Below are 72,089 nucleotides of genomic sequence, written 5' to 3'. Positions count from 1 at the left end.
GATGAAGAACCTGCTGTAATTTTTGTTAACCATCTTTGCAATCTGCAATACTACCCACTTTAGTGTCATCTGCAAACTTGCCTTGTACATTCTAACCACATGTAATCCACAAACAGCTATGGGCCCAGCAATGATCCCCGATGCACCCCACTATTCACAGGCCTCCAGTCTGAGAAACAACGTTCCACCCTCACCTGTTTCTTTTCATGAGGCCAATTCATTATCCAGTCAGCTTGATCCCGGATCCCATGTAATCTGGACTTCCAGAGCAGCCTATCATGTGGAACCTTATCAAAGGCCTTGCTTTAGTCCATAGGGACAATGCCTACAGCTTTGCCCTCATCAATCTTTTAGGTAAATTCATCAAAAAAACTCAATTCATGATTTCCCATGACTAATCCTAATCAGCCCCGACTATCTAAATGCATATGTATCTATCCCCCAGAATTCTCTCCAGGAACCTGCCTACTACAATTGTCAGGTTCACCAGTCTGTAGTTCCCAGGTTTTTCCTTACAGGCTTTTTAAAATAGAGGCACACCATTAGCAGGGCTCGAAATTAACGGTTGCCTGGGTGCCAATGGCGACCTAAAATCCCGTCGAGTATTTCCCGTTGGGTATTTTTATATGAAGTACTAAGGAGAATTGGTTTCAATGAAGATGCAATTCGGTGTATTAAAACAATATAATCAGGAGCCTACAGCTAGGATTAAGGTAAATGGAAACGTATCAAAAAGGATCCAGTTAGAGAGGGGCACAAGGCAAGGATACTGTCTTTCTCCTATTCTCTTCGTTTTGTATATTGAACCCTTAGCACAAGTAATAAGGCAGAGAGAAGACCTGCAGGGGGGTCAACATAGGGGGGGAATTGGTCTTTTCGTTGATGATATCATTATTTTTCTTGAACGACCAGATATATGTCTCCCAAATCTAATGAACCTATTTGAAACATATGGATACTACTCAGGGTATAAACTGAATATAACAAAAACACAAATTCTTTCATTCAATTATTCTCCATCCCAACAAATCAGAGATGCATATAATCTGAAATGGAATTCTAAAACGATGCAGTATCTTGGTGTAACTATAACCAAAACACTTCCCAACATGTTTGAAACTAATTATAACAAAATTGAAGAAAACATCAAAAAGGATGTTGAAAGGTGGTCGACCCTTCCTCTAGACTTCAGTGCCAGAATACAAATGGTAAAAATGAATATCCTACCTAAACTACTATATTTATTCCAATCTCTCCCAATTAATGTTCCTCGAGATAAATTCATAGCCTGGGATAAAATGATCTCTAGATTCATTTGGAATAGCAAAAAAACAAGAATAAAACTAACAACACTTCAACTGCCGAAAATGGCGTTACCAAATCTGAGGAAATACTTTTATGTGGCTCAACTCAGACCTCTGGCTTGTTGGTGTAGACCTGATTATGAATCTCAATGGAAAGAAATGGAAGGGGAGATACAGGGTTACCAGACCCATATAACCATATAACAATTACAGCACGGAAACAGGCCATCTCGGCCCTACAAGTCCGTGCCGACACAACTTTTTTTCCCTTAGTCCCACCTGCCAGCACTCATACCATAACCCTCTATTCCCTTCTCATCCATATGCCTATCCAATTTATTTTTAAATGATACCAATGAACCTGCCTCCACCACTTCCAATGGAAGCTCATTCCACACCGCTACCACTCTCTGAGTAAAGAAGTTTCCCCTCATGTTACCCTTAAACTTCTGTCCCTTAATTCTGGTCATGTCCTCTTGTTTGAATCTTCCCTATTCTCAAAGGGAAAAGCTTGTCCACATCAACTCTGTCTATCCCTCTCATCATTTTAAAGACCTCTATCAAGTCCCCCCTTAACCTTCTGCGCTCCAGAGAATAAAGACCTGACTTATTCAACCTATCTCTGTAATTTAGTTGTTGAAACCCAGGCAACATTCTAGTAAATCTCCTCTGTACTCTCTCTATTTTGTTGACATCCTTCCTATAATTGGGCGACCAAAATTGTACACCATACTTTTGGTGGGAGACAAATATCTGAGAGGGGCTTTGAGACATGCTATGGATCCAATAATAGCATTTACGTTAGAAATATGGGAAAGTGGATAAATACAAATTAAAGAGGGTTCACGCATTGAAGTGGTTCGCATATGACTCAAAGTTTAAGCCAGGGGTGTATGATTCAAAATTCAAACAATGGGCACAAAAAGGCATAACGGCAATGTATACGGTTTCAGAAAATGGCGAGTTTATGAGCTTCCAAGATTTAAAGTCAAATTATGGTCTCGAAAACAACGATTTATTTAGATACTTGCAATTAAGAGAATACTTTACAAAAGAGATACGGCCAGAACTAGAAGACACTTCAAATAATGTGATCAAGGTGATTGTGCATGCATATAATCAGAAGTGTCATCTCTGCTTTCTACCAAACTCTGGTGGTAAGTGGGGGAGAATCAACGCTCTAAATAAAAACAAAATGGGAAGCAGAATTAAAGATTCAAATAACAGAAGAAGAATGGTATCAAATGTGTGAAACAATGTTCATCCATAAGCTCACTAGTATGGAGAAAATTTTGCTGGAAGAATCTATCTCACTTTTTTATAACACCCAAAATAAAAAGCAGACAACTTGCTGTCTAACAACACTGTTGGAGGTTGTGTGGGAGTACGGAGGCAGACCACTCGCATATTTTCTGGAACTGTGTAAAGATAAGGCCATACTGGGAAAATGTTAATGCAGTTGTAAAAAATATCTTGGGTTATAAAATCCCAAATACCTGCCCTGTGATATATCTGGGGCGTATTAAAGATATTGTAAAAATAGAAGATACATATTTGATAAAAGTTTTGCTTGCAGCAAGTAAGAAGGCCATTACCAGGCTGTGGCTTAATGAAAAAAGTCCAAAAAAGAAACAGTGGTTAGAAATTGTGCGAGATCTTTAATATGTTTTTGGTCTCTTTCTTCGGGGGATGCGACTTCTTTTGTCGTATCCCCGTCTCCGCCGAGGCCTAATGGCGGAGCTGGCGGCCTCGGAGCTGGGGCAACGGCAGCTTTGACAGCAGCAGTGGCGGCCTGGCCTCGGAGCTGGGACAGCTGCTGCGGCTGCGGCCGCCCGGCATCAGAGCTGGGATGGCGGCGGCAGCGGCTGGGACGGCGGCAGCGGCAGGGACTGCGGCAGCGGCGGCCTGGCCTCGGAGCTGGGGCAGCGGCGACCTGGCCTCAGAGCGGGGACAGCGACAGCGGCGACCTGGCTTCAGAGCGGGGACAGCGACAGTGGCGGCCACACGGCATCGGAGCTGGAGCAGCGGCAGCGGCGACCTGGTTTCGGAGCTGGGACAGCGGCGACCAGAACTTGGAGCTGGGGCACGTTCCGGCGGCAGCGGCCACTCGACCCGACCGCGGGCCCAGTGGACGACAGCGGCGGCTGGGACAGCGGCAGCGGCCTCGGCACAGAGGGAGAATAAGAAGGGATGAGACAAAGACTTAAGACTTTTGCCTTCCACCACAGTGAGGAGGTGCCTGGTGAACTCACTGTGGTGGATGTTAATTTGTGTTTATTGTGTGTTTTGTCATTTTTACTATATGTAGGACTGCAAGGCAACAACATTTCATTCAGAAAGGTCTGAATGACAATAAAGGCTACTTGATACTTGATGGAGAAATTGACATATTCCTTGAGAGTCAAGGAGAATTCATTTGAGAAGATTTACTAGAATGTTGCCTGGGTTTCAGCAACTAAGTTACAGAGAAAGGTTGAACAAGTTAGGGCTTTATTCTTTGGAGCGCAGAAGGTTAAGGGGGGACTTGATAGAGGTTTTTAAAATGATGAGAGGGATAGACAGAGTTGACGTGGAAAAGCTTTTCCCACTGAGAGTAGGGAAGATTCAAACAAGGGGACATGACTTGAGAATTAAGGGACTGAAGTTTAGGGGTAACATGAGGGGGAACTTCTTTACTCAGAGAGTGGTGGCTGTGTGGAATGAGCTTCCAGTGAAGGTGGTGGAGGCAGGTTCGTTTTTATCATTTAAAAATAAATTGGATAGTTATATGGACGCGAAGGGAATGGAAGGTTATGGTCTGAGCGCAGGTATATGGGACTAGGGGAGAATATGTGTTCGGCACGGACTAGAAGGGTCGAGATGGCCTGTTTCCGTGCTGTAAATTGTTATATGGTTATATGGTTATAAGATCTGGGAAAAATGGACTGTTTATTTGAGCCATGACACCAATTAGATAAATGCAGAGCTAGGTATGGGAAGATTGTGTTATATAGAACTAGATGGTATGTTTGTATGAATAGTGAATTATCTCCAGATAACTAATCAATGTAATGTTTTTTCTTTTTTAATTTGGTAAGTGGACCACAAGGTCTTATTCCAATTTTTTATTTATTTACTTCTTTTGGTCCCACCTATCTACTTATTTTTTTAATTTTGATTGCTGTTTTTCTTATTTTGTTTTATTTATGGTGATGGTGTTGCACTGTTTTGTATATATCTCTGAAAAATCAATAAAAATTTGAATGAAACAAAATAAAAATAAAATCCCGCTGGGCAACCTAAGAGCCATGCCATTTTGCCCGGCTTGGCAAGCACCCGGGCCACCTATCGTTCAACTTTGAGCGGGCCTCCCTCTCTATCACTCTCTCTGTCACTCTCCGTCTCCGCCCTCCATCTGTATCCGTGTCCATGTCCGGGCTGCCGGGTCTCCGGCTTGCAGGGGGAGGATGTGCAGGCCGTGACAGTGCGCAATGATAAGGCCGCCTTACACATGCGCACTGTCACGACCTGCACATCCTCCCCCTGCACATGCGCACAAACACGGCCAGCGCATCATCGGCCGTGGTTGTGCGCACTGCCACAGCAACTGGTCGGCGTCGGGCACTTTCTCCCTCCCTTTGGATTGTGGGAGATCTGGCCGCCATTGCTGTCCGGTCGCCGCCTCGTCGCGACTGCTGAACACCAATGCAGAATCACTCCTTGGAGCTGGAGTAACTCACTGGAGTAACTCTTGCTTCTTGGTTTCCTGGTCCTCCCTCCAAAAATATGGAATTTAAACTTTAATGGACCCACCACCACCAAACCCCAAACTGAAAAATAACAGCCTATTGCAATTTATCTGTTTATTTATTGTGTATATATATGGTCTATGGTAAAGAGACACATTAAACTTTCATCTCCTGTTCTGTATTATGTTTACATATTCTGTTGTGCTGCAGCAAGCAAGAATTTCATGGCCCTATCTGGGACACATGACAATAAAACTCTCTTGACTCTTGACTTGGACTTAAGGAAAAAAGGGTTCAAAGAGCTACCTTAAATTTAGTTGCGTCTGGTTGGGTAACAATGGTAAGGTGAAGACTATTCCATGCTTTAATTGTGCGGGGGAACTCCCTGGAGCAGCCACAGGGCTCGAATTAGGTTGCCCGAGTGCCGGTTACCACCCAAAGTGGCGCCGGGCAACCTAAACGGCGACTCATTTTGCCCGGCTTGGCAAGCAAATACTGGTTTATACCGATAGACATAAAAAACTGGAGTAACTCCGCGGGTCAGGCAGCATCTCTGGAGAATAGGAACGGGACGTTTCATGTCGGCGGCGGCAATAGCTGTAGTTTATGGCAAAGATACTAGGTGCATGGTGACGAAGGGTCGGAGCGAATGACGGGCCCCAAATAGCGGCAGCAGCAGCAGTGAGAGCAGCTCCACCACCTCCTCGTCCCGCTCCCCAAATTAATTGGGGCACCAGTGAAGGATACCTCCCTTTCCCTCCCTCCCTCCTCCCGTCCTCGGCGTGCGAGAGGGGTTGTGTTGAAAGCGCCGTTGGCGGATTTGCAAGCAGCGGCCGCTATCGCCCTGATAACGGCGGCTGTTTGCAAATACGTTAATGGCACTTTCAAAACAACCCTCTCGCACGCCGAGGGACGGAGGGAGGGGGAGAGAGAGGGAGGGGGAGAGGGAGGTCTCCTTCCGCAGTCTGAAGCAGCTGCACCAAAGATCCTATAGAGGATCTTTGAGCTGCACCGCTCGGCCCCGCACCTTCCTGTCGCCTGGCGGAGGAGGGTAGGCGGTGGCGAGGAGGCAACGGCACTTTGGCGTTGGACAGGAGCGCTGATCTTCCTTCCTCCCCATCTCCTCTGCCCCTCCCCCCCCCCCTCTCTTGTACGCCCGCCTCCACCCCTTATACTGGGACCCCTCCTCTCCATCCCGCACTGATCCCCAGTCCCTCCTCTATTCAGTCTTCACTGACATCCCCTGTGCTCCCCTCCCCATCTACCCCCCCCCCCCCCCCCCCCAATCTACCCACCTCGCGTAGATTCTCCTGCCACCCCCCCCCCCCCCCACCGCCATCCATCCTACAATGGTCCCCCAATTCACCCATATTCAGGATCAATTCCAGGTCTCTAGCAATTTTAGGCAGCAACTTTATGGCAATGTACTGCTGATTAGTCTTGAACTGAATAAAACATACAGTGGGTGTAAAGGGGGACATAGCGTCACCGAGATCTAAGACTGAAAATGGATAATTTCTTTTTTTTTTAGTAACCAAAGTTATCAACGTATAATTTTTTGTGTGTTTTGTAGGTTAACTTGTCTCTGTAAAATTGCCCCTAATGTGTAAGGAGTGGGTGAGAAAAGTTGGATAACAGAACTTGTGTGAATGGGCAGACAAAAATGCTGGAGAAACTCAGTGGCTGAGGCAGCATCTATGGAGCGAAGGAAAGAGACCTTCAGACCAGTGATGGAATAGACTTCAGACCAGTGATGGAAATGCTGGGGTACGCAGGGGGACGGTGTTCCCCTACTTTTCAGTTTCCAGTTTATGTCCAATTTATGTACAAGAAGGGAGTCAGAGTTGTTAAATACAATTTTTTTTTCAAAAACTACCATGGATAATCGTTACAACGAGTCATCGCTGCACCGGCCATGAGACGAAAACGATTTGTTAACTACCACTGTTAGCACTTATTAACAGCCAGTAGATAACAGGTAGTTATCCAATGTGTCATCAATAAATCGATCCACATTCCTCAGTAAATGTAATTATGTTTTGACCATGTATTAATGACGCCGTGTTCCTTCGAATAAAATTCACGGGAGAATTTCTTAAAACTCACTGTCATTGCTCCGGACCGCGAGCACGGGCTTCTTCTGGTGTGCAGGTAAAGTCACTTTATTTTATTATTCTCTCGCTCTCTCTCTCTCCCCTCCCTCCATCCCTCATTCTCTCTCCCGCTGTGTCTCTGTCTTTGCTCTCTCCTTCTCTCCCTCCCCCTCTCTCTCGCGCGCGCTCTTTCTCCCGCTCCCCATCTCACCTCTCTCGCTCTCTCACTCCCTTCCCTCACCCTCTCGCCTCGGCATTCCCAGAATCATTCGCCGTTTTGCGGGGACGGCTTCATCTGTGGTTCCTTCCTGTTGGGGGGGGAGCCCTGGCCCGTGGTGGCTCCTGGTCCATTCCCTCCGCGGGTGCCATCTGGCCCACTGAACTACAAATGCTGGAACAATCGAAGGTAGACAGAAATGCCGGAGAAACTCAGCGGGAGGCAGCATCTCACCCGCTGAGTGTCACCAGCATTTTTGTCCACCCACTTTATTTAGTAATTTATACTCGTCATTTAGGGATGTTGGCGAATTTAAAATAAATAAGTTTATGCGTGTTGTTTTCTCTCTCACCTTCAAGGTTAGTTCTTCTGTTTGCCTTTATTTGCTTCCGTTTTATTTAATGTTATTTATCTCGTTGTGGTTGTAGCTTTTGAATGATTTAAACGTATTGGATTTTTAAAATTCATATAAATTCATAGCGTCGCCCGAGCACCAAATCCCTTCAGCTGTACCTGCAACTGAAGCTCCGGGTGGATTAGTAGACCTTGAAGAGGCATTGACACTTTGTTTTTATGTAGAAGGATAAGAGAAGGGCTCCGAACCTCGAGCTCACTGACTGAATGATACAGACGTCCTGACTGAAAAGCACACCCTGCCAATCAATTATTTTAGGATAAGCCTTTCTAGAGATGCTACTTTTTGCTTTGCCCATTTTCAAAATATAGAAATTTGAATTTGGTTTTTGATTGGTACAAGGAGACTATAGAGCTTGTTGTGGCGGCTCCTAAGGGTCGTCCCATTATACTGCCGAACCCCTCGGCACAGGAGTGGTGCAGTCCGGAGGCGGTCCTTAGCCGGAGGGTATAAAAGGCAGGTTTTGGGTGCCATCTTTCCCTGGTTTCGTCTTCCCCTGAACCGGGAGGAAATAAAGTAAAGTGCTTCTCAAACTTCGGACTACTTGCCTCATTTTGAGACCCACGCACTACATTGGTGACCCCCGACGCTCCATTGGCATCATGATGGAGACCGAACAGGACGCCTTGGAGTCGGCAGTTGGTGCTGTACTGGAGCAGCTGACGGGCGGAGTTTGGCGGCCTCTGGCCTTCTTCAGTCGGCACCTCAACCGCGCGCAGACCAAGTACAGCGCGTTCGATCGTGAGCTCCTGGCTCTGTACCTGGCTGTACGCCATTTTCGTTACTTCCTGGAGGGCCGCCCGTTCACCGCCTACACCGACCATAAGCCGCTCACTTTCGCCCTGCAGAAGGTTTCCGACCCCTGGTCCGCACGTCAGCAGCGGCAGTTGGCTTACATCTCCGAGTACACCACAGCCATCCGCTACGTCAAGGGGAAAGAGAACCGGGTGGCCGACGCATTGTCCCGCCCTGCTGTAAATGCCGTGTTCGAGGTGGCGCCCGGATTGGACTATTCTGCTCTGGCGGCGGCACAGCTCACGGACGACGAGGGTGCCCACCTACCGAACTGCCATCTCCGGCCTCCGTCTTGAGGATGTCCCTCTCGGTCCTGGGGGTGTGACAATCCTGTGCGATGTGTCGTCCGGTCAGCCGCGCCCCATCGTCCCTGCCACCTGGCGCCGGAGAGTGTTCGAGGTCATCCACGGACTGGCTCACCCATCAATCCGGGCGACAACGGCACTGGTGGCAGCTCGCTTCATGTGGCACGGTCTGCGCAAGCAAGTTGCCCATTGGGCTCGCACCTGCATCCCGTGCCAGACAGCAAAGATCCAGCGCCATGTCCGCGCACCTCTCCAGGAGTTCGGTCTACCTCACCGGCGGTTCGACCATCTCCACGTGGACATTATGGGGCCCCTTCCACCGTCCCGGGGCATCACCCACCTTTTGACCATGGTGGACCGCTTCACGCGGTGGCCGGAGGCCATTCCGTTGGCTGACACCTCATCGGCTACGTGTGCTCGTGCGTTGTCCGCGCACTGGATTGCTCGCTTCAGGGTGCCGGCGCACATCTCCTCCGACCGGGGGCCACAGTTCACCTCCGAGCTGTGGTCAGCCATGGCTCGCTTGCTGGGGGTGCAGCTGCACCACACCACGGCTTACCACCCGCAGGCTAACGGTCTGGTGGAGAGGTTCCACCGGCAGCTGAAGGCGGCATTGAAGGCACGACTCACCGGCCCGGACTGGATGGACGAGTTGCCGTGGGTCATGCTGGGCATCCGGACCGCTCCCAAAGAGGACTTGGCCTCATCATCGGCGGAGCTGGTGTACGGGTCGACACTCACAGTGCCCAGGGAGTTCGTGCCGTCGGCGCCGGAGCAGCAGGAAACGCCCTCCTCCACCCTTCAACGCCTTCGCGAGCGAGTTGGCAGGCTCGCACCCGTCCCGACGTCCCGCCATGGGACATTTCGCCCACATGTGCCAATGGCCCTCACGGACTGCCCATACGTCTTCCTGCGCCGTGATGCCCACCGGACGCCACTCCAGAGGCCGTACGAGGTGCTGGAACACGGGCAGTCGACTTTTGGCCTGGACATGGGGGGCCGGCCGGAGGCTGTGTCGATTGACCGTTTAAAGCCGGCGCACCTGGACATTGACCAGCCGGTGCTGGTTGCTCAACCTCGGCCCCGAAGGCGCCCCCCCTCACGACTCCCTCGACCTGTCCCTCCACCTGTCCTCCCGCCGGTCCCTCGACCTGTCCCTCCACCTACGCCCCCGCAAGCCCCGGGATCTGCTGACTTCCGCACGCGGGCCGGCCGGGTCGTGCGCCCGCCGGTGCGTTTTGTGCCTCTGGTTCTGGGGGGGGGTCCTGTGGCGGCTCCTAAGGGTCGTCCCATTATACTGCCGAACCCCTCGGCACAGGAGTGGTGCAGTCCGGAGGCGGTCCTTAGCCGGAGGGTATAAAAGGCAGGGTTTGGGTGCCATCTTTCCCTGGTTTCGTCTTCCCCTGAACCGGGAGGAAATAAAGTAAAGTGCTTCTCAAACTTCGGACTACTTGCCTCATTTTGAGACTCACGCACTACATTGTAATATATTTTCTTTACACACTGTAACTTTCTACATTTTTACTTTTGGGTATGTATGTGGCAATTATGGCTCATGGAATTTTCTCCCACACTACTAGTTATATTCGCAACAACATATTTAAATACCTGAAATTTTCGATCTTTCCCAACCCCTTAAAAAAATGCCTGAAGAAGAGACCCGACCCTAAATGTCACCTAGCCATTCCCTCCATAGATAGACTAAAAATGCTGGAGTAACTCAGCGGGTCAGGCAGCATCTCTGGAGAGAAGGAATAGGTGACATTTTGGGTCGAGACCCTTCTTCGGACCCTCCATTGATCCAGCCTGACCTGCTGAGTTCTCCAGCACTTTATGTTTTGCTCTTAAAATAAATCCGTGGTCCGCTGAAGAAACAAAATGAGAGACCACTCTGGAATTGCAAGTTTTGCTGTACACTACATACTGTAGACCACGTCATAATACACCCTGAGTGATTTAATGGGGTTAGATTATTTTTTTTAATCTGTTGTCTAGAATTAATCGATACCCACCCAATGTACCTTATATCAGATTGAAATCGGAATTCCGATTTTTTTGTTTTCCTATTTTTCAATTTTGCCAGATTATTTGGCGGTCAATCAACCGCTGTCTCTAAGGGGGTTGCTTCCAATCACCGACCAGGTTCCCATAAAATTTATGTCCAATCAACAAATCGGTCTTCTCCCGTCCAATCAGCCGCTGTCTCCAAGGGCATTGTGCCCAATCACATAATGAGCTGGTCACTCGGTAGCCAATCAGACGCAGTCTCCGAGGGGTGTTGCAACCAATCAGCAACCAGCTTCCCTTACCTATCTTTATTTGACTGAGTTACTGATGCAATCAGATTCAGATTCAGATTCAGATTCAATTTTAATTGTCATTGTCAGTGTACAGTACAGAGACAACAAAATGCATTTAGCATCTCCTTTGAAGAGCGACATAGCAAACGATTTTGAATAAAAAAAATAAATAATAAGTGTCCGGGGGGGGGGGGGGGGGGTGATTCTCCCCAATTCAGATTATTCTCCCCAATTACTATTCGACCCAAAATGTAATCATCATACCCAGTGCATATAGGCTCAAAATGGCCCTGAAATTTACCATATTATCAAACATTTCTCACGGAGGGCTTATATCCCCCCCCCCACCCTTCCCAACCTCAGCCTCACGGACCTTAGCATACCCCTAGTTCCTAAAACCCATTTCCATCACTGCTTCAGACTTGCCAGAGTGATTTGGGGGGGGGGGGGCGGGAAAAAGAGAGGAAGAGGCGGAGACATTAGGCTGTGGGAGAACTGGGAATGGGAGGGGAAGGAGGGAGAAAGCAAGGACTACCTGAAATTGGAGAAGCCAATGTTCATTCCGCTGGGGTGTAAACTACCCAAGCGAAATATGAGGTGGTGCTCCTCCAATTTGCGGTGGGCCTCACTCTGGCCATGGAGGAGGCCCAGGACAGAAAGGTTGGATTCGGAATGGGAGGGGGAGTTGAAGTGCTGAGCCACCGGGAGATCAGGTTGGTTATTACGAACTGAGTGTAGGTGTTGTGCGAAGCGATCGCCAAGCCTGCACTTGGTCTCACTGAGGTTGATCATACGCTGAATAATCCAACCAGATTTTTGTTTGGAAGTGGAAAGAAATAATAGAAATTGCATTCATTGCAACGTGTAAAAAGAAATGAGATACTGTATTGTAATTTTGCTGTATGGCATTGTGGTATATATCATGTCCTGATTGGCGAATATGTTTAGTTTGTGACTTTATTTGAAGCAGAAATAATATGTGAATGCTTCATTGACCATAATTCCGACTGGGAACTACGCATTTCGTCCGATCACATTATCGCACGTGTCATGCAAGACGTCTTAAATGACCACCTAAACTGTCATTTGGCAACCTAAAAAGCTGCCGAGGTTGCCCGGCTGGCAACAGGGAAAAAAAGTTAAGTGAGAGTCCTGACTTAGCCACCTTCAGTTTTCCGGCACCTCATCCATGTCTAATGAAATTCATAAATCTCAGTTAGAACTCCTGCAATTTCTTCTCTAGCTTTTCAGTGTCCACAGATATATCTGGTCAGGCCTAGCAGATTTAGCGACCTTCATAGCACCTGCTCGACCGTAATACGGACTGTCCTCAAGATATCTCCATTAATGTCCCAAGTTCCCCCGTCTTCATGTCTTTCTCCACAGTAAAAGCAGAGAAATACTTAATTTAGTAAGTGTGCCCATCTCCTGTTGCTCCAAACAGTGATGACAGCTTTGAGGGCCCCTATTCTCTCTCTAATTGTCCTCTTTCCCTTCGTGATAATATTATAAAATCCTAAGAAATGTTATCTGCCAAAGCTATTTACTTCCCCCTTTTTAACCTCCTAATTTCCTTCTGAATTATGCTGGGTAGACAAAAATGCTGGAGAAACTCAGCGGGTGAGGCAGCATCTATGGAGTGAAGGAATAGGTGATGTTTCGGGTCGAGACCCTTTTTCAGACTGATTATGCTGCTCAGTTCCGGAAACTCCTCCAGAGATACACTTGATCCCAGCTGCCTATACCTGTCCCATGCCTCCTTTTTCCTGACCATATTTCTCTCATTATCCAAGCTTCCTTACTCCCAACTGCATTGCCGTACTTCCTAACCGGAACAACATGCCCTGAACTCTCGTCATAACACTTTTAATAGCATCCCACTGTCCGGATGTTCCTTTGCCCACAAACAACCTACTCCAATCAACTTTAGCAATTTCCTGGCTAATAGCATCAAAGTTGACCCCGTCCCAATTCAGAATTTTAACTTGTGGGCCCACCCTGTCTGTCCATAATTATTTTAATGCTAATAATAGAACAGTGGCCGCTGGTCCCAAAAGGCTCACTTACAAACACTTCAGTTCCTTGACATTCCCAATTTCCTAGAGTTGTTTCAGCTTTACCTTCTCCCTTGTAGAGCCCTCTACATACTGCCTGAGGAAACTTTACTGAACATATTTGACATATTCTACACCGTCTAAGCCCATGGCACTATGACAGTCCATGTCTATAATGGGAAAGTTAAAATCCCCAAACCAATTAGCTTAGTTTATTTAAGAGATATAGTATGGGCACAGCCCTTTTGGCCCACTGAATTCATACCCACCAATGATTGCCCGCACACCAGTTCTATCCTACCCACTAGTGACAATTTACAGAAGCCAATTAACCAACAAACCTGCACATCTTTGGAATTTGTGAGGAAATCGGAACACCGGAAGAAAACCCATGCGGTTACAGGGAGAACGTACAAACTCCATGCAGACACCACCCGTAGTCAAGATCGAACCCGGGTCTTTAGCGCTGTAAGGCAGCAACGCTACCTCTGTGTCACTGTACTGCCTGCAATCTCCCGGCATATTCATTCTTCTAATTCACGTTGACTATTTATGAGCCTATAGTACACTCCCAACAGGGTAATCATTCCCTTTTTATTTCTCAGCTCCACTAATATAGCCTCATTGGATGTACCATCAGTAATATCATCTCCATCTCTTGCAGTGACATTCTCCTTAATCAATAAAGCCTGCAGCACCCTAACTTCATCTGCCTTTATCAGGTCTCTTGCATTAAATTAAATGCAATTCAATCCAAGTCTTTCCTCACTCCCTTACACTTCCTGGCTGTGCTTCAGAGCCAAGCTTGGTGCCACAGACCTGAATACCCAGACAGGCCACCACCTCCACCCAACAGTATTCAAAAGGGTATACCTGTTTTGGAGGGGAATGGCCAGAGGAGTGTGTCCTTTCTATTGTCTACTCTCTTTCCTCGTGGTCACCCATCTTTAGTTTAGTTTCGAGATACAGCGCGGAAACATGGCCCTTCAGCGATCCATGCACATTAACACTATCCTACACGCATCAGGGACTATTTTTAAATTTACCAAGCCAATTTACCTACAAACCGAAGATCTCAGAGAAAACCCACGCAGTCACGGGGAGAACGTACAAACTCCATTCAAACAGCACCCGTAGTCGGGATCGAACCCAGGTCCCCGGCGCTGCAGGCACTGTAAGGCAGCAACTCTACCTCTGCGCCACTGAGCCGCCCGTGCATCTACTCTCCTCTTCTACCTTAGGCATGACCACCACCAGTGGCGGACTGGGTCTAAAAATATTGGTTCATCACGGGCCCACTTGATATAGGGGCCCCACTTCATCAGGGGCCCACTTGCCATCGGGCAAGCTGACACCCTGGGCAGTCCGCCACTGACTACCACACTATATCTATCTACAGTATGAAGTTCTCCCATACAATCCTGATGTTGTCCAGTCAAAGCTCCAGTTCCCTAACACAGTCTGTAAGATGCTGCACCTAGACATAATTCATAAAGGTGTAGTCAGCGGGGACACCAGCAGTTTCCTTAACTACCCTCATCCTGCAGGAGGAACAATTCCCATTCTACCCGCCATTTCTACTGCACTAAAACCAAGAAAGAAAAGCATAACTTTCACACACAAGAAACATCAGACTGTACCTTTACCCTCTGCCTCCTCAGCTCTTTGACGAAGCCTCGAGCCAAAGTATTTCAATTATGCTCTACACAGCACTTAGCCTCCACACAGCCTCTGTCCCAATACGGCCGCTCCACTACACCTAGCTTGTAAATTCTCCCACTGCTACTCTAATACACTAACTCCAACGATGCAAGAGCTTGCTTTTGAATTCTCCCGCTGCTGTTCAACACTGAAGTGCACTGACTCCACCAATCCAAGGGCTAGCCTTTGAATTCTCCCACTGCTGATTCGACCATGAAATACACTAACTTCACCAATCCAAGGGCTAACTTTTATATTTTCCTGCTGCTGCTATAACACTGAAATACAATGACTCCACCAATTCAGGGACTAACTTTTTTTCCCTCTAACTATTCTCTTTCGCACATCCACTAAAACCAAAAAAGCCCCAATGAAATTCTACACAGACGGCAACAGAGGTCAGGAACAAACCCAGCTCATTGGCAGCAGCAGTACCTGCTATAACTGTTAAGAATTTAAAAAATAACACATTTACTCTTCTAAGTCTGAGAAGAAATCTTACTATAAACTGAATGTGTAAGACGGAACTGCAGATGCTAGTTTACACCAAAGATGGACACAAAATGCTGGAGTAACTCAGCGGGCCAGGCACCATCTCTGCAGAAAAGGAATAGGTGACATGTCGGGTCGAGACCTTTCATCAGACCGAGAGCAAGGCAGGGGAAAGTACAGGTATGAGAAGGTACAGAACAAATCAGTGTCTGCATTGATGGTGTACTCACCAGGGACGATGGAGCTCAAAAGTGGACACCACCGGAAATAGGTGTGCCTGCATCATACCAGGCCTTGGGGCACACACGTTCACAACTTGCAACGGCATGCCATCTTGACGCACGATGCTGATGAAGCAAACAGCCGGTCACAAGATCCTGTACTTCCGGGATCACTGGTTGCAAGGTTGGGGCCAGCAAGATAGACATCACACTTGAATGGGAGCTGTGGTTTAGTTTAGAGATACAGCGTGGAAACAGGCTCTTCGGCCCACTGAGTCAGCAATCACCCATACGCAAGTTCCAACCTGCACACTGGGGACAATCTACAGAATCCAATTAACCTACAAACCTGCATATCTTTGGAATGTGGGAGGAATCCGGAGCACCTGGAGAAAACCCACACGATCACAGGGAGAACGTACAAACTCCGTACAGACAGCGCCCATAGTCAGGATTGAACCCTGGTCTCTGGCACCGAAAGGCAGCAACTTTAACATTGACTGTGTCATACTATGAAATGTACCAGTGACCACCACTTTCGGTACAGGCCGGACTGGAGGAGAAAAGGTATCATCCTAGGTCATTGAGATGCAAGTTGCAGCCCATAGGTTAGCACAGTTCTTTCGAAAGTGCCTTTTCAGGCATGACACAGCACATGGTTTAAAGTTCAGAAGACCAGAACTGGACAGTGAAATGGACCTTGGCGTCCCCATCCTGCGCCAGAATCACCTGGTGCCGAAACGAAAAGATACGACAGAGGTTGCTCTCCCACAGACAGCGCGGGTTAGGGGTAATATCTGACCAAGCCTCTCCCAGAGGGCAAAGGTGGGGGAGGAGGATGCCACCAAGTACGAAGAGCAGTACGTTGCAAAGTATGACCATTGCACAATGGTACTCTGTTGAAAAATCTTATCCACCATGGTCCCCTTACTCAGGTCCAGCAACACCACCTGCTCAGAATTCAGGAAGAACACGGTCTCCCTGACATCTTGGCAGCTGCAGCAATAGCTGACGAGCAAACCCACCCATCGCCTTCACACAATTATCTATAGTCATGCCGGGTGGTACTTAGCTTTTCACACCACTCTTGCAGGTTAAAAATTCTGAAAGGTGACAAGGGCTTGTGAAAGGTGATAATCTCTTGGTATTATCCTTAATATTATTTGCCAGAGCTATCTCCATCTCCACTTCTTGCACTACTGATTTCCTTTTTTAGCTTGCTCCTCGGTACCCAAAACACCTCCAGGGATACATTTGAACCCAGCTGCCTCTACCTGCCCCATGCCTCCTTTTACTCTTGACCAGAGCTTCAATTTCTTTTGTTACCCAAGCTTCCTTACGCCCACCTGCCATGCCGTTCACTCTAACAGGAACATGCATGTTCTGAACTCTTGTCAGCACTTTTGAAAAACATCCCACTCTATTTCTTTTCTTTCAAACAACTTACTCCAATCAACTTGAGCGAGTTCATCAATAATACTATCAAAGTTGGCCTTGCTTCAATTTAGAATTTTAACTCATGGGCCCATTCGGTATCTTTTTGTTTTTTTGTTTATTTAGTTATGTAAAAGTGTGTTTTTTTGTGTTTTTTTGGTGTCTTTGTGTGGGGGAAGAGGGCACGGTGCGGGGGATACCGTCCTTCAGCCGCTTCCTGGTGAGGACGCGACTATTATTCGAGTCGCGTCCTCGCCCCCCCCCTCCCCCCACAGCGGCCTACCTACCTGGATTGGCGCGGCCTTTCCTGCCGGGATCGACCGGAGCTCCAGCAGCGGCGGGACAGCGCTGGAACATCGCGGGGCTGGCGATGCCTTACCGGGGGTCGCCGTCTGGAGCCCGGAGTGCTGGACCTGCTGCACCGACATCCTGGAGCTGCGGTTTGCGGAGCTCCCAACGCGGGCGGCGCTGATGGACAGAGCGGGGTCCTGCGACTCTGCCCGGCTCAGCCTGTGGACTCGGGAGCTGCAGACTCCGGCAGCGGGAGACGGCTGATCAGGAGGTCCGGGCCGCTGATGAGGAGGATGTTCACCGTCGGGGTTCGGTGTCGGCGTTCCACCAGCCCGGCGTGAGGACCTGAACATCGGGCCACCCGGGGCGGCGACTGCGGGTGCTCGGAAGGCCCCGACCACGGATGAACATCTGGGAAGAATGGAGGGGAGGCTGGCTGGACAATGGTGCCTTCCTCACCTTGGTGCCACTGTGTTATGTTGTGTCGTGGACTTTCTGTGTTTGTGCTTTTTTTTTAAATTTCTATTTTATTTAATATGTTTTAATATTTATTATTTATTTATTTTTATGATACTGACTGTAAAGGGAAATTCATTTCGTTGTCTCAAATTGAGACAATGACAATAAATTTGAATACAATACAATACAATCATATATATCTTACATGGGACAATAGTCGCTGGTCCCAAAAGGCTCAACCACGAACACTTCATCCATGTGCCCCTCCTAATTTACCAAGACTAGATCAGGTATTGACTGCTCCCATGAAGCGCCCCCCTACATATTGCCGGAGGAATCTTTCCTGAACACATTTGACAAATTGCATCCCGTCTAATCCTTTGCACTCTGACATTCCCAGTCATTATTGGGAAAGTTAAAATCTCCTACTATGGCAAGCTTATTATTCATGTAGTTGCCTGGAATTTCCTGGCGTATTTGCTCTTCTAATTCCCATTGACTATTTGGGGGCTTGTACTACACTCCCAACAAAATGATCATCCCTTTCTTGTTTCTCAGCTCTACTCATACAGCCTTAATGTCACCTCGCACCACTGCCATGACTTCCTCCTTAATCAATAATACAACACCGATCCGCTTTTACCCCCGCCCCCCCCCCCTTTCTCTCCTGAAGTACCTGTACCATGGAATGTTAAGCTGCCAGTCCTGCCTGTCTCTTAACCAGGTTTCTTTAATGTTGTACTCTTTATCCTTTATCTGCGCACTATGGACGTCTTGCTTGTAATTATGTTTATTCTTTTCTCTGACCGGACACTGTACCTCGGTACAAGTGACAATAATAAACTAAACTAATCATTCACAAAAGCTGTCTTCTTGCAATGTCTCTCCTAACCGCAGCTCTGACCTTCAGTTCTTCCAAGTACTGTGAGAGAGCTCCTCTCTGTATCTAACCATACTTGGAGTACTTTGTGCAATTCTAGGCAAACAGATGTAGGAAGGGTGTCATTAAGTTTGAAAGAGTGCAGAGGAGGGAGGTTCACTAAGATATTACCTGGACTTGCGCATTTGAGTTAGAAACATAGAAACATAGAAATTAGGTGCAGGAGTAGGCCATTCGGCCCTTCGAGCCTGCACCGCCATTCAATATGATCATGGCTGATCATCCAACTCAGTATCCTGTACCTGCCTTCTCTCCATACCCCCTGATCCCCTTAGCCACAAGGGCCACATCTAACTCCCTCTTAAATATAGCCAATGAACTGGCCTAAACTACCCTCTGTGGCAGAGAGTTCCAGATATTGACCACTCTCTGTGTGAAAAAAGTTCTTCTCATCTCGGTTTTAAAGGATTTCCCCCTTATCCTTAAGCTGTGATCCCTTGTCCTGGACTTCCCTAACATCGGGAACAATCTTCCTGCATCTAGCCTGTCCAACCCCTTAAGAATTTTGTAAGTTTCTATAAGATCCCCTCTCAATCTCCTAAATTCTAGAGAGTATAAACCAAGTCTATCCAGTCTTTCTTCATAAGACAGTCCTGACATCCCAGGAATCAGTCTGGTGAACTGTCTCTGCACTCCCTCTATGGCAATAATGTGCTTCCTCAGATTTGGAGACCAAAACTGTACGCAATACTCCAGGTGTGGTCTCACCAAGACCCTGTACAACTGCAGTAGAACCTCTCTGCTCCTATACTCAAATCATTTTGCAATGAAAGCTAACATACCATTCGCTTTCTTTACTGCCTGCTGCACCTGCATGCCTACCTTCAATGACTGGTGTACCATGACACCCAGATCTCGCTGCATCTCCCCCTTTCCCAATCGGCCACCATTTAGATAATAGTCTGCTTTTCCTGTTTTTGCCACCAAAATGGATAACCTCACATTTATCCACATTATCCTGCATCTGCCAAACATTTGCCCACACACCCAGCCTATCCAAGTCATCTTGCAGTCTCCTAGCATCCTCCTCACAGCTAACACTGCCCCCCAGCTTAGTGTCATCCACAAACTTGGAGATATTGCCTTCAATTCCCTCATCCAGATCATTAATATATATTGTAAATAGCTGGGGTCCCAGCACTGAGCCTTGCGGTACCCCACTAGTCACTGCCTGCCATTGTGAAAAGGACCCGTTTACTCCTACTCTTTGCTTCCTGTTTGCCAGCCAGTTCTCTATCCACATCAATACTGAACCCCCAATGTCGTGTGCTTTAAATGAGGTTTCATAGGTTGGACATTTTTCTTTGGAGTAAGGAAGCTGAGAGATTATCTTATTGAGGTGTACAAGATCATGAGGGGTATGGATAAAGCGATTGTTCATCGTCTTTTTCCCAGGTTTGAGGATTCTAAAACCAGAGAGCATATGCTTTACATGAGAGTGTAGATATTTAAGAGGGACCTCAAAGGCAACTTTTTCTCACAGGGTAGTCTATGTTTGGAAAGAGGTGCCCGAGGAAGCTATAGAAACTGATACAATTAAGACATTTAAAAGGCATTTGGACAGATATATGGATAAGAAGGGTTTAGAGGCCTATGGGCCGAATGTAGGCAAATGGGACGAGTCCAATATGCCGACTTGGTGGGTCGGACGGCTTGTTTCCGTGCTATATAGCTCTATAACTCTTAAGATAATTTGAATAAATCTGTAACAGTGCATTATGCTTGTGAAATATTGTAGTCTTATCCTCTCCAAAGTAAGCCATGGGTAATGAAAATGGAACTTAATCTTTCCTACCACATGTCAATTTGGAATAATGAGACAGATCATACATGCATAACATGAAAATCACATTACACAGAAACAATGCATGTGGCCCACTATGCACTCGCAGACATCCAGTATTAAAAGCCTGTTTCCAGCACGACTCAGTCTTCCATGTCTTGAACAGTCAAATGCTCATTTAGGCACATCTTTGTGTGAACCTATATGCCTCCTATATGCCTCTACCATCCTCTAAATGTACATAAAACAGTACAGCACAGGAATAGGCCCTTCAGCCCACAATGGCAGTACCAAAAATGATGCTAAAATAAACTAATCTTATCTGCCTGCACATTACCCATATCCGCCCATTCGCTACATATCCATGTGCCTTTCTAAAAGCCACTTAAATGCTATTTTATTTTCCCCACCACCATTCCAGCCACATACCACTCTCTGTGTAAAATACACACCACACACATTTAAACATTGTTCCTTTCATTTTTAAACTATGCTCCCTATTCACTTAACCTTTCCACCCTGGGAAAAAGGTTCTGCCTGTCGACCATATCTGTGTTTCCAAACGCGACCAAACCAAATTCTTATGGAGCTGCATCTTTACAATTCCGTTTTTACAATCACTTGACTTCTTGATGCTTACATTAATGCAAAACACAATTAGAAAAAAACAAGCCTACGGTATTTATTACAAGAGATGTTCCATTGTTGCGATAGGATTAGTTGTGCAGTTGGTTCAAGAACATAAAAGTAGTAGGAAAGTAGCTGCTCCTGAACCTGGTGGAGTGCAATTTCAGGCTTCTGTACCTACTGCTTGAAAGTGGCAGAGAGTAAAGAGTGCAGCCCAGATGATGGGGAACATTACTAATAGATGCTGCCATCTTGAGGCAGTGCCTCATATAAATTATTTCAGTGTTGGGGAGAGCTGTGCCCATGCCTGCCGAGTCCACCACTCCCTGTTGCCATTTGCATTCCTGTGCTTTGGAACTGGCCACAGTCCAACCAGTCAGGATAATTTACATGGAAGTTTGTTGGAGCATTCAGTGACATGCCGAATCTCTATAAATTTCTAAGAAAATATCAGCACTGACATTCCGTCTTTACAATCACATGTATGGGCTGGCAGGGAACATTCATTTGAGGTGTTAACACCCAGGAATTTGAAGCTGCTAACTCGCTCCACCACCAACCCGCCAATGAAAACTTTCTAAAACTTATCCTTTCTGAGATCAACAATTAGTTCCTTGATATTTTTGATCCTTGATACATTGATTGCTGCAGCAACAACATAGCTGTTTCATCTCTGAACACAAAAAGCATGATAAAATCCCAGATGAAGGGTGAAATTCTATCTTTAAGAAACATACTCTCCATAACTATCCAATCTGTTCCAATGCAGCAACAATGGTGATGTGAAAGTGTCCAGGTACATCTTGTCAACTTATTTATCACATCATCCAATGTAATGGAACGGACAATTTTATGGCATACATTCACCAATAACAGTCCTAAGGATCAATATTCTGTGGTGACTGCCCCATTGCCTGAATCCACAAACAGTGTCTATAAAGCGCAACATTGGAGTACAGCTTTCTCAACTTGTCACACAATTGGTATCCCATTCACCATCCGGAACAATAATTCTCTACATTATGGCATACCTTTCCTGCTATGCTATGTGTGCTTTTTACGCAATGCATGCAGCGATTAATATGGTAACTTTGGCATTAATCATATCCAGCGTTGCTTATAAGGGCAAGTGCAGCAGGAACATGAATACCTGCGATGAACAAATAATCAGAAAAACAAAGATAATTTGGCATGTGGAAAACAAAAAGCATATTTCAAGTCAATGACGTTTCCTTATACCTCGCAGAAGCCTGACCTGCACATTTCTAGAATTTTCTGTATTCTTTCAGATTTTTACTGTTTGCTATTTTTTTCCCTCCACCTGTAGATTTACCTGCAGATCACACACAATATTAATTTGGAAATACTTGTCCAGATATCACATAGTAAACCCTAGCATTTCTTAGGAGTACTGTAGTGAATGTCCATACCTTTATTTAACCAAAGAGTAAGAGTGCCGGTAGACAACTGCAGTAAACCCACGCAGTCACATGGACAATGTGCAAAATCCACACAGGCAGCATCTGAGGTCAGGATCGAACCCGGGTCCCTGTCGATGCGAGGCAGCAACTCTACTGCTGCGCTAATGTGCCGCTCAGAATTGGCAGATGCATGGACAAAAGCCAGACATGGGAAGAAGATAAAAGGTTGTGAGATCAGCAGAGAATATGTATGAAATATGAAGCCAGAGGAAGGAACGTAGATGGAAGTGAACACTTTTGCCTTCCCCCATCCCCTTTGGTCTAACCAACAACATCCGTCCCACTCTCCTTTTTTACCCTCAATTCCCTATGCCCCACCAGAATGCCATCCATTTCTTCTACCATCCCATCCTCCCTCCCCCTTTCCCCGTCTCCTTCCATTTATCTCCCTTCCTCTGGCATTATATTTCATGTCTCTTCTATTCGTATCTCACAGCCTTATCTCTTCTTCCCATCTCTCACTTTTGTCCACCCATTTGCCAATCACTGCCGTTGTCATTTGTATCCAACTATCACTTGCGTGGCCTTGCGTTTCCCATCCCATCTCTCTTCCAGCTTTCCCATACCTTTACATTCAGTCCGAGGAAGGTTCTCAACCCAAAACATCACCTCTGCATGTTCTCCAAAAATGCTGCCTGACACAATGGGTCACTCATCAATTAGTGTCTTTTTTTTGCAGGCCTTACAAGAGCTACCCACAATACAAAGTGCAATTTTAATAAGGCTGCAAATAGTGACACAGAGCTTTAATGGGCAAGAACTGAGATGACTGTCAATCAAGCTTGGCAAATTTCAGAAAACATTAAATATTTTTTAAAGAAATGACCCTTCATACTTCAATTTTTCAAAGAAGACAAAAAATCAAAGAAGCCAAAAGTGGGCACCACCTGAAATAGGTGTGCCTGCATCACACTAGGCCTTGGGGCACACACATTAGGACACATACAATCCAATACGGAATACATTATACTGCAGTTGTTTCATCCACAATACAAATAGGTTTCATTTCATTTCTGTGATCATTAGTGTCCTGAAGAATCACATTCACTTGATTCTGTGACCATTAGTGTCCTGAAGAATCTCTTGATTCACATTCTTCAGGGTAACACAAGTCAGTGTGTCATGTTTGAAATAAAACAATTGATGGTAAATGAAACATTGCTTGACTTTTCACTGACAATAAAACATATCACATAATAATGAAACTCGTACCAAAAGTAGAAAAATATTTACATATATTTTGTAAAATCTTAACTTTGTTGCTCACCCCCTTTGCTGCCATTTGTCATTTAGATAAATATTTGCTTGAGTGTAATTAGTACAGTATCATTTATTTAATTCCCTAAAGCCAAATATTTCAATTTCCAGTAACCACCGTAAAATCAGAAGAAAAACTTTGAAACACTCGGGCAGCATCCGTGGAGAAAGTCGACGGTTTATGCCAATGATCTAATACCCAACTCTGCGCATTTCCATCATTACCTTTTCATTTTATTCCAATCCACCTCATTCTTTTTCCTCTCTCTCTCTCACACACACACACAATATTTATTTCCAGTGGCTATTCTTTTAGTCAAAAGTTGGGAACTTTGTGTGAATTGGGTGCAGATTGACCAATTCCTCTGGTATGGTACATACCACGATGGAGATGATATGCAGACACTTTGAAGCGGTTATCTAGATGGAAACTGTTTTCAGGAGTTAGATTTAGTTTTTAGGGCTAAAGGAAAAAGCAGGAACGGGGCATTGAATGGGGATAATCAGCCATGATCATATTGAATGGCGGTGGTGACTCGAAGGGCCTACTCCTGCACCTATTTTTTCTATGTTTCTATAATTCTATGAAGCAGGCATTATTATTTATTATTTATTGGTGTTGATTTATTAATAGTGAAACCAATGGCTACCTGATGCTGTGAACGAGCCTTGCCGGAGCCCGGGCGGTGGGGTGGTGATGCCGCTGGTGGACGAGCCTCGCTCGCCGGAGCCCGGGCGGTGATGGCCGGCGTGTGGTGGACAAGCCTCGCCGGAGTGTGTGCGGTGGTGACCGGGGAGAGGCGGTGCTCGGGCGGCCGGTGGGGTGGTTTTGGCCGTGTGTTGTGTGGTGGACGAGCCTCGCCGGAGCCGTGGTCCGTGGCCCTTGGGGGTGGTTATGGCCGTGTGTGGTGGTGTCCGGGCGGGTGGGCCGTTATGGCCGTGTGTGGTGGCGGTGTCCGGACGCGGCTGTGGGCCGTTATTCCGCGCGTGGTGTGGTGTGGTGTGCTGGCGGGCGGTATTACTCGGACAGTGCCGGTGGTTATGGCCGTGTCGTGGTCGTTGTGTCGTGGTGTGAGGGTGGGCTGCTGCTGTGGGCCGTTCTGCCGCGTGTGTGTGTGTGTGTGTGGTGGAGCCTGGGCGGGCGGGCGGCCGGCTGCTGCTGCTGCTGTGGGCCGTTACTCCGTTGTGGTGTCCGGGCGGGCGGGTACTCGGCCAGTGCCGGTGGCTATGACCGTGTGTGGTGGGCGGCGGGTGGAGCGTGGGCGCTGCGGTGCCGCGTGGCCATGGGCCGCCGCCCGCGTCCGTTTCTAATTCAACGGCTTCGCGTTCGTCTTTGGGGGGGGGGGGGAGAGGGAGGAGCGCGTGAGGCGGGCGGGAAGCCGGGCCGCAGGCTCCACACACACAACTTACAACAACCCCTCTCCCTTTCCCGTAGACTTACTTTGGCGAAGGCGTCGCGCTTTTTCTTTCTTTCCGCGAGGTAAAAGTTCGTGGCGTCGAAGTTTTTTTTTCAAAGAAAGCGCAGATTCGCGCTCATTTCCGCCCCCCCGTTTGAAGTTCTGCTGCTGTAGTCGGGACGGAACAACCGCGGGAAACCTTGAATGAACACGGTTACAAATGTACTACAGCGAAGCAAAAGAAAGAGGGCAAAATAACAACTGTCCCAGTGTCACCGCGACGCCGTGTAGCCCGAGGCAGCAAAACAAAAGGACAGTCTTCGTCCCCGCCTCATGGTGTGCACCAGCTCTGGATAAAGCGCCCACCACTCCACGACCTCCGCCTCCAGCCTCTCCCCGCTTGAAAACATCTCTGATCTTTCACCATCCGCAGGCTCTGGGCCTGGGACTCGTTGGAGTTTAGAAGGATTAAGAGAGACCTCGTTGAAACTTACCGAATTGTGAATGAATTGGATGTGGAGAGGATGTTCCCACTATTAGGAGAGTCTAGGATCAGAGGGCACAGCCTCAGAATTAAAGGAGGTTCTTTTAGGGAGGAGATCATGAGGAATTTCTTTAGTCAGGGGGTGGTGAATCTGTGGATCTAGTTGGGAGTTTTAAATACATAGTAACTTTGTTACATTCCATTGCCATTATTTGAGCAGACCTTTATCATGAGATGCGTAGGAAGGAACTGTAGATGCTGGTTTACACAGAAGACAGACACAAAATGCTGGAGGAACTACGGGACAGGCAGCATCTCTGGAGAGAAGGAATGGGTGACGTTTCAAATCGGAACACTTCTTCAGACTCAGTCGATCTTCATAATGAGGTGATGTAAACTAGTTTGGTTTATGTCATTTATGCCGTTGAGTTAATTAGTTACGTTTATTTAGTTGTACAACCTTCATCGGAAATGTTTCAACACGTTATTACTAACTACATGTTAGTTAGAGGCCGATGTACGGGAAATAATCTCCAATCAATGCGAGACATCAGAGAATTTAATTTACAACACAGTTTACAACTAACTACAATACATGTTAATTAGAGGCCGATATAAGTAAAATTACAGCTTTGGAAACACTGTTTGCAGCAAGCAGCATTCAGTTCTATGAATCTTCCAATAACTTTTCAAGGCAAAGTGCTACAAACAAGTACATGGCTCCAATCAATTCAGGCACACGAGATGGATCAGAAACGTTAGTTTACAACATGTTAATATTAATTGCATGTTAGTTGGAGGCTAAAATAAGGAAAATAACTAAAACTTTGGAAATACCCTGTACTGAATTAGTCTTTTTGCAGGAAGCAGCATTCACTTCCATTAATTTTGCAATATCTTTACTGGGGAAGTTGGCACAATCAAATAAACGATTCCAATCAATTCATTCTCATAGGAGACATCAGAAAAGTTAGTTTACAACACATTATTACTAACTACATGTTAGTTCAAAACCGATGTGTGGAAACGCACTCGACAGCTTTGGAATACTGAATTAGTCTGTTTGAAGCAGGCAGCATTCACTTCCATGAATCTTGCAATAACTTTTGAGGGCTAGGTGAAAATGAGTTGCAGACAATTAGACTTAACAAGATGACTGATCAGTCTGAATAAGGGTCTCGACCCAAAACGTCACCCATTCCTTTTCTCTATAGATGCTGCCTGACCTGCTGAGTTACTCCAGCGTTTTGTGTCTATAAGACGACTGAAGTTAGGGTGGGGATGGGACAAAGAGACTAATTGTAAGGATTAATTGAAGTTAGAGAAATCATATATCGCTAGGTTGTAAGATGTCCACGCGAAATATGGCTACAATCGATTCAGCCTCATGAGATGCATCAGAAATGTGAGTTTATAACAATTTATTATTAACTCATGTTAGTTAGTAGACGATGTATGGACAATAACTACACATTTTAGAAACACTGAATTAGTCTGTTTGCAGCAAACAGCATTCGCTTCCTTTAATCTTGCAATAACCTTTCAGGTCGAGGTGCTACAATCAACTCAATGGCTCCCACAGATTCAGCCTCATGAGATACACCAGGAAAGTTAGTTTACAGTGGTTTTACTAACTACATGGTAGGTAGAGGACGATGTATGGAAAGGAACTCTACAGATTTAGAAACACTGAATTAGTCTGTTTGCAGCAAGCAGCATGCACTTCCATGAACCTGCTATAACTCTTCAGGGCAAATTGCTACATTCAAATCAATGACTCCAATCAATTCAGCTTCATGAGCTTCATCGGAAAAATTAGTTTACAACATTATTACTAACTACAATTAGTTAGAAGCCCATCAATCTATATAACTGAAAGTCTCATCTTGACCACTTGATGTCTAAGCTGCATATTGATTTTAGAAACATAGAAAATAGGTGCAGGAGTAGGCCATTCGGCCCTTCGAGCCTGCACCGCCATTCAATATGATCATGGCTGATCATCCAACTCGGTATCCTGTACCTGCCTTCTCTCCATACCCCCTGATCCCTTTAGCCACAAGGGCCACATCTAACTCCCTCTTAAATATAGCCAATGAACTGGCCTCAACTACCTTCTGTGGCAGAGAATTCCAGAGATTCACCACTCTCTGTGTGAAAAATGTTTTCCTCATCTCGGTCCTAAAAGATTTCCCCCTTATCCTTAAACTGTGACCCCCTTGTTCTGGACTTCCCCAACATCGGGAACAATCTTCCTGCATCTAGCCTGTCCAACCCCTTAAGAATTTTGTACGTTTCTATAAGATCCCCCCTCAATCTTCTAAATTCTAGCGAGTACAAGCCGAGTCTATCCAATCTTTCTTCGTATGAAAGTCCTGACATCCCAGGAATCAGTCTGGTGAACCTTCTCTGTACTCCCTCTATGGCAAGAACGTATTTCCTCAGATTAGGAGACCAAAACTGTACGCAATACTCCAGGTGTGGTCTCACCAAGACCCTGTCCAACTGCAGTAGAACCTCCCTGCTCCTATACTCAAATCCTTTTCCTATGATATGCTATGCTATGAACGCTACCATATATCGTTATGATTTTTGGCCATCTTACTCGCAGTCCTCTTTCGCTGAGGCAGCCCCGAAGATTTTTCCGATCGATGAAAAATAAAAAAGTTAGGGGCGTTTAAAAAATCTTGAGATCGGCTGATTAATTCTCTCGCCTGTCAATCACCACGGTGAAGGTAACGCCCCTTCCAGGGGGCAGGACTATAAAACCCCGGATGCCTGGACGTGAGTCAGTCACTCTGGAAGATTGCGACAGAGAACTCACAACTGTGATTCTAAGCTGTGAATCAACTGAACCGTTAGGTTGCAATGTACTTGCAATAAATGATTTGTTAGCCCTTAATGACAATGCAATGGGATGTTTGGCAATTTGGTGTTCTGCACTCTGCTTGAAATGCTATGAAATTGAATTTGCTGGACTGCACTCTGCTTGAAGTGCTAGGAAATTGAATTTGCTGGCCTGCACTCTGCTTGAAGTACCATGAAACTGAATTTGCTGGCCTGCACTCTGTTTGAAGTGCTGTGAAACTGAATTTGCTGGTCTGCACTCTGCCTGAAGTGCTATGAAACGGAATTTGCTGGCCTGCACTCTGCCTGAAGTGCTGTGAAACTGAATTTGCTGGCATGGATTCTGCCTGAAGTGCTATGAAACTGAATTTGCTGGCTTGCACTTTGCTTGACGTGCTATGAAACTGAATTTGGTGGCCTGCACTCTGCTTGAAATGGAATTTCAAGGAATAGCTGTGAGTTAACTGCCAGCCCACCAGCCCTGAGTGACTGATCTGCCAGCCCACCAGCCCTAAGTGACTGAGCTGCCAGCCCACCAGGCCTGATTGACTGAGCTGCCAGCCCAAGAATCCATTCGGCCCACAATGTGCATACTGGCCCTCTGGAAACCAGTCCCTTCGGCCCACAACACCCATACTAGTGCTCCAGAAAGCCCCCCCCCCACCACTGGCCACCAATATTGGAGAGGTGGAATATTGCGTTGAGGGACTAGCCCTCCCGTGTGAGCATAGGACCCAACTGGTCCCACTTAGTCTTGTGGAAAATAAATCTACAGCTTTGCAAACACTGAATTGGTCTGTTTGTAGCAAGCAGAATTCACTTCCACAAATCTTGCAATAGGGTTTCAGGGCAAGGTACAACAATCAAATCGATGGCTCCGATCGCTTCAGCTTCGTGAGACACATCAGAAAAGTTAGTTTACAATATGTTATTGCTGACTACATTTTAGTTAGAAGCCAATATATGGAAAATAAATCTACAGCTTTGGAAGCACTGAACTGGGCTGATTGAAGCAAGCAACCTTCACTTCCATGAATCTTTAAATAACTAAACAGGGCAAGGTGCTACAATCAAACCAATGGATGCAATGATGAAATATGTCAGAAAAGGTAGTTTACAGCAGGTTGTGACTCACTACCTTTTAGTTGATAGCCATTGTGTAAGAAACAACTCTACCGCATTGGAAACAGTGAATTTGCCTGTTTGCAGCAAATACCATACATTTCCACACATCTTGAAATACCTTTTCAGTGTAAGGTTCTATAATTAAACCAATGACTACAATGGATGCAGAGTGATTACAACAGGTTGTACCTTCTGCCGGTTGGGAGCGGGGAGAAGAAAGAGTGACCAGGGTGGGACAAGTCTTTGATTATGTTATCTGCTTTCCCGAGGCAGCGTGAAGTATCGATGGAGTCAATAGTGGGGAGTCTGGTCTGTGAGATGGACTGGGCTACATCCACAACTCTCTGCGATTTCTTGTGGACTTGGGCAGAGCTGTTCCCAAACCAAGCTGTGATGCAACCCGACAGTATGCTTTCACATGACCATAATTAACCGCTGAAAGGTACCGTAGAAATGTAATTCTTTTAAGCACAGTAGCAATTGACGACCTCTTTGTAAACTCTTGCCTCTAGAATGCTGTTATTTCTGGGGAATGTAGCTTGTAAATATGTTTGTCACTTTTGTTTTCCCACAGTAAATGCCACCAGCACTTTAATTTGCTCCCAGCCACAGGTTCATACAAGAATAACCACAATAGCAGATCACGTGTATACAACTGTAAACCAGGAATCACATCAGTCCCACACCACAGCTTGCAAACTAACACAGTACATCTCAAGATTATTAATCCGTAACCTCACCAACCTCCCGGAACAAATCAACATTTGCAAAGTCATAAAGTGATACAGTGTGGAAACAGGCCCTTCGACGCAACTTGCCCACACCGGCCAACATGTCCCAGCTACACTAGTCCCACCTGCTTGCGCTTGGTCCATATTCCTCCAAATCTGTCCTATCCTTGTACCTGTCTAACTGTTTCTTAAATGTTGGGATAGTCCCAGCTGCAGCTTGTTCCATACACCCATCACCCTTTGTATGAAAAAGATACCCCTGCTACATTTCTGCATGTAAGCTTGGGCAGCTTATAGCCCAGTGTTATGAATATTGATTTCTCTATCTTCAAGCAACCCTGGCATTCCCTCTCTCTCTATCTATCCCCCACACAAGTCGCACTAGCTTCTAATTTTCACCCAACAGCTAACAATGACCTATTTCCTTTATCATCGTTACTTTTTTGCATATCTTTCATTCATTGTTCTTTACCCGTCTACATCAACGTCTATATCTATAATTTCCCTTATCCCTTAACCAGTCTGAAGAAGGGTCGCAACCTGAAACATCACCTATTCCTTCTCTCCAGAGAGGCTGCCTGTCCCGCTGCGTTATTAGTAAGTAAGTAAGTAATTTTTATTTATATAGCACATTTAAATCAACTTGCGTTGAAACCAAAGTGCTTTACTTAGAAGAAATTAGGTTTTCACACAGCCATATGAAATAAATAAATAAAAATGACACAACACACTATAGAATTTAACATGAATATCCCCCCACAGCAGAATCAACATTTTCCACTGTGAGGGAACGCACTAAAAAGTTCAGCCCTCTTCCTCTGTGTTCATCCGGGTCGGGGCCTATTTGAGGCCTCTGCAGTCTCCGCAACGGCGGGCCGATGTTACAGGCCATCTTGTCGGATGATGGCGTCGGGAGAAACACTCTTCAGTGGCTTGGAGTGTCTGGAACGGCCGCTTCCTCCCCGGAGACCACGGATCCAGAAGTACATAGCTGGTCGGAGCTCCAAAACTAGCTATCTCGGCGAGACATCCCAGGCTTTGAAAGTCAGCGCCACCCGCGGCTCGATGCTCCGCGACCACAGCTCCGCGATGTTGGAGTCAGCGGTCTCAGCACTCCGGCGATCCTTGGCAAGGCATCACCCGCTCCATGATGGTGCTTCAGCGCTGTACCGCCACCGAAGCTGGGGTTCTGGCCAGTCCCGGCAGGAAACACCATTCCAGTCCAGTTGGTAGGCCGCGAGGACGGGGCGAATATGCGACTAGGAGGTAAGCCACCTCTCCAACCAGGTAGGGACTAAGAAATACAGTTTCCCCCTTCTAGAACTAGAAGACATTCAAACAAAACTTTTTAAACACACTAAAAGTAAGGGTGAAAGGACGGACTGCAGGCAGAGCAGCCATACACAATGGCGCCCCACTCCTGCAGTCCGCCATTCCAGCTTTTTGTGTCTTTCTATATTACAAATGGTTTAAGAAATAGAATCAAGAGCGTTTTACTGTCATAGGTCCTGAAACGGAACAATGAAATTCTTACCTACGAAGATAGACACAAAATGCTGGAGTAACTCAGTGGGACAGGCCGCATCCCTAGAGAGAAGGAATGGGTGATGTTTCGGGTCGAGTCCTACGGCAGCTCAACAGATATGTAAAAATTGTAATATGTAAACACCATAATAAAAAATCAGTGTATATACCAATGCCCCAAAGTCTATGTAGTTTGGAGCTTCTATGGAGATTATTGTGTTTAAAGCCTGATAGTTGTAGGGAAGCTACAAGTTCCTGAACCTGGATGTTACAGTTTTCAGGCTCCTATACCATATAACCATTTAACCATATAACAATAACAGCACGGAAACAGGCCATCTCGGCCCTACAAGTCCGTGCCGAACAAATTTTTTTCCCCTTAGTCCCACCTGCCAGCACTCATACCATAACCCTCCATTCCGGTGGGGGTGGCGCGGCTCTGGCCAGCAGCGGCCTCTGCAGTCTGTCCGCGTTTTATTATTTTTCTGTCTGTGTTTTAATGTAGTTTTTGTTATTTTTTGGTGGGGTGTGTGTGTGTTGGGGGGGTGGGGGGTGGGGTGGGGGGGGGGGGGGGGAAACTTTTTAAATCTCTCCCTGCACTGGAGACCCGACCTTTTCTCGTCGGGTTTCCGTTGTCGTTGGGGCCGCAACGAGGAGCGGCCTCCAACAGGAAGAAGCCGGGGACTCTGGTGCTACAACTCACCGTCGCCGTCGCGGGGCTGGCCGAGTCCGGAGCGGGTGGAGCGGTGGAGGAGCGCTGCTGCTGCTGCTGCTGCTGCGGCCCGACCGGAGAGTCGGAGGCTCCAACGACAGGTCTGTGGACGGCGGCACCGGGAGCCCGCGGCTCCCTGGAGGGAGACCACTTTTCAGGGCTCTCGCAACGGCGACTTCCCCCGCCCGAGTTGCGGGGTTGAAGAGCTCCTGGAGCGGGGCCTACATCACTGCCCCGCACGGCTTGGAATGGCCGGGGTCTCTAACACCAAGACCCGGTGTGCGACCTCGCACCACCCGGCGTGGCTTTAATGGCCGCGGGACAATTGCCATCGCCAGCCGGGGGCTTTGACTTTGACTCTGACATCGGGGGGGGTGGGGGGGGGGAGAGTGCAGTGGAGAAATAAGTTTATTTGGCCTTCCATCACAGCAATGTGATGGATGTTTATGTAAATTATGTTGTGTCTTGGGTCTATGTGTTTGTATGTATGGCTGCAGAAACGGCATTTCGTTTGGACCTCAAGGGATCCAAATGACAATAAATGTATCTTATCTTATCTTATCTTCCCTTCTCATCCATATGCCTATCCAATTTATTTTGAAATTATACCAATGAACCTGCCTCCACCACTTCCACTGGGAGCTCATTCCACACCGCTACCACTCTCTGCGTAAAGAAGTTCCCCCTCATATTACCCCTAAACTTCTGTCCCTTAATTCTGAAGTCATGTCCTCTTGTTTGAATCTTCGCTATTCTCAAAGGGAAAAGCTTGTCCACATCAACTCTGTCTATCCCTCTCATCATTTTAAAGACCTCTATCAGGTCCCCCCTTAACCTTCTGCGCTCCAGAGAATAAAGACCTAACTTATTCAACCTATCTCCGTAACTTAGTTGTTGAAACCCAGGCAACATTCTAGTAGATCTCCTCTGTACTCTCACTATTTTGTATATCTCCTTCCCAATGGCAGGAGTGAAATGTGAGCGTGGCCAGGGTGGTGTGGGTCTCAGATTAAGTTGGCTGCCCTTTTCGGGCTGTGACTCCTGTAGATGGTGGGGAGGTCAGACCGGGCAGTGTTAACCACTTTTTGCAATCTTCTTCGTTCCTGGGCAGCTACTTTGATTTTGTTACATTTTGATGCGGTAACTCCAAATGCCATGGGAAATTCTCACGGGAACTTCTATAGTGATGGGTTACTGTTTCTGGAATGCTTCCTGGCAAATAAAGACTTAAAAAAATAAAAGTACATTTCTCGCCCTCAGGACTTCTGATCTGATTGGACAGCATGCAAAAATAAAGTTAAACTTAAGACAGCATAGAAAAAGGCCCTTTGGGTCACCAAGTCCACGTCGACCATCAATCATCCATTCACGCTAATTCTATGTTGTCCCACTTTCTTATCCACTCCCGAGGCACAATTTACAAAAGTCAATTAATCTACAAACCCATACGTATTTGGAGTGTGGAAGGAAACTGGAGCACCCGGAGGAACTCCACACAGTCAAAGGGAGAACCTAAAAATTCCGTACAGCCAGCACCCGTAGTCTGAATAAAACCTTGATCTCTGGAGCTGTGAGGCAGCAACTCTACTACTGTGCTGTCCCAAATTGGTATTGGTTCATTATTAGTTTAGGGTTAACATTGGTATTGATTTATTGTTATTGGTGTTGGTTTATTATTATTATTGTTATTATTTATTATTATTGGTGATGGTTCATTATTGTCATGCCTACTGAGGTACAAGTTGGCAAGGGTGCAGAGAAGATTCAGGAAACGCTACAGGGAGAGGTTCAGCAGGTTAGGACTTCAATACTGAACCCCCAAGCACAAGGCATTGGGGGTTCAGTATTGATGTGGATAGAGAACTGGCTGGCAAACAGGAAGCAAAGAGTAGGAGTAAACGGGTCCTTTTCACAATGGCAGGCAGTGACTAGTGGGGTACCGCAAGGCTCAGTGCTGGGACCCCAGCTATTTACAATATATATTAATGATCTGGATGAGGGAATTGAAGGCAATATCTCCAAGTTTGCGGATGACACTAAGCTGGGGGCCAGTGTTAGCTGTAAGGAGGATGCTAGGAGACTGCAATGTGACTTGGATAGGCTGGGTGAGTGGGCAAATGTTTGGCAGATGCAGTATAATGTGGATAAATGTGAGGTTATCCATTTTGGTGGCAAAAACGGGAAAGCAGACTATTATCTAAATGGTGGCCGATTGGGAAAGGGGGAGATGCAGCGAGACCTGGGTGTCATGGTACACCAGTCATTGAAGGTAGGCATGCAGGTGCAGCAGGCAGTAAAGAAAGCGAATGGTATGTTAGCTTTCATTGCAAAAGGATTTGAGTATAGGAGCAGGGAGGTTCTACTGCAGTTGTACAGGGTCTTGGTGAGACCACACCTGGAGTATTGCGTACAGTTTTGGTCACCAAATCTGAGGAAGGACATGATTGCCATAGAGGGAGCGCAGAGACGGTTCACCAGACTTATTCCTGGGATGTCAGGACTGTCTTATGAAGAAAGACTGGATAGACTTGGTTTATACTCTCTAGAATTTAGGAGATTGAGAGGAGATCTTATAGAAACTTACAAAATTCTTAAGGGGTTGGACAGGCCAGATGCAGGAAGATTGTTCCCGCTGTTAGGGAAGTACAGGACAAGGGGTCACAGCTTAAGGATAAGGGGGAAATCCTTTAAAACCGAGATGAGAAGAACATTTTTCACACAGAGAGTGGTGAATCTCTGGAACTCTCTGCCACAGAGGGTAGTTGAGGCCAGTTCATTGGCTATATTTAAGAGGGAGTTAGATGTGGCCCTTGTGGCTAAGGGGATCAGGGGGTATGAAGAGAAGGCAGGTACGGGATACTGAGTTGGATGATCAGCCATGATCTTATTGAATGGCGGTGCAGGCTCGAAGGGCCGAATGGCCTGCTCCTGCACCTAATTTCTATGTTTCTATGTTCATTCGATCGCAGGAAGATGAGGAGTGATCTTATAGAGGTGTTCAATTGTTCAATGGTTCTTTATTCCCACATGTACAGACGTACAGTGAATTTTTTTTTTGAATGCAGTTCAGTTCTGTAAAGTATTGCCACACCCAAGCACAATCCCCAATTAGTACAAAGCGAATAGAAATAGTCCACTGAGACTGCATGCAAGAGTCATGCTCGGTCTTCTGGAGTGGTGCCCAGGCTGCTGCTGGGCCTCCATCTGATCGTACAGCGAGCTGTAGTCCCTTTCCTCGCCCGGCCTTTGTGCCCCGGGGCTCCTCCCTCGGCCGACCTTGAGGGTGAGGAAGGCAAGACCCCGCCTCATTCGCCTACTGGTCCTTGGTCTTGCGACCACCATCGCCAGCTTCCACCGTCCTCCTCTCAGGGAAACAAGCAGGAGCAGGCTCAGAAGCTCCCTCTACAGACCACGACCCGCAGGGTCCACATCATGAGAGGAATAGACAGGGTGAATGATGCCCTGTCTCTTGCCCAGAGTAAGGGAATCAAGAACCAGAGGACATAGGTTTAAGGTAAGAGGGGAAAGATTTATTAGGAACCTGAGGGGCATCTTTTTTACACAAAGGGTTGTGGGTATATGGAACGAGCTGCCGGAGGAGGTGGTTGGGACAGGTACTATCACAACTATAAATAAAACATTTAAACCGGTACATGGATAGGAAAGGTTTAGAGGGATATCGGCCAAATACAGGCTGATGGTCGTCAAGTCAACTTTATTTGATGGGACTAGGCTAGATGAGGCTTGTTGGTCGGTGTGGGCAAGATGTGCAGAAGGGTCTGTTTCTACGCTGTAAGACTCTATGACTATGACCGTGAAAAGCTCTGAATGCTTGATTAGTAAGGAGGTCGGGGGTTATGGGGAGAAGGCAGGAGAATGGGGTTGAGAGGGAAAGATAGATCTGCCGTGATTGAATGCAGTGGAAACCCCAATGGACCGAATGGCCTAAGTCTGCTCCTATCTTATGCTCTTGTGAACTGCTTTGAAATCTGTCTTTCCTAGGTCACAACAGGAATACCTGCATTTAAAATACATTCACATACATTTTCCTTGATTTCAAGGTTCAAGGTCACTTTATTGTCACATGTACCAGTTAAGGTACAATGAAATTTGAGTTACCCCATTGTTTCATTTTCACACCTTACACTTCCTTATCTCTGAATCTCCCTCTCCCCTGACAGTCTGAAGGGCCTCGACCCGAAACATCACCTATGAGTTACTTCAGCATTTTGTGTCTATCCACATGTTTAGTTTAGTTTAGTTTATTGTCATGTGTACCAATGTACAGTGAAAAGCTTTTTGTTGCATGCTATCCAGTCAGCGGAAAGACTATATATGATCACAATCAAATTGTCCATAGTGTACAGATAGAGGATAAAGGGAATAACGTTTAGTGCAAGATAAAGTCCCATAAGGAGTGATTTTACTTCGGAGTCACGTGAGTGACTACGTGAAGAAGCCCGCTCAGTGCGCAGGTGCGACATTATCGTCCAGCTGTGCACACGCGGCCCAGCGGGAGTCGGGCGCTCCCGCAAACCAGCCTGAAATAAGGAACGTTAGGTAAGTACCTACCTTAATCGGGCCTTGTGTTTTTTGCTCCAGGGGGAGCAAAGCAGCAGAGGAAGCGGCCCCCGTTCGACTCCAGCGAAGGAGCCGACAGTGGAGGGGGATAGGCGCAAACGGGACCGCACACGCTGCGGACCACTGACAGGGAGCTGCGCTGATGCCGGTCCGCTGAACAGCTGTTCGGTTAACAGCAGCGGACCGGAGGGAAATTTGAAAACCCGACCGGCACCCCTGCAGACTCCTGACAAGGAGAATCGCCGCCCGGGAACCGCTAGAATGCCGCCCAAAAACGGCAGGCAGCCTCTAACTACAGGTAAGACAAAACCTTACCAAAAATACAGGTTCTACAGGAATCAACTTCCTCCAACACTGGAACAGGCTGGAGACAGCAAAAACAAGTATGTCTGTCTCCCCAAGCCAGAGGAGGTCATGGAGCTAAAAACCTCCAGGAAAACGAGGGGTCACTGGCTGAATGCCAAGGGAGCTGACACTCCTACCCCAGTGCTATTGCACTAGCCATCTCCCTTGTCGAGGGATTGATGCGACAACGGAGGTAGGGCATATGCCTCCTCCAATTTATAGCACCCCCTTTTGCTCCCTCTTTTGAGGCTAGCTAAGGAGGCCAGGGCTGGGCTGGCTTAACCGCTGGGCAGGCGGACGAGAACAGGAGTATGCCAGGGGAGCAGGATCAGGAAGAGCTGCTGGGTGTCGTGGGCCACTACATGGCTCCTCCACGCGACCATCTTTCCAACAAAGCCCTGCAGGAGAAGGCCTTTCTAGAGGTAAATCTGCAGGCAGCTGGGTCAGCAGACTCGCAGTCAAGAGCTAAAAGCAGCGAATTCTGAAGCTCCTAACACCGAAAATCACCGCCTTTGCTCGTTCCACGGATCATACTCACCTGGCAGGCGAGACGCCATGATCACCAAGGTGGTTCTCCCAGGACGAGGCTATCCCATTGCACTTCGAGTGTGCTGACGCCTAAGATGTTCCCAAATGCGGGATACTCGACTGCCATTTGTGGCATATAAGACCTGCCCTCAACCCCAAATATACGGGGCTATGCAAACCGCTGCAGCGGGAAGAGAGGCAGCTAAACCTGTGCGCCTCATGAGGGCAGGCCCTGGAACGAGCAGGACATCTCATCCAACACCCAGCTGGCAGCACCCCTCGGCATCCACCAGTCAACACCCACATCCTAGGACTGGTGAAAGCCGGGGACCGCTGCTTATTACCCCCAAAGGTCTTTTTTAAGACAGGGGCCCAGAGCGTGACCCCAGGGAAAATGCGCCGCCCCACCGACAGCACCAGCATACCAGCAAAACTGAGCCTTCAAGAAAAAACAATGAACATGGAGGTAGGTAGTCTGGTTCCTCCCAGTTTACACAAAATAAGGGTGCTCTACTAACTGCGGGGGGGCATTTACACTTGTTGAAAGAAGCATGGGGTGCTGTCACAAATAACAAATATATACTCAACAGTATTAGTGGATAAAAACTTGAATTCAAATTGGGCATATTACCGCCAGTTCAGCAATGCGCCCAAAGGGCATTTTTTCCCTCTAAGAAAGAGAAGCGAGAAGGTCAAGCTGAACTAGAAAGGCTCATTACAAAAGGGATCATGGGAGCAAACATGAACCATTGGAATTTGTATCGAATATATTCACCAAAACTACAAAAGATGGTGAATGTAGCATCATCATTGACCTAATATCACTAAATAAATCTGTTGAGTATATACACTTTAAGATGGAGACGTTTTGTCACTGCCAGACATCTGATCTCCAAAGGATACCTTATGGCAAGCATTGATATGGAAGATGCATACTATCTTATACCCATACACAAGGATCATTGTAGATACCTAAAAATTTATCTGGATGGGGCAACAATGGGAGTATAGAGCATTCCCAATGGTCTAACCTCAGCCCTAAACTAATTACAAAAATACTAAAAATAGCCATGAAAATATTAAGAAAACAAGCATAATCATGGCATATATTGGATGATATCCTCATATTAGGGAAAACAAAGGAATTAGCTGTGGCAGCAGTTCTAGCTACGAAACAGCTCCTTAAAACACTGAGGTTCATCCTACACCCAGATAAACCAAAATTGAAGCCGTTAACTACCATGGATTATCTGGGCTTTAATATCAATTCTATCCATATGACTGTTACTTTGCCAAGGTGCTCGGGTCACTATAATCAAATCATGAATGTACCCACTGAAGCTATATCAGAATTACAGTGGTGGGCAGACAATGTTTGGCATAGTTTTCAGCCCTATTATTATCACCAATCCTAACTTGGTTATTAAAAACCGATGCCAGTGCTTTAGGCTGGGGAGCAACTAACTCCATATCCAGCACAGGTAACAGATGGACCAATTCAGAATCATCGTTACTACACACACCGGGCATCAACTATTTGGGATTGGTGGTCGCCTATTGGGTTAAAAGCATATGCATTTCAAATGCAGCACGTACATATACGGTTACGGATTGATAATACTATGGTGGTGGCTTATATTAACCATATGGGGAGCATAAAATCATTATCGTGCAACAAATTGGTCAAACAGATCTGGCAATGGTGTGTCAAAAGACATTTTTAACTATCGGCTGCCTATCTCCTAGGTAAGCTAGAACACAGTGGGAGACACCACGTCACGGGGGAAAATTTATGATAACAATGAATGGAAGTCAAACCCAAAATATCTGCTAAAGGTATTAAGCAATTTGAACGCCAGATATCAATTTGGTTGCACAAGACGGAATCACCAGTAACCTATGTATGTGACTTAGGAACCAGATCAGAGGCAGCAGCGGTAGATGCCTACACGCTGGATAGGGGGAATTTCTGCTTTTGCTTCCCTCCCTTCTGCCTCATCAGTCGGGCACTTCGCAATACAGATGGAATCTGTCTCCGGGATATTGAAGGTGCCCCCGACCGGCCTACATAGCCATGGTTCCCAGTTCATCACGACATGGTGGGCGAGTCACCTATGGATTTCCCTAGTGGACCATGGTTGCTGACTCACCCAGTATCAGGCATAAGCCACCCATGCCATAAAAACATCAAACTCCTGGGTTGTAGGTTTTGAATAGACCTTACCAGGGACTGGGATTATCCAAATGAACCATTACCACCATGTCGGCATCCCTGCGAACAGTCACCAAGAGCAAACATGGGAAAAATACTGCCACGACGCAGGGACAACATACCAAACGATTCAACCACTGACGTATTGGAGTTCCTGGACCATCTACACCATGATGAAAAGATGAGTTACAGTGCCGTAAATACAGCACGAAGCGCCCTGTCTGCTTATCTAAAAACAGCAGGACAGCAGAGCATGGGATCCCATCCACTGAAGATAAAACTTATGAAGGGCAATTATAATAACAAGCCCAAAAACCCAGGTATACCCATGTATGGGACATCAGTGTGATATTGACATATCTCAGAGAATGGCACCAGCTAGATCCCTCAGTCTTGCACAATCTATGTTAAAAACGCTCATGCTTATGGCTCTCGTATCCGCTCACAGTCCAGTCACTCCATAAAACTAGACTGGATAACATGGTGATTACCCCAGACCGCATCACGTTCATCATTCTAGGTCTGGTAAAAACCTAAGCGACCAGGAACGCCCAATTCACTGGTGGTATTCCGGGCCTACCCACCAGAGTCCAGGTTGAGTGTGGTGACCCATCTACAACAATATATAGACACAACCCACAATCTTAGAGGGAGAGGAAAGCCTATGGGTCAACCACAGAAACCCCAAGACGGGGTAACGAGCCAAACCACTTCAAGGTGGCTCAAACAGGTACTGAAAGCTGCCGGAATAGATAATAATACATTTAAATCCCATTCCACTAGGGCAGCATTGATATCAGCGGCTGAACGAATGGACATCCCGGTTGACCACATTCTCAATACGGCAGGATGGTCAAGGGAAACGACGTTCAGAACATTTTTTATTGTAAACCGTTGATAAGCCTGATTTAATTGCAGATAGAATATTACAAACTGCAAATATTTAATTTAAGCTCAGGGGAGCTATTTATGTTGTTATTGTTAACAAATACCTTTCTGTTTCTTGAGAAAGCAGATCCATTGGTTGATTACGATAACACTTCCTCCCTCAAGAACTTCGGCAGTGAGTGAAATAAAAACTGTTACACGGTTTGAAATCACAGACCTTTGAAATCTTCACGTAGTCACTCACGTGACTCCGAAGTAAAATAGTAAGATTAAACGAGTACTTACCAGTATGAAGTTTGATCTGTATTTTATGAGGAGTTACGATGAGGGATTACGTGCCCTCCGCTCCCACCCTCATTATATAGATCAAACTAATAAACTGATGTCTCACTGATCTTTACTATGTTACTTCAAATATTGTGTCTATCTGTGATTCCACACCGCTGCTTCGAAGTATGCCGCACCTGCGCACTGAGCGGGCTTCTTCACGTAATCGCTCATCGTAACTCCTCATAAAATACAGATCAAACTTCATACTGGTAAGTACTCGTTTAATCTTACTATTAAAGATAGTCCGAGGGTCTCTAATGAGGTAGATGGTAGGTCAGGACCGCTCTCTTAAGTTCATGTCATAAAAGCAGAATTAGGCCATTCGGCCCATCAAGTCTACTCCGCCATTCAATCATGGCTGATCTATCTTCCCCTCTCAAATCCATTCCCCTGCCTTCTGCTCATAACCCCTGACACCCTTACTATCAAGGGTAAAGCAGTGGATGTTGTCTATATGGACTTTAGTAAGGCCTTTGACAAGGTTCCTCATGGAAGGTTGGTTAAGAAGGTTCAACTGTTGGGTATAAATGCAGGAATAGCAAGATGGATTCAACAGTGGCTGAATGGGAGAAGCCAGAGGGTAATGGTGGATGGCTGTTTATCGGGTTGGAGGCAGGTGACTAGTGGGGTGCCTCAGGGATCTGTGTTGGGTCCTTTATTGTTTGTCATGTACATCAATGATCTGGATGAAGGTGTGGTAAATTGGATTAGTAAGTATGCAGATGATACCAAGATAGGGGGTGTTGTGGATAATGAAGAGGATTTCCAAAGTCTACAGAGTGATTTAGGCCATTTGGAAAAATGGGCTGAAAGATGGCAGATGGAGTTTAATGCTGATAAATGTGAGGTGGTACACCTTGGCAGGACAAATCAAAATTGGACGTACATGGTAAATGGTAGGGAATTGAAGAATACAGTTGAACAGAGGGATCTGGGTATAACCGTGCATAGTTCCTTGAAGGTGGAATCTCATATAGATAGGGTGGTAAAGAAAGCTTTTGGTATGCTAGCCTTTATAAATCAGAGCATTGAGTATAGAAGCTGGGATGTAATGTTAAAATTGTACAAGGCATTGGTGAGACCAAATCTGGAGTATGGTGTACAATTTTGGTCGCCCAATTATAGGAAGGATGTCAACAAAATAGAGAGAGTACAGAGGAGATTTACTAGAATGTTGCCTGGGTTTCAACAACTAAGTTACAGAGATAGGTTGAATAAGTTAGGTCTTTATTCTCTGGAGCGCAGAAGGTTAAGGGGGGACCTGATAGAGGTCTTTAAAATGATGAGAGGGATAGACAGAGTTGATGTGGACAAGCTTTTCCCTTTGAGAATAGGGAAGATTCAAACAAGAGGACATGACTTCAGAATTAAGGGACAGAAGTTTAGGGGTAATATGAGGGGGAACTTCTTTACGCAGAGAGTGGTGGCGGTGTGGAATGAGCTCCCAGTGTAAGTGGTGGAGGCAGGTTCATTGGTATCATTTAAAAATAAATTGGATAGGCATATGGATGAGAAGGGAATGGAGGGTTATGGTATGAGTACAGGCAGGTGGGACTAAGGGGAAAAAAAATTTGTTCGGCATGGACTTGTAGGGCCGAGATGGCCTGTTTCCATGCTGTAATTGTTATATGGTTATATGGCTATATGGTTATCAAGAACCTATCAGTCTCCACCTTAAAAATATCCATTGACGGCCTCTACAGCCATCTGTAGCAATGAATTCCACAGATTCACCACCCTCTGTAAAGAAATGCCTCCTCTTCTCTACTCTAAAGGACCATCCTTATATTCTGAGGCTTTAGCCTCAGGTTCTGGACTCTCCCACTAGTGGAAACATCCTCTCTGCATCCACTCTATCCAGGCCTTTCACAATTTGGTAAGTTTCAATGGGGTCCCCCCTCATCGTTATAAATTCCAGCGAGTACAGGCCCAGTGCAGTCAAACGCTCATCATATGTTAACCCACTCGTTCCTGGGATCATTCTCGTAAACCTCCTCTGGACCCTTTCCAAAGCCAGCACATCCTTCCTCAGATATGGGGCACAAGACTGCTCTGATACTTCAAAAGTGGTCTAACCAGTGTCTTAGAAAGTCTCACCTTTACATCCCTGTTTATTATATTCTAGTCCTCGAAATAAATGCTAGCATTGCATTTGCCTTCCATACTACCAATTTGACTTGCAAATTAACTTTTTGGGAATCCTGCACCAGCACTCCCAAGTCCCTTTGCACCTCTGATTTTTGGATTCTCTCCCCATTTCGAAAATAGTCCACCTTTATTCCTACTACTAAAATGCACGACCACATCTTCATAAGCAGCCTCATATGCGGCACGTTTTTAAAGGCCTTCTGAAAATCCAGGTAAACCACATCCACTGAATCTCCTTTTTCTGTCCTGCTATTTACTTCTTCAAAAAATTCCAACAGATTTGTCAGGCAAGATCTCCCTTTCACAAAACCATGCTGACTTTGGCCTATTTTATCATGAGCTTCCAAGTACTCAGAAACCTCTTCCTTTATAATGGACTAAAATATTGCCAACCACTGAAGTCAGGCTAACCGGCGTTTAGTTTCCATTCTTCTACCTTCCTCTCTTTGAATAGTGAAGCAACATTTGGAAGTTGGTGGTATAGGGTGGTTCAGTATATATAGTTGACTATATAGTTTGTGAAATGTATTTTTGGAAAACATTTTATTTTTAAGTCTGTATTTGTCACGGAAGGTTCCAGAATGTCAAAGGAAATTCTGGAGTTTAAAAATTAAAACTCAATACACCCAGAGTCTGCAGCTGGAAAACGTGCAACTGAAATGCAAGTCCTTTTTGCGAACATTGGCAGGAATATCATCGCAAACACACAGATTTTCCGTCTCAATGAATATCACAATTTCACACGGGCAGGGGGAGTAATTAGTCGATTCTCTGCCAGGTACAAGATCGTTCACAGCTCGCCACACGAGGGAGTCCGTGTTCTTTTCAATGAACACAAGTTTAGTTCTGCCAGGTGAAAACTCAATGTTGTCAAGAACGAGAGGATTACACCTGTCAACTGAGCAGGCATTTCACAGCCACTGAAGCATAGAATGTAGAACAGTGAAGCACGAGAACAGCACCTTCTGGCCACAATGTGTGCGCAAACATGATGTCAGGACCAATTTTATTCTGCCTACATGTGATTCATATCCGTCCATTCCCTGCACATCCAAAAGTCTCATGAATAGCACTATAGTTTCTGCCTCCACCACCACTGCTGGCAGTGCGTTCCAGGCACCCACCACTCTCCGTGGCACACCTCTTCTGCACTTTGCCCCACTCATTTTAAAGCTGTGCCCTCTGGTCTTTAAACCACTGAAGGAAAGCGGGAGCCAATGTATACATAGCACTTTCCCATGGCGTTACAGTCAGCAAATAGCATGGATCATCATGTTGACTGATAAATATTAGACAGACTACCAGGGTTTAGTTCTGTCTCTCATTGTCATGTGTACTGCGTGACAGTGCCATTTTTTTGGTTTGCATGCTATCCAAATAAAATACTATAACATGATTAAAGTCAAGCCATCCACTGTGTACGGATACCGAATAAGGATGCAACGTTTAGTGCACGATATAACATTGAAATCCAATAAAGTACAATTAAAGATCTCCAACGAGGTTGATGGGAGGTCAGGACCCCTCTCTGGTTGTGGTAGGATGGTTCAGTTGCCCGATAACAGGGCGGTCATGGTGGCTCAGCGGTAGAGTTGCTGCCTTACATCGAATGCAGCGCCGGAGACCCGGGTTCGATCCCGACTACGGGTGCTGTCTGTACTGGAGTTTGTACGTTCTTCCTGTGCCCTGCGTGGGTTTTCTCCGCAACCTTTGGTTTCCTCCCGCAGTCCAAAGGTATACAGGTTAGTAGGTTAATTGGCTTGGTAAATGTAAAAAAATTGGCCCTAGTGTGTGTAGGATAGTGTTAATGTGCGGGAATCGCTGGTCGGTGCGGACCCGCACATTTCCACGTGGAGCCTGTTTCTCTAAACTAAACAGCTGTGAAGAAACTGTCCCTGAATCTGGAGGTGTGCGTTTTCACACTTCTGTACCTCTTGCCTGATGGCAGAGAGAAGAAGAGGGAGTGACCGGGGTGAGTCTGGTCCTTGATGCTGCTGGCCTTGCTGAGGCAGCGTGAGATATAAATTGAGTCAATAGAAGGGAGGTTGGTTTGTGTGATAGCCTGGGCTGCGTTCACAATTCGCTGCAATTTCTTGTGGTCTTGGATGGAGCGGTTCCCAAACCGTGCTGATGCATCCTGTAAAGTACAGTTTATACAGCCATCATAGAGTCTGCCTCACTTTCTACATCATGGTCTGGTTTGGCTCAGCCACCAAGCACGACATCTGGGTACTGCAGCGCATTGTTCGATCAGCCGAGAAAGTTGTTGGCTGCAACCTTCCCCCCATCGATGAACTGTACACTACAAGGTACAGGAAGTGAGTGGGTAAGATCATCTCTGACCCTGACCACAAACTCTTTGAACCACTTCCCTCTGGAAGGCGACTCCGGACTGTCAAAGCTGCCACGGCCAGACATAAAAACAGCTTTTTTCCACGAGCAGTAGCTCTACTCAACAGCCAAAAGTCTGAAGCCTCCTTTTGCTCTGGTATTTTATTTCATTCTTCACATTTTTAAATTATAATGTTTTATTCTTAACTGTGTACTGTATATATCGTGTTGTTACTTGCAAGCAAATTCCTTGTATGTATACATACTTGGCTAACAAAATCTATTCAATTCAAATGCTTTCTGGTGACCACTTTGTTCTGTCCTGACATGAACCATGAGATCTTTCACTCAAAAGTCGAAGGGCTTATTTACACGCTGTATGACTCTATGGAAAGGTGACGTTTCGGGTCCAGACCATCTGGTTCTCTGGCTAAAAGACTGCATATATAGTCCCACCTACCCGTGTTTGGCCCATATCCCTCTGAATCTGTCCTATCCGTTTCTTAAACATTTTGACAGTACCTGCCTCAATTTCCTCCTGCAGCAGCTCGTTCCATACACCCACTACTCTGCGTGAAAAATTGATTCCTCAGGTTCCTATTACATCTTTTTCCCCCTCACCTTAAACCTATGTCCTCTGGTTCCTGATTCCCCTACTCTGGGCAAGAGACTCTGTGTGTCTCCCCAGTCTATTCCTCTATTTTGTACACCTCTATAAGATCACCCCTCATCCCCCTGCACTCCAAGGAATAGAGTCTTAGCCTGCTCAACCTCTCCCTGTAGCTCAGGCACTCGGGCCCTGGCATAATTCTCGTAAATCTTCTCTGCACCCTTTCCACCTTGACAACATCTTTCCTATAACACGGTGCCCAAAACTTCACACAACATTCTAAATGCAGCATCATCAACATCTTATGGAACTGCAACATGATCTCCCAACTTCTATACAATTGACTGATGTGCCAAAAGCCTTTTTAACCACCCTATCTACCTGTGATGCTACTTTCAACAAACTGTACCAGCTCTCCGAGATCCCTCTGCTCCACAGCACAGGTGGTGGTGGAGGCAGATACTCTAGCGGTATTCATGAGACTTTTGGATATAAAACAGGATGTTTCCACTAGTGGGAGAGTCTAGGACAAGAGGTCACAGCCTCAGAATTAAAGGATGTTCTTTTAGCAAGGAGATGGGGAAAAATTTCTTTAGTCAGAGGGTGGTGAATTTGTGGAATTCTTTGCCATAGACGGCGGTGGAGGCCGTCAGTGGATGTTTTTAAGGCAGAGATAGATAGATGCTTGATTAGTTCGGGTGTCGGAGGGGGCAGGAGAATGGGGTGAGGAGGGAGAAATAGATTAGCCATGATTAAATGGTGTAGACTTGATGGGCCAAATGGCCTTATTCTACTATCCCTTATGACCTTGCGTCTCCCCAGAAGCCCATGTTAGTGTTCCCAAAATGCAATGCCTCACATTTCACTGTGTTAAATTCCATCAACCTTTCTTCAGCCCACCTGCCCAACCGATCAAGATCCTGCTGCAAATTTTGACAACCATCTTTACTATCTACAATACTGACCACTTTTGTGTCATCTGCAAACTTACCATGCCATGTACGTTCTCATCCAAATCATTGATATAGATGACAAACAGTAACCAGCACCAAACGCTGAGTCACACCACTTGTCACAGGCCTCCAGTCCGAAAAGCAACCTTCCACCACCACCCTGCCAATTCTCTGTCCAGTCAGCGAGCTCTCCCTGGATCCCATGTGATCTAACCTTCCAAAGCAGCCTACCATGCAGAACCTAGTGAGATTATGTGTTGCCCTCTCGCATGCAGGGCCCTGTAAATATTGCCCGAGGAACATTTTTTCAACACATTTGACTAATTGCACCCTGTATAAGCATTTTGTACTGTGACATTCCAGTCTGTATTGGAAAGTTAAAATCCTCTATTAGTTTAGTTTAGAGATTCAGCGCGTAAACACGCCCTTGGGCCCACTGAGTCCGCATCGACCAGCGATCCCCACACACTAATACTATTCTACACCCACTAGGGACAATTTACATCCAAACCAAACCAATGAACCTACAAACCTGGACGTCTTTGGATTGTGGGAGAAAACAGAAGATGTCGGAGTAAACCCACGAGGCCATGGGGAGAACGTACTAACTCCGTACAGACGGGACCCGTAGTTGGGATCGAACCCGGATCTCCGGCACTGTAAGGCAGCAACTCTACCACAGCGCCACCGTGCCACCCAACCTTATTAGTCCTGCAGCTGCCTGCAATCTCCTGGCATATTTGCTATTCTAATTCCCATTAACTATTTGGGGGCCTGCAGTACACCCCCAACAAGGTGGTCATCCCCTTTTTATTTCTCAGCTCCACCCATAAAGCCACACTGGCACAGATAGGGTAGACAGTCACAACCTTTTCCCCAACATGTTGCCAAGTTAAACTCTGCCTATACATGATCCATATCCCTCCATTCCCTGCATATCCATGTGCCTGTCTAAAAGTCTCTTAAACAGCACTATCAAATCTGCCACCACCACCCCAGGCAGCATATTCCAGGCCCCTACCACCCTGTGTAAAAAAAACTTGCCCCACACATCTACTGTAGAGTTTGCTTCTCACCTTAAAGCTATTCCCTCTAGTCTTTGATATTTCTGCCCTGCAAAAAAGGTTCTGACTGTCTACCCTACCTGCGCCTCATAATTTTATATACTTCTATCAGGTGTCCCCTCTACCTCTGGCGTTCCAGAGAAAATAATCCATGTTTGCCCAACCTCTCCTTGTAGCTGAAACCCTCTAAATCAAACATCATTCCAGGTAACCTCCTCTGCTCCCTCTCCAAAACCTCTACATCCTTACTGTAATGGGGAATTAACACAATGCTCCAAATATGGCCTGACCATATGTGATGCATCATGACTTCCTGACTCGTATGCTCCACGTGTAGGAAGGATGCTGGTTTACACCAAATAAATCACAAAACGCTGGGGTAACTCAGCGGGTCAGGCAGCATCTCTGGAGAAAAGGAATAGGTGACATTTCGGGCCAAGACCCTTCTGCATACTCCATGTCTCAGCCAATGAAGCCAAGTGTACCGTATGCCTTCTCTATACGCCTCGTTTACCCACCTTTGTCCCATATCCCACTGATGCTTTCCTATCTGTACTGTAGCTAAGCTGAGGCCTGTGCCTCTGAGGAACACAACCTGTTCTAGCCTGATCTACAGGAGCTGCATTGCAGAGATTACATGTCCGAGGATGATTCAGGGTGAGAACGGTTGCTAGCCCGAGTCTACATTGTCCCGGCGACTGTGTGGAGGTGCCTTTCACCGCTCAGGCACGCATTGTTCACGGAGCAAGCTATTTCATCACCAGCCCACTCCACGGCTTCCCGCACTGGGCAGGTCACACCAGAGAGACAACATTCTTTAGTTTAGACACAGAGTGCTGGAGTAACTCAGCGGGACAGGCAGCATCTCTGGAGAACATGGACAGAATGCTGGAGTAACTCAGCAGGTCAGGCAGCATCTGTGGAGAACATGGACACAGAGTGCTGGAGTAACTCAGCGGGTCAGGCAGCATCTCTGAAGAACATGGATCAATGATGTTTCATGTCAGCCATCTTCTTAAGCAGCCTTAACAATGGCCTGCATTTACGTAGCTATCATCACACATTGGTGGGACGTGCAATGATGTCAGAGAAACTATCACGGCAAGCCAGATAAGGAGGAACTTGGGGCAGTCAATGGAAGTGTCTTGAGAGCAGTCAGGGTTACTGTTGTGTGTGGGGGGGTTGGTTAGTGTGTGTGTGGCGCCGCAGGCCTCCCTCCACCCCCCCCCCCCCCGCAACCGCGTGTTGAGGGGACGGGACCCAACGGGTCCCACTTGGTCTGGTAATAAACTAAATCTTGCCCCAATCACCTTGGCGCCACAATGTGGGCAGCACAGCGGCGCAGCAGTAGAGTTGCCGCCTTACAGCGCCAGAGACCCAGGTTCTATCCTGACCATGGATGCAGTCTGCATTGAGTTTTGACGTTCTCCCCGTGACCGAGTGGGTTTTCCCAGGTGCTCCGGTTTCCTCCCACTCTCCAAAGACGTACATGTTTGTAGGCTAATTGTCTTCTGTAAATTGCAAACTGTCCCTATTGTGTAGGGTAGTGCTAGTGTACGGGTTGATCGCTGGTCGGCGTGGACTCGGTGGGCTGAAGGGCCTGTTTCCACTCTGTATCTATAAAGTTTAAACCTTAAAAGCCCTGTCACATTGTGCGAGCTGACCCACGAGGTAACCAGAGCGAAAGACTAGTGGTTGTGTACGAGATTCCAAGTGTATGATCAAGAGTTTAACCGAGTTCCCACGGGTTTGACGAAGTTTGCCGTTTAATTGTCATTTCTGCGATGTTCCAAGTTCGTCTCCCAAGTTACTAAGTTCCTCTCCCGAGTTACTCTTGAGCCAACCGCTCATGAAGGTTGAATGAAGGTCTGTTTTAATAAGCAACAGTTTAAAGTGTTTAACCCAGCAGCCAAATGCAGGGTGGCGATCCGAAACATGTTCTCCACAGATGTTAGTTCAGCACTTATGTGTTTCAAGACAACAGCACCAGGGTAGTGGAAATATTGAATGGAACACAAGCCTTGCTGTACTGTAGACTCTGCAGAAACCTGTTGGGTATGAGAGGTTTAGAGGGATAGAGGCCAAATGTGAGACGAGGTCATCCCTCAGCTTCCTGCACTGCAAAGAAAAAACAACTCAAACCTATCCACCTTCTTCTTGCAATCCAAGCCCTCCAGGAAGGACCTAGCTTGGAATGAACAAGTTGGACCGAGGGGGCTTTTTCCGTGCTGTAACACTCTTAAGCCCCCCCCCCATAAACAAACCATGTAAATCTTTCAGAGCGGGTCCCATTCTAGACCCGCACGGAGATTGTGACAGAATCCCCGGTCTACAGGTAGGACACTAAGTTGGTAATGTATCGGATTCACAGGGGCATTGGCCACTCCCTCGCCTCTCAGAGTATTTTTTACCCCTACATTCTTCCTCTATTTGCGAGGCCTCCCTTTAACTGAAACACTCCACCTGATTGCTCTCTACCGCAGGGATTTGCTCCCACATTATGTAATTGTTTAGAATTTACAGCATGGGAACAGGACCTTTGGCCCACCGAGTCCACGCCAACCATCGATCACCCGCACCCAATTTCTCCCACTTTCGCATCCCACACACTAGTGGCAATTTACAGAAGTCAATGACCCACAAACCTGATGGTCTTTGGAGGTTTGCTCCTCCGTTCTGCTGGTCACAATAATTAAGAATTAACCCCCCCACCGGTCTCACGCACATGGAATTAGTTATTTTATATACACGGTTTAAAGACCCATCAGGTTTACCGCTTAATTTCCAATTCATCTCACCCCCAATCCAAAAGAAAATCACTCCACAGTTAATTTTTTTAAAGAAAACGTGCCTTAAGGGGACTGCAAAGAGTTAATAATGTTTGCTACATACACTTCAGTAGTATTTTAAGTCTGTATATTTAATTCAAACATCAACATAAAATGGATTTGACACATATGCTCACTGTCACCATTTTAATATGGTAGTAAAAACAGACGAGAATCATGTAGAGAGGTTATAATAATGTCGACATAGGTTAGTGAACGACAATCTTCTGTTTGAGTGATGTAAACCAACCCGTGCCCTGACAGGGATTACACCAGGCACTTATCTATTCCATCCTACCATTGACTTATTATTTGAGGAAATTCACACCATGCCACACATTACCATTGTGGGTCGACCTAATTTCAGTGTTTAGTTACAACAGGCAGATTACTTAAACAATCTTAAATATTGTCAGATAATTTATTAACCTGGGGGCTGTAAGTGGAAACAAATGGAAAATATATTTAGAACATAAACCCCGAAAAATAATTGCTTTACCCAAAGAGTGACAAATGTTTGGAATAATAGAAGAGTCCAAATGAAATCATGATAGTTGTAGACTCACGAGTCACTAAGGTAAACGCACGGGCGACTACGTTCTTACAACGTGTTTAAATGTTTCAATTTTTAACTTCAAGAGTACATTTTATTCGTGGAAAACTTTAAACATGTTTGAATTTTTTCAAGAGTTAACAAGTTTCACGGGCACCTGCCGTTAGCGCCACGAGTCAATAAGTTGCATCCATGAAATCCGACGTTCTCGCTACGTTAATTGTACGTGATTACCACAAGTTAAATTTGTTTTAAACTCGGGGTACCTCGTGGGTCAGCTCGCAGTGTGACAGGGGTTTAAATGTGTTAGTTGATCCAGCAATACAAGGCCCTTGTTCCTTAACTTTGATCGATTCATTTAAATCTGGCTCATGCATTAGGAAAAAAAAAATTTACTTTGTGTTAACAAATAAATACTGACAATGCATACTTGTTTTTCAGCTTATAATGCACAGTTTTAAAGCTAATCCAGACAATTGCAATCTCAAGATGTATACAGCACCAAAAGAGTCCATACTAGCTCCGAGCACTACAGTCATTCCCACCCACTCCCCCACCACACAGCCTGCTTGTTCTTCCCTTCACACGCTTATTACTCTGTGCCCTCTGGTCCTAGACTTTCCCACTAGCGGAAACATCCTCTCCACATCCACTCCATCCAAGCCTTTCACTAGTCTGTAAGTTTCAACGAGGTCCCTCCTTCATCCTTCAAGACCCCAGCGAATACACGCCCAGTGCTGTCAAACGATCATCATATGTTAACCTAATCATCACCCTCTGGCTAAAGAAATTCTTCCACATCTCTTCATGGCCTAATTCTGTTCCTTTCACTTATAACCTTATGGCCTAAAAGTATATCCTTTTATTCTGAGGCTCTACCCTCTGGTCCTAGACTCTCCCACCAGCGGAAACATCCTCTCCACATCTACTCTATCCAGGCCTTTCACTATGCAGTAAGTTTCAATGATGTGTCCCCTCATCCTTCAAGACTCCAGCGAGTACAGACCCTGTGCCGTCAAATGCTCATCATATGTTAACCCAATCATCACCGGGATCATTCTCGTAAACCTCCTCTGGTGCTACACTCTCCCACTAGTGGAAACATCCTCTCCACATCAACTCTATCCAGGCCTTTCAATATTCAGTGAGTTTCAATGAAAACTTCCCTCAATATGCACCAAAGTGGATGATATCCAACATCATGCTCCACCCACCACACCCTTGGCCATTCTCTCAGCTTGTGTATCCCTCCTCGAAGCCTCTTCACCTACTCCTGCCTCCTCACAATGCCACCGAGCACTGCAAGACTTGTACAGATGATACTTGGTCCTGTCATCCATATCGTTGATGCAGGTCATGAACACTTGAGTCCACCAACTTGAGTCCACATTGAGTCGGCATGGAATGAAGCATTGAATGGACTTTTCCCAGTTAGCTTGTAAGACTTTGCCGGAGTGGATTAACAAAGGCCGGGAGAGGTGCCTGAAGTGTGATTCATTCTTGGGTTGTTTAGCGTAATGTACAGTTGCAGAATTCCTCGTGGTTCTGGGCTGCTGGTTTCCGTCGGTGGGTCAGCTGATCAGACCAGAGGACCAGGGTCATCCACCAGAGTCTTCAAACATTTGCCTGCCTCGGACACGCACCGTACCTCATCTTACGTTCCTGGGCCCTAGGGACAAACACAATCGCTGTTAGGATATTTCACAAATCTATCTTGCATGAATAGAGAGGCAGTTTTGGCCCATCTCCCCCTACTACCAACAATGAATCACGCATTTCACGGCCTATTTTTGGTGTTGCCGCATGGATGTAGGGAATGGCGGGATATGGATCAAATCAAGAGTGTTTAATGGTCGTATGTCCCGGACGGGACAATGAAATTCTTGCTTGCTGCAGCACAACAGAATATGTGAATATGTAAACATCGTATATAACGATGGAAGAGAAAACTGTCAGTAACAAATATAGTGCAATAATAATATAGTCTTTTTTAGAGTTCAGAGCTCAGAGCTTATATGTTGTTGTGTTTAATAACCTGATGCCTGTTGGGAAGAAGCTGTTCCTGAACCTGGACGTTACAGTTTTCAGGCTCCTGTACCTTCTTCCTGATGGCAGTGGTGAAATAAGTGTGTGGCCAGGATGATGTGGGTCTTTGATGATTTTGATTTTTTGAGGCATCGACTCTGGTAAATCACTTCGATGGTGGGGAGGTCAAAGTCGGTGATGGACTGGGCAGTGGTTACAACCTTTTGTAATCTATTCCGCTCCTGGACGTTCAAGTTGCCGAACCAGGCCACGATGCAACGAGTCAGTATGCTCTCTACTGTGCACCTGTAGAAGTTTTGGAGAATCCTCTTTGACATGCCGAATCTCCATAATCTTCTCAGGAAGTAGAGTCACTGATGTGCCTTCTTTATAATTGCATCGGTGTGCTGGGTCCAGGAAAGATCTTCGGAAATATGCACGCCCAAGAATTTGATGTTTTTGATCTCCCCCTCTCCATCTCCATTTGACCCTCTCCACGCTGTTGATGTGGACAGGATTGTGAATCATGGGCAGGCAGAGGAGATTAGATTAACTTGGCATCATGTTTGGCATGGGCATTGTGGGCTGAGGGCCTGTTCCTGTGCTGTACTGTTCTACAGAGTCATACAGTACAGAAACAGGCCCTTCAGCCCAAAGCTGACCAAGAAGCCCCATCTATACTAGTCCCACCTTCCCACATTTGGCCCATATCCTTCCAAACATTTCCTAACCATGTAACTGTCCAAGTGTCTTTTAAGTGCGATGATAATACTTGCTTGCACTACCTCCTCTGGCAGCTCATTCCATATACCCACCACCCTTTGTGTGAAAAAAGTTGCTCCTCAGGTTTCTATTAAACCATTTCCCTCTCAGCTTAATCTATGACATCTGGTCCTTAATTCTCCTACTCTGGGTAAAAAACTATGCCTGCACCTTATCTATTCCCCTCATGATGTTATACACCTCTATAAGATCACCGATCCTTCTGCTCAACCTCTCCTTATAGCTCAGGCCCTCGTATCCTGGTAATATCCTCGTAAATTTTCACTATAACCTTTCCAGCTCAACAACATCTTTCCTATATCATGGTGCCCAAAACTGAACTCCAATACTCCAAATCCGGCCTCAACAATGTCATGTACAACTGTGACATAACATCCTTACTTATGTACACAACATAACATCACAACTATTATATGGCATTGGTTTATTACTGTAACATCTACTGATATACAGTGAAAACTTTTGTTTGTGTGCTATCCAGTCAAATCGTACTCTAGATGGACACAGAGTGTTGGACTAACTCAGTGGGTCAGGCAGCATCTGTGGAGAACATAGACACAGAGTGCTGGAGTAACTCAGCGGGTCAGGCAGCATCTCTGGTGAACATGGACACAGAGTGCTGGAGTAACTCAGTGGTCAGGCATACCAATAAAAAGCAACAAGACATACAAAATACATTTTAACATAAACATCCACCACAGTGACTCCTCCCCATTCCTCACTGTGATGGAAGGCGAAAAAATAAAGTTCAATCTCTTCCCTTCTTTGTTCTCCCGCGGTCGGGGGCCTTGAGCCTTTCGTCGACGGGACGATCTTGGCTCCCGTAGCGGGTGGTCAGGCATTCTGCGTCAGGGCGATCAAGCTCCTGCATCGTGGGGATCTTAGCTGCCCTGTGCCGGGTGATCGACCCCGGCTTGGGGCTGGTCGAAACATTATGTGACTTTGGAGCTTCCTGACATCAGTCTCTACCCGAGACATCATCTCCTTGATGGTGAAATCCACAGGCCGCAGTTGGCACGTCGATCCCAGACAAGGGATCACAGGCTTCGTTGGTAAGTCCATGTCCCCGCGGTGGGGCTCAAAGTCAGTCCCGAGCAAGGCCACCAGCTCCAAGATGTTAGGCCGCAGAGCGACCGGAGATACCATCCGGAAAACAATCGTATCTCCGGCAAGGAAAGAGATTGAAAACAAGTTTCTCCCGACCCCCTCCCCCACACATAAAACAAACCTGAGAACATTAACACTAACTTTTTAAAACACACTAAAAATACCAAAAAAGACGAAAAGACTGTGTTGGCGAGGCTGCCATCGCTGACAGCGCCACACAATGAGGCTGTACCAAGCTGAAGCTGAAGTTGTATCTCTATCCTGAGTGTTAGTCCATTGCTGATCTTACCTCCACCGCAAGCAGTAAAACAGCAAGACAGCGAGCCCACTGAGCGACAGTCCGATCCCAATCCCCACCGCAATGTACAGGTAGCGTTCCGACTTCTCCAGTGTGCGTGTTGACAATGGTGCATATTGACACCGTGACCCCGAGTATCCCGGATGACAGCTGCAGAGAAAATCCCGTCAAACATTACCACTTGCAATCTCTACACCAACGCTTGCTCCCTCTAAATACACCTGTTCAGTTTATTTTGCAGGTAAGGCTTCAGCTGCATGTTTAAGTTCAATATTGACATGTGTACCGAGGTACTGTTAAAAACTTTGTTTTGCATGCTAGTGTAGAACATAGAACAGTGCAGCACAGAAACAGACCCATGAGATGGTAAAGAAGCCGTTTGATACTTATCTTCATTGAGAAGGGAATTGACTACGAAAGCATTCAAGAGAGAGTTAGATTTAACTCTTAGGGCGAATGGAATCAAAAGATATGGGGAGAAAGCAGGAACGTGGTACTGATTTTGGATGATCAGCCATGATCACATTGAATTGTAATGCTGGCTTGAAGGGCCGAATGGCCTACTGCTGCACCTATTTTCTATGTTTCTAAAAGCTGGGACATCATAATGCAGCTGTACAAGTCTTTGGTGAGACCACACAGCATCTTAGCACCACTGGATCGGGCAACATCTCTGGCCAACATGGATAGGTGACATTTCAGGTCGAGACTTCTTCAGAATAAAGGCTCTAATAGTTCAGGTATATTATTGTACAGGTACAGTGAAAAGCTTTGTTTTGCATGCTGTCCAATCAGACATGATAACACTATACATAAATACAATCATGACAAACTCCAGTACAATAGGTAGAGCAAAGGGGAAGATACAGAGTGCAGAATATAGTTCTCAGCATTGTAGCGCATCAGTTCCAGAGACAAAGTCCAATGTCCGCAATGGGGTAGAGGTGAATCGGACAGCTTATGGAAGGGCCGTTCAGAAGCCTGATAACAGAGGGGAAGAAGCTGTTCCTGAGTCTGGTGGTGCACGCTTTCAAGCTTCTGTACCTTCTGCCGGATGGAAATTCTTGATTATGTATTGTATTATCTGATCTGATTGAATAGTGTGCAAAACTGTACCTCGGTACATGTGATGATAATACGTATTAGTATCTGAAGAAAGTTTGGGATGGCACTCAGTAAAATCCTTGAGGAACTCAGCGGGTCAGGCAGCATCAATGGAGGAAAGGTTTTCCTGCTACGTGACCTAATGAGTTCCTCCAGCACTTTGGTTTTGTTCATGTTTATAAGTCATAGGAGCTGGATTAGGCCGTTCGGCCCATCGTCTACTCTGCCATTCAATCATGGCTGATCTATCTCTCCCTCTCAACCCCATTCTCCTGCCTTCTCCCCATAACCTTTGACAGCCGTACTAATCAAGAATCCGCCATCTCCGCTTTTAAAATACCCGTTGACGGCTCCACAGCCATCTGTGGCAATGAATTCCACAGATTCACCACCCTCTGGCTAAAGAAATTCCTCCTCTTCTCCTTTCTAAAGGTACATCCTTTTATTCCGAGGAAGTTCCAGGTTTCCAGCATCTGCAGTTACTTGTGTCTCAATAAAATTCTCTTCAGAACACAACATGGATTCTAGCCTTTGATGATTAGATAAGTTCTGGAGGAATGGTGGTTTTTAAAAACAACTACTTCATTTATGTGGCAACTTTAATGCCATGCAAGGTATTCCCGAGCGTCTTTTACACTGATGTTATCAACCAAAACATAAAACATAGCCACGCTGGGATTAATGAGATGGACCGATTGTGTAGAAACAAAGAACTGCAGATGCTGGTTTAAACAAAAGGACACAATGCTGGAGTAACTCAGCAGGTCAAGCACCATCTCTGGAGAACATGAACATGAATAGGTGATGTTTCAGGTCAGGATCCTTTCTCAGACTGATGATCAGACTGAATAATCAATCTGAAGAAGGGTCTCGACCCGAAATATCACCTCCAGAGATGCTGCCTGAACTGCTGTGTTCCTCGAGGATGTTATTTAGTCTGGTTCCAAATGCTCTCCAGATACTAATACTTTGGGTTTGGATTTATTACTGTCATGTGTACCTGAATGCACATAGTCTTTGACCCAGAGTGGGGGAATCAAGAACCAAAGGACATAGGTTTAAGGTATGGGGGGAAAGATTTAATAGGAACCTGAGGGGAAAGTTTTTCACACAGAGGGTGGTGGGTGTGTGGAACATTACTAGAGGAGGTAGTTGAGGCAGGGATTATAACAACAGTTAAAAGATATTTGTACAGGTACATGGATAGGAAAGGTTTATAAGGATGTGGGCCAAATGCAGGCAGGTGGGACTAGTGTAGATGGGACGTTGGTCGGCGTGGACAAGTTGGGCCGAAGGGCATGTTTCCACGCTGTATCGCTCTATGATAGCGCTCACTGATAGCTTTTCACTGTGCCTTAGTACATGTGAGAATAAACTGAACTAAACTAAACTAACTGTGAGCACCAAAGAATTATCAACTCTCTCTCTGTCTATCTATCTATCTATCTATCTATCTATCTATCTATCTATCTATCTATCTCTCACTCTCCCATTCCCTCCCTCCCTCCTTCTCCCGAGCATAACAGAGGCCACATAACTTACACGCAGATACGATATTTGGTGACCAGGTCGGAGTCTTCGTGATATTGACAAATGCCGTTCATACAATAATCTTGGTCACTTTGAAGACAGGACGCTTTCGAGCTCAGCGCCATGAGGCGACCGGAACTTCCTGCCAAACAGAGAAACTTCAGCTTCAGGCAACAGGGATAATTCTGCAGACGCAACCTTGACACAAACTCCACTTTAAGAGAAAGATCTGATGTTTCTCCAAATCTGAGATAGTTTGAGTTTAGTTTATTGTCACGTGTACCGAGGTACAGTGAAAAACATTTTGTTGCATGCTATCAAAAGTCAAGAGAGTCAAGAGTCAAGAGTCAATTTAATTGTCATTTGGACCCCTAGAGGTCCAAACGAAATGCCGTTTCTGCAGCCATACATTACACACAAATAGACCCCAGACACAACATAATTACATTTTACATAAACATCCATCACATAGCTGTGATGGAAGGCCAAAAAAAACTTATCTCTCCACTGCATTCTCCCCCCCCGATGTCAGAGTCAAAGTCAAAGCCCCCGGCTGGCGATGGCGATTGTCCCGCGGCCATTGAAGCCACGCCGGGTGGTGCGAGGTCGCACACCGGGTCTTGGTGTTGGAGCCCCCGGTGTGCGCTCGTAAAGTCCCGCAGCCGTTCCAGCCGCGCGGGGCAGTGGTGTTAGGCCCCGCTCCAGGAGCTCTTCGACCCCGCAACTCGGGCGGGAGAATTCGCCGTTGCAGGAGCCCCGAAAAGCGGTCTCTCTCCAGGGATCCGCGGGCTCCCGGCGCCGCTGTCCGCAGACCCGCAGCAGCAGCCTCCGACTCAGCAGCAGCCTCCGACTCAGCAGCAGCAGCGGCAGCAGCAGCAGCAGCAGCGCTCCTCCACCGCTCCAACCGCTCCGGACTAGGCCAGCCCCGCGACGGCGACGGTGAGTAGCACCTGAGTCCCCAGCTTCCTCCTGTTGGAGGCCGCTCCTCGTTGCGGCCTCAACGACAACGGAAACCCGACGAGAAAAAGGTCGGGTCTCCAGTGCAGGGAGAGATTTAAAAAGTTTTTCCCCCACTCCCACCCCCCCCCCCCCCCCCCCACACACACACCCCAACAAAAAAATAACAAAAACTACATTAAAACACAGACAGAAAATAATAAAAACGCGGACAGACTGCAGAGGCCGCTGCTGGCCAGAGCCGCGCCGCCTACCTGCAATCCAGTCAGCGGAAAGACAATACATGATTACAATCAAGCCGTCCACAGTGTACAGATACAGGATAAAGAGTCAATAGACAATAGGTGCAGGAGGAGGCCATTCGCTCCTTTGAGCCAGCACCGCCATTCACTGAGATCATGGCTGATCATCCAAAATCAGAACCCCGTTCCTGCCTTCTCCCCATATCCCTTGACTCCGCTATCTTCAAGGCCCTGTCCCACTATGGCGACCTTATTGGCGAGTTTAGGAGAGTCTGTGCTCGCCACAAGCTCACAGCATGGTCGACAGTGGTCTCTGGTAAGTCTCCTTCAAGGTGGAGAGGAGTTCCCGCATAGTGGTTACTACTCAGTTTGGTCAACAAGCTGCTTAAATGCCCGCTAACCTTCACAGCTGTGTATCACCTGGCTTATTAAAGGTTGGCTGGCTACTTAAAAGTGTCCCCGCTCCTTCTCCGCCCATCTCCCCTCTTCACGCCCCTTCAACCACCCCCCCCCCGCTCTTTTAAAGGACTTACCGTACACTGTGCCAGCCGTCTTTAACCTTCCTGATCATCACAGGTATCACCTTGACTTTGCACCATGTGAATTTCAGACAGCGCTCCCCCGTTTTCCCTGGACCCCGCCTTTGCCATGGATTTGTGTGTGTTGAGCGCTGACGGTCGATCCAGCTCGCGATTTTTCAGGCGAGTGTGAAGTTCGCAAACAGTTTGCTGAAAAGTCACATATGTGGGAAAGGCCCTTCAAGAGCTCTATCTAACTCCAAAGAATCGGCCTCCACTGCCTTAGAGGCAGAGAACTCCACAGATTCACAACTCTCTGTGTGACATTTTTTTTCCTCATCTCCGTTCTAAATGGCCCCTTACTCTTAAACTGTGGTCCCTGGTTCTAGACTCCCCCCAACATCAGGAACTGCCTCCAGTGTGTCCAATCCCTTAATAATCTTATATGTTTCATCCTTCTAAATTCCAGTGTAAACAAGCCCAGTCGCTCCATTCTTTCAACATATGACAGTCCCGCCATTCTGGGAATTAACCTAGTGAACCTACGCTGCACTCCCTCAATAGCAAGAATGTCCTTCCTCAAATTTGGAGACCAAAACTGCACACAATACTCCAGATGTGGTCTCACTCGGGCCCTGTACAACTGCATTATGGAGCTGGATGACACAGAAACAGGCCCTTCAGCCCACCTAGTCCACATCTCCCAAGTTGGCTCCTGACCATGTCTACGGAGTTTGCATGTTTTCCCTGTGAACAAGTGGGTTTCCTCCAGGTGCTCTGGTTTCCTCCCACACTCCAAAGACGTCCAGGTTTGTAGGTTAATTGGCTTCTGTAAATTGTAAATTGTCCCTCGTTTATAGAATAGTATAGAATAATGAAAGGCTTGTGTACAGTGGATGTGGAGAGGATGTTTCCACTAGTGGGAGAGTCTAGGACTAGAGGCCATAGCCTCAGAATTAAAGGACGTTCTGTTTGGAAGGAGATGAGGTGAAATTTATTTAGTCAGAGGGAGGTGTATCTGTAGAATTATTTTCCTTAGAAGGCTGTGGAGGCAAAGTCAGTGGATATGTTTAAGGTATAGATAGATTTTTGATTAGTACAGCTGTCAGAGGATATGGGAAGAAGGCAGAAGAATGGGGTAAGGAGTTAGAGATAGATCAGCCATGATTGAATGGCAGAGTAGACTGGATGGGCCGAATGGCTTAATTCTGCTCCTATCACTTATGATCTTATGATAGCGCTAGTGTGCGGGGTATCACTGGTCGGCGCGGACTCGGTGGGACGATGGTCCTGTTTCCACACTGTATCTCTAAAGTCTGCATATTTTGCCACAAGTGCTGGTCCCTTTTACTTTGGCATTGCTGTGGTTTCAGGGAGGTGATGTACTGAAGTAACCTCACCACTGGCCAGCTGATACTGACAATTGCGGCTGCAAATACACTGCTAGGGGATTCCTGGCACATGAGACGTGTTACAGCAGCAACCTGCCACACATATTAGGCGGCTCGCTAACTCATCACACATTCCAACCATGACTGGGCTCAGACCCAATCATCTCACTGTGTGTCATAGAAACATATAAATTAGGTGCAGGAGTAGGCCATTCGGCCCTTTGAGCCTGCACCGCCATTCAATATGATCATGGCTGATCATCCAACTCAGTATCCCGTACCAGCCTTCTCTCCATACCCTCTGATCCCCTTAGCCACAAGGGCCACATCTAACTCCCTCTTAAATATAGCCAATGAACTGGCCTCAACTACCCTCTGTGGCAGAGAGTTCCAGAGATTCACCACTCTGTGTGAAAAAAACAGATGCACAGAACAGCTGCAACGATGAAGATGTCTGTGTAGATGGTCAACAATGAACAGGCTGGAAGAGCTTCCCTTTATTGTATCTCTCCATTGGTCAGTTTCTTGGTCTACGAGACGTTCTGTCTCTGTCTGCACCCCACTTGCCAAAGTGACGTTGGATGGATCAGTCGAGGCAATTCTTTCTTGTCACCTCAAAGTAAACCCTCGCGCTTGGTGGCACAAGGAGGATGTGGCTCGCTGCAGGCAGTTCCACCACGGCCACTCCGCTGGACTCCCCAACAAACACGGAGCCCGGTCCATCACCGGCTCTCACCTCCCCACCATCGCAGGGATTTACCAGAGTTACTGCCTCAAAAAGGCAGCCAGCATCAGAGACCCACACCACCCTGGCCACACATTCAGGTCACCCCTGTCAGCGAGAGGAAGGTACAGGAGCCTGAAAACTGTAACGTCCAGGTTCAGGAACAGCTTCTTCCCTATTGCCATCAGGCTATTGCCACGACAACCTCAAATAAGCTCTGAACTAGACTATTATTATTATTGCACTATTATTGTTTGTTGTGTGTGTGTACGTATGTGTGCGTGTATATATATATATGAAATCTATATATATATACTGGTATGTGTATTTGTGAGTATGTGTGTATATATACACACACACGGAACATTTTTTCTCTCTTGTTCATTACATTGTTTACAGTGTACCATGTTTACATATTCTGTTGTGCTGCAGCAAGTAAGACTTTTATTTCTCTGTCTGGGACATACGACAATAAAACACTCTTGACTCCTGAGGTGGGCTCCATAACGCAGGAGGCAGCGGCAGCTGGTGGAATGAAGGAGGCCTTTGGGCCAGGGTACATCAGGGAGCCTCACTGAACCTAGGCCCACAGGTCTCAGCAGCAACAGAGTCCAAATGCTGGAGTTGCCTCTCAGGCAAAGGGTAATGTTTGAGGTTTGTGAACAATTATCCCCAGGCCCCACCTCACCATTGCTTGATCAATCACCTTCCCGCCACCAGAAGGTCAGAACAGCGTGGAAACAGGCCCTTTAGCCTGTCAAGTCCACGCCAACAAGTGATCACCCCGTACACCAGCACTAACTTACACACTAGGGACAGTTTACAATTTACTGAAGCAAATTAACCTACAAACATGCATGTTTTCGGAGTGTGGGAGCAAACCGGAGCACCCGGAGAAAACCCACGTGGTAACAGGGAGAACGTGTAGACTTTGTACAGACAGCACCCGTAGTCAGGATGGAACCTGGGACTCTGGCACTGTGAGGCAGCAACTACCACTGCGTTACTGTGCAACCCTTGTGGACTCCCGGAACTGTGGATGTTAGACTCATAGTTACAGAGCCGTACAGGACAGAAACAGACCCTTCGGCCCACCTTGCCCTTGCCGACCATGTCGACATATTGGGCTAGTCCCATTTGCCTGCATTTGACCCAATCCCTCTAAACCCTTCCAAATCGTAGGGCCATACAGCAGAGAAATGGGCCTTTCAGCTCAACTCATACATGCAAATGAAGATCTAAGTTAGTCCCACACCCGCATTTGGCCTAAAACCCTCTAAACCTTTCCTATCCATGTACCTGTCCAAGTGACTTTTAAATGTCGTAATAGCCACTGCCTCAGCTATCTCCTCCAGTAACGTTCCTGATACCTACTACCCTGTCTAAATTCTATAATTTTATATGCTTCTATAGCTTCCTATAGGAAGTGTAGGAAGGAACTGCAGATGCTAGTTTACACCAAAGATAGACAAACAATGCTGGAGTTACTCAACGGGACAGGCAGCATCCCTGGAGAGAAGGAATGGGTGACGTTTCGTGTCGAGACCCTTCTTCAGATAGGAGCTGATTCCCGATACAGACTACCCTCTGAGTGAACAAGTTGCCCCTGAGTTCCCATGTATCTCTCCCCTCTCAACTGAAGTCTATGCCCTCTAATTTTGGAATCCTCTAACCTGGAAAAACGACTTTTAGCATTCGCTTTATCTGTGCTCGTCATGAACTTAGTTTAGTTTAGAGTTACAGCTTGGAAACAGGCCCCTTTGCCCGTGTCTACACCAACCAGCGATTGCCTGTGCACACTAGTTCTATGTCAACCCACTTTCACATACACTCCCTACCCGCTAGGGATAATTTACAGAAGCCAATTAACCAACAAGCCTGCACGTCATTGGGATGTGGGAGGAAACCGGAGCACCCGGAGAAAACCCACGCGGTCACTGGGAGAACATACAAACTCTGTACGGACAACACCCGTAGTCAGGATGGAAGCCGGGTCTCTGGCGCTGTGAGGCAGCAACTCTACCGCTGCACCACCCTAGCGCCCTCAACCTCAGATATTCCAGGGAAAACAATCCAGGTTTTTCCAACCTCTCCCTGTAGGTAATATCCTCTAATCCAGGCAGCATTCTGGTAAACCTGCCCTACCTTGCACACTGACATAAGGGGAGAAGAGGGAGTGACCGGGGTGAGACTGGACCTTGATTGATTATGCTGCCGGCCTTGCCGAGGCAGCGTGAAGTCAATGGCAGATTAAGTTTGACTTGATTGTATTTACGTATGGTATATCTGTTCCGATTGGACAGCATGCAAAAACCAAGCTGTTCACCGTACCTCGGTCCACGTGACAATATTATGAACCCAAACACAAGATCTGCACACAGTGTGGTCTCCAAGTGTAGTCTCACCAGTGACTTGTACAGCTGCATCATGATGTCCCAGCCTTTGTGCTCAATACCCTTCCCAATGAAGGCAAGAGTGCCGAACGGCTTCTTCACCATCTCAAGGGTGTGTTTCTGTGCTGTACTCTTGTATGGTTCCATGTTAGCATGTAAAAAAAAGCTTTTCAAAGTAGCCCCGTACATGTGACAATAATAAACCTGGGCATCAACTCAGCCCATTGAAGGCCATTGGTGCCGGGTGCCAGAGATCCCCCTGTACTGAGGCCTGAGTTTAACCCCCACTGAGGGCTGCCTCCTCCAGCCCCCCCTCACCGGACCTCGGCCACTGACGGAACGTTAGTTTAGACTTTGGACTTTAGAAATACAGCACGGGAACAGGCCCTTCAGCCCACCGAGTCCACTCCGACCAGCAGTCCGCTCCGAGCAGTACACCAGCACTATCCTACAATATAGAGACAATTTACAATTTACAGAAGCCAATTAACCAACTGTTCAAACCTGCACGTCCCTGGAGTGTGGAAATAGGCCCTTTGGCCCACCGAGTCCAAGCTAACCATCGATCACCCATTCACACTAGTTCTATCTTATCCCACTTTCTCATCCACTCCCTACACACTCGGGACAATTTATAGAGGGTCAAGCAACCTACAAACCTGTACGTCTTTGAGATGTGGGTGGAAACTGGGGCACCCGGAGCAAACCCACAGGAGAACGTGCAAACTTCACACACAGACGTTAGAGACTTTAGACTTTTAGACAGCAGTGGGCCTGGGTTCGATCATAACCACGGGTGCTGTCTGTATGGAGTTTGTACGTTCTACCTGTGACCGCATGGGTTTTCTCCCACATTCCAAAGACCTAGAAGTTTATAGGTTATTTGGCTTCTGTAAATTGTAAAGTGTCCCTAGTGTGTAGGATAGTATTAGTGTACGTGGTGATTGCTGGTTGGTGTGGACTCAGTGGGCCTAAGGGCATGTTTCCCTCATTGTATCTCTAAAGTATAAAGTCTAATGTCAGGATTGAACCCGGGTCTCTGCCGCTGCGTCGCTGTGTTGAATGTCGGTGTGGTCTTCTAGTTCTTACCGTAGTGCGTCTCCTGGACCCTGGACTGGTTGTGCGGGGCGATGACTGTCGGTCGGGTCACCGGGCCAGGGGTCAGAGTGGGGTCACTCACAGCTGCAGCCAGAGCAAGAACTGTGGAGGAAAGAGAAGGCCGTGGTTAGTGGCAGAAGGTACCGGCACTGAGATAACACTGCCAGGCACCATGACTTTACCTGGCAACACAAAGCTTCACTGTACTGCTCAAAGCATTTCAATATTCTGCACATTGGCCTTCATCAGTCAATGAACTATAGAAGAGAACATTTTGTGTCCATCTTCGGTGTAAAACAAAACGCCACACATTCCTTCTCTCCAGAAATGCAGCCTGTCCCACTGAGTTACTCCAGTATTTTGTGTCTATCTTCGGTGTAAACCAGCATCTGCAATTCCCTCCTACACATACAGCGAATGGAAGTTGGGAGGTTTTGTTCCAGTTGTATAACACATTGGTAAATTTAGCATGAAACAAAGAAAATAGGTGCAGGAGGAGGCCATTCGGCCCTTCGAGCCAGCACCGCCATTCATTATGATCATGGCTGATCGGCCCCAATCAATAACCCGTGCCTGCCTTCTCCCCATATCCCTTGATTCCACTAGCCCCTAGAGCTCTATCCAACTCTCTCTTAAATCCATCCAGTGATTTGGCCTCCACTGCCCTCTGTGGCAGGGAATTCCACAAATTCACAACTCTCTGGGTGAAAACGTTTTTTCTCACCTCAGTCTTAAATGGCCTCCCCTTTATTCTAAGATTGTGGCCCCTGGTTCTGGACTCACCCAACATTGGGAACATTTTTCTTGCATCTAGCTTGTCCAGTCCTTTTATAATTTTATATGTTTCTATAAGACATCCCCTCATCCTTCTAAACTCCAGTGTATACAAGCCCAGTCCTTTCAATCTTTCCTCATACGACAGTCCCGCCATCCCAGGGATCAATCTCGTGAACTTACGCTGCATGGCCTCAATCACAAGGATGTCCTTCCTCAAATTAGGAGACCAAAACTGTGCGCAATACTCCAGATGTGGTCTTACCAGAGCCCTATACAACTGCAGAAGAACCTCTCTACTCCTATACTGAAATCCTCTTGTAATGAAGGCCAACATTCCATTAGCTTTCTTCACTGCCTGCTGTACCTGCATGCCAACGTTCAATGACACCCAGGTCTCGCTATACCTCCCCTTCATTGAAGATCAGAAGACAGAAACAAAATGCTGAAGTAACTCAGGCAAGTCAGGCAGCCTCTGGAATACATGACATTTCGTGTAGACACTTCATCAGACAAAACGTCACCTATTCCTTCTCTGCTGCCTGACCCGCTGAGTTACTACAGCATTCTGTGTCAATGTTCTCCTGAGACGCTGACTGACCCGCTGAGTTACTCCAGCATGTCTGTGTCCATGTTCTCCAGAGATGCTGCCTAACCCGCTGAGTTACTCCAGCACTCTGTGTCTATCTTCAGTGTAAACCAGCATCTGCAGTTCTTTCTTACACATCTTTCACATTTAGAGTATTGTGTTCAGTTTTGGTCACCCTCTTATAAGAAAGATGTTGTCAAGCGGGAAAGAGAGCAGGGAAGATTTACGAGGCTGTTGCCAGGACTACAGGGACTCAGCCACAGGGAGAGGTTGAGTAGGCTTGGACTCTATTCCTTGGAGCGCAGGAGGATGAGGGGTGATCTTATAGAGGTGTACAACATCATGAGCGGAATAGATCGGATAAATGCACACAGTCTTTTGCCCATAGTTGGGGAATCGAGAACCAGAAGACTTCGCTTTAAGGTGAGATGGGACGGGGAGAGGGTGGTGGGTGCATGAAACGAGCTGCCGGAGGAGGTCGTTGAGGCAGGGACTATATACTGTATAACAAACATTTAAACAGGTACATGGATAGGATACATTTAGATGGATCTGGGCCAAACGTGGGCAGGTGGGACTGGTGTAGATGGGGTATATTGGCCAGTGCGGGCAAGTTGGGCCGAAGGGCCTGTTTCCACGCTGTATCACTCTATGACTACAGGCGCAAAGGGTGGAAGAAATTTAGAAGTCAACAGAGGAGGACCAAGAAATTGATAAAGAAAAAAGAAATAAATGATTTGAAACAGAACACCAAGCAGTAGAGACCCTTCGGCCCACAATGTCAGTGCTAATCATGATGCCAAGATCTACTCTTATCTGCCTGCACATGATCCATATCCCTCTATTCCCTGCATATCCACATGCTTGTCCAATACCTCACACTGTAGGACTCTAGGACTCTATTCCTTGGAGTATAGGCAAAATCATGAGGAATAGAACGGGAAAATGTCCAGAGTAGAGGAATCATTAACCAGAGGACATAGGTGAGGGGAGAAAGATTTCATAGTTTAGTTTAGAGATATAGCATGGAAACAGGCCCTTTCGGCCCACCGGGTCCACGCCGACCAGCGATCCCCGCGCATTAACACTATCCTACACCGACTAGCAACAATTTTTACATTTACGAGGCCAATTAACCTACATACCTGTACGTCTTTGGAGAGTGGGAGGAAACCGAAGATCTCTGAGAAAATCCACGCAGATCACAGGGAGAACGTACAAACTCCGTACAGACTGAACCCGTGGTCGAGATTGAACCTGGGTTTCCGGCGCTGCATTCGCTATAAGGCAGCAACTCTACCACTGCGCCACCGTGCCGCCCAACCTGAGGGGTAACTTTTTTCACACAAAAGGGTGTTGGGTATATGGAATGAGCTGCTGGAGGAGGTAGTTGAGGCAGGTACTATCACAGCGTTTAAGAAACGTTCAGACGGATACAAGGATATGGTAGGTTTAGAGGGATATGGGCCAAACACGGGCAGGTTTGACTAGTGTAGTTGGGGCATGTTGGTGATGTGGGCAAGTTGGGCCGAAGGGCCTGTTTCCACACTGTGTGACACGATGACTCTAATGTTCTCGATCGTGGAGAGTCTCTTTAATCCCAGCTTTAGAATTTTTAGAGGTTTAGAAGATGCTGGAAAACTAAAATAAAAACAGAATATGACAGTCAGCAGGTCAGGCAGCATCTGTGGAAAGAGAAACCGTTGGTAGACACAAAAACTCAGCGGGTCGAACAGCATCTCCGGAGGAAAGAAATATGTGATGTTTCAGGTCGAGAACCTTCTTCAGGCTGAGGGTGAGGGGAGAGGGAAACTAGAGGTATGACAAGCTACGGAACAAATCAGAGCCGGCATTTTCTGATTTTGTTGTAACTTCCCTGTAAGTGAGTTTCCAGGTAGACGGAATGATGAAAGAGGCAGTCGACACACTGGCCTTCTTAGTGTGAAGAAGTGTCCTGACCCGACACGTCACCTATCCATGTTGAGTCTAAAGAAGGGTCCTGAGACACAACGTGACAACAGGCCTGAAGGCCCAACTTGCCCACACCGACCAACATGTCCCAGCTACACTCGTCCCACCTGCCCACATTTGGCCCGTATCCCTCTAAACCGGTCCTAACCATCTACATGTACAAATGTTTTTTAAATGTTGTTATACTACCTGCCTCAACTACCTGCTCTGACAGCTCGTTCCATACACCCACCACCATTTGAGTAAAAAATGTTCCTATGAAACCTTACCCACAATCTCCATTTACGGGGAAAGTGTGGAGAGAGTGTCCAGCTTTAAATTTCTGGGCACTCACATTTCAGAGGACCTCACATGGTCCACCAACACCGCTGCGCTGGTCAAGAAGGCACAGCAATGACTGTTCTTCCTGAGGACATTAAAAAAGACTGGTCTGCCCCAACAGCTGCTGACAACGTTCTACCGCTGCACCACAGAGAGCATATTAACGTATTGCATCTCTGTGTGGTATCTCAGCTGCATGGAGGCGGAGAGGAGAGCTCTTCAGCGCGTCGTCCACAGAGCGCAGAGGATCATTGGGACAGAGCTACCAGCCTTGGAGGGCATCTACCACACACAGTGCCTCAGGAAGGCTGTCAGCATCCGTAAAGACTCATCACACCTCTGTAACGGACTGTTTGAACTACTTCCCTCCGGCAGACGTTACAAGGCCTTCTACGCCCGTACCTCCAGTCTCAGAAACAGCTTTATTTCAAGAGCTATAGCGGCTCTGAACCGGCCCTGCTGAGTGCCCCCCACCCCCCCTGGACTGTCTCCCTCGGATGGTCACGACACACAGCTTATTTATTTATTTTACTTTTCTTTTTCATCGGTTGGAGCTGCATACTAAATCTCGTTGCACTAACGTGCAATGACAATAAAATATATTATTATTATTATTACCCCCCTCACCTTAAACCTATGTCTTTTGGTTCTCGATTCCCCTACTCTGGGTAAAAGACTGTGCATCTACCCAATCTATTCCTCTCATGATTTTATACACCTCAATAAGATCACCTCTCATCCTCCTGCACTCCATGGAATAGAGTCCCAGCCTACTCAACCTCTCCCTACAGCTCAGGCCTTAGAGTCCTGGCAACATTCTTGTAAATCTTCTGTGCACTTTTTCCAGCTTGACAACATCTTTCCTATAACATGGTGTCCTAAACTGAACACAATACTTGATTTGAACTCCCCCTCCCATTCCCACACTGACCTTTCTGTCCTGGGTCTCCTCCATTGTCAGAGTGAGGCCAAACGCAAATTGGAGGAACAGCATCTCATATTTCACTTGGGCAGCTTACAGCCCAATTGTATAATTGATTTCTCTAATTTCAAGTAACCTTTTCATTCCCTCTTTCCCTGTCCCTCCCCCACCCTACTTGTCCTGTTAGTTTCACTGTTCGAATCCCTTTGTTATCACCTCTTCCACAGCCAACAATGGACCATTGTGGGCTCCTTGACCATTGGTGCCGGCTCTGATTTGGTCTCTGTACCTTTTCATACCTCTAGTTTCACTCTCCCCGACCATCAGTCTGAAGAAGGGTCTCGACCCGAAACATCACCCATTCCTTTCCTCCAGAGATGCTGCCTTACTCCAACATTTTGTGTCTTATCTTCACTCTAAATTCAGAGTAATAGAGTACTCTAACTAGTCCAAAGGTGCGCATTCCCTCCCTGGAGCAGGTAATCAGAGGCACATTCCACAGGGAGTGACACAGTGGAGTTGAAAGCTTCAGGGAAAGGGCTTACCGCTGAATATGTAGACACTTGCCATCGATTCCATTCTCTGAGTGTCTCTGCACCTCTTGAGCTGCTGCTGGCTGCTGTTTGCCTCTGTTGTGTTGGGACAGGCTGTCAGAGCATTATTTAAACCCGCTTGAGGAAGTGAGTCACAGACAGGTACGTCAGGGAGTGCTGGAGCTCAGCCCACATTCTCAGCTCTAAGGAAGTCCTGAGCAGGTCTGGTCTCGGCGGCCCCAAGAGAGATCCGACCAGCCCCGGGGCAGCTCCTGTCAGCTCTTCAATGCATGGATAGAAACATAGACATAGAACATAGGTGTAGGAGTAGGCCATTCGGCCCTTTGAGCCTGCACCGCCATTCAATATGATCATGGCTGATCATCCAACTCAGTATCTTGTACCTGCCTTCTCTCCATACCCCCTGATCCCTGTAGCCACATCTAACTCCCTCTTAAATATAGCCAATGAACTGGCCTCAACTACCTTCTGTGGCAGAGTTTTGCAGAGATTCACCACTCTCTGTGTGAAAAATGTTTTCCTCATCTCAGTCCTAAAAGATTTCCCCTTAATGTCCAACCCCTTAAGAATTTTGTATGTTTCTATAAGATCCCCCCTCAATCTTCTAAATTCTAGCGAGTACAAGCCGAGTACGATGTACGAGCAATCCTAACCTGCCTTCCACCAGAACCCACGGCAACTCCCAAAGCCAGGCCAACCC

The 72,089-nt window shown here is 46.6% G+C and overlaps 2 protein-coding genes and 1 pseudogene across 3 annotated transcripts in view; 1 reads left to right on the top strand and 2 right to left on the bottom strand.

The window, feature by feature from the left end:
• Positions 1–25,792, bottom strand: part of rbm46 (RNA binding motif protein 46) — an 87,010-nt gene extending 61,218 nt beyond the window's left edge. The window contains exon 1 of one of the 2 annotated variants that reach the window (XM_055644067.1): positions 25,339–25,792. The gene's annotated coding sequence lies outside the window, so the exon portion shown is untranslated. Of the gene's footprint in view, positions 1–24,547; positions 25,162–25,338 lie in introns of those variants that run through there. The other variant, XM_055644076.1, reaches the window with a different exon arrangement.
• Positions 25,793–38,173: 12,381 nt separating this feature from the next.
• Positions 38,174–38,324, top strand: LOC129704898 (U1 spliceosomal RNA; annotated as a pseudogene).
• Positions 38,325–51,620: 13,296 nt separating this feature from the next.
• Positions 51,621–71,532, bottom strand: LOC129702319 (epigen-like). The gene is made up of 5 exons (XM_055644052.1): positions 71,381–71,532; positions 66,250–66,360; positions 58,948–59,077; positions 56,293–56,451; positions 51,621–53,757 (listed from the first exon to the last, which is right to left on the bottom strand). The coding sequence occupies exons 1-5, from the start codon at positions 71,412–71,414 to the stop codon at positions 53,703–53,705; spliced, it is 489 nt and encodes a 162-aa protein (XP_055500027.1). The 5' UTR covers positions 71,415–71,532; the 3' UTR covers positions 51,621–53,702.
• Between the last annotated feature and the right edge of the window lie 557 nt (positions 71,533–72,089).

The sequence above is a fragment of the Leucoraja erinacea genome, chromosome 1, assembly GCF_028641065.1.
Source record: "Leucoraja erinacea ecotype New England chromosome 1, Leri_hhj_1, whole genome shotgun sequence".
NCBI lineage: Eukaryota > Metazoa > Chordata > Chondrichthyes > Rajiformes > Rajidae > Leucoraja > Leucoraja erinaceus.
The sequence above is the reverse complement of the archived record's forward strand: the minus strand, read 5'-3'. Positions and strand labels throughout refer to the sequence as shown.

Bases quoted from the DNA above. Each gene is read 5' to 3' on its own strand.
- LOC129702319 (XM_055644052.1), bottom strand. From the start codon at position 71,414: ATGGAATCGATGGCAAGTGTCTACATATTCAGCG. The intron at 59,078-66,249 runs GTAAGAACTAGA...TCTGTTTGGCAG, and splicing joins GGTCCAGGAGACGCACTACG to GAAGTTCCGGTCGCCTCATG. The intron at 53,758-56,292 runs GTAAGATCAGCA...GTTTGTCCCTAG, and splicing joins TTTTACTGCTTGCGGTGGAG to GGCCCAGGAACGTAAGATGA.